The 72,089-nt window shown below is 43.4% G+C and overlaps 3 protein-coding genes across 3 annotated transcripts; 2 read left to right on the forward strand and 1 right to left on the reverse strand.

Moving 5' to 3' along the window:
* Positions 1 to 15,011: 15,011 nt before the first annotated feature.
* Positions 15,012 to 32,337, reverse strand: LOC309876189 (elongin-A-like; the record flags this gene model as incomplete). The annotated part of the gene is made up of 11 exons (XM_082756189.1): positions 15,012 to 15,169; positions 15,304 to 15,422; positions 18,107 to 18,230; positions 18,753 to 18,933; positions 19,734 to 19,831; positions 20,412 to 20,576; positions 21,470 to 21,569; positions 22,981 to 23,677; positions 24,776 to 24,888; positions 26,712 to 26,768; positions 32,185 to 32,337. 11 exons carry the CDS (start codon positions 32,335 to 32,337, stop codon positions 15,108 to 15,110), a joined length of 1,869 nt encoding a protein of 622 aa, XP_082612315.1. The 3' UTR covers positions 15,012 to 15,107.
* A 2,387-nt stretch (positions 32,338 to 34,724) lies between these two features.
* Positions 34,725 to 42,307, forward strand: LOC309876190 (uncharacterized protein; the record flags this gene model as incomplete). Its single annotated transcript, XM_082756190.1, has 3 exons — positions 34,725 to 35,862; positions 36,898 to 38,391; positions 39,310 to 42,307. 3 exons carry the CDS (start codon positions 34,725 to 34,727, stop codon positions 39,492 to 39,494), a joined length of 2,817 nt encoding a protein of 938 aa, XP_082612316.1. The 3' UTR covers positions 39,495 to 42,307.
* Positions 42,308 to 50,712: 8,405 nt separating this feature from the next.
* KLHL31 (kelch like family member 31) lies at positions 50,713 to 62,931 on the forward strand. Its single transcript, XM_082758041.1, has 3 exons — positions 50,713 to 50,874; positions 53,186 to 54,389; positions 56,271 to 62,931. The coding sequence occupies exons 2-3, from the start codon at positions 53,218 to 53,220 to the stop codon at positions 57,001 to 57,003; spliced, it is 1,905 nt and encodes a 634-aa protein (XP_082614167.1). The 5' UTR covers positions 50,713 to 50,874; positions 53,186 to 53,217; the 3' UTR covers positions 57,004 to 62,931.
* The last annotated feature ends 9,158 nt before the right edge of the window (positions 62,932 to 72,089 follow it).

A 72,089-nucleotide genomic window follows, 5' to 3' on the forward strand; every position in this document is an offset into this window, starting at 1 on the left:
CTGCAATGGGCTGGCAGCCCCTCTCTGTTCAGAGCAGGAATTAAAAGCCTGGTGGGACAAATGGGTGTCTTATCCCATACAAGCTCAGCATCTCAGTGGGTTTTAACTACCAAAAGCCATGAAGAACGTAAAGCAGAGTGTCGGGCACAGCACAGCACCAAAAGCACGGTCTGTCATATACTTGTTTTTTCCTCAGAAAATCCTCTGTGCCGTAAGTGCCATAATTTAGAGGAAATTATACTGGTTTTAATGTTAAATGCAAAATATAGCTGTCTTAAACAGCTGACACAAATGCTTAATGCACAGCACATGAGTTCTTCCACAGAACTCTTGATACAGATTGCAATCAAGATGCTCTGGCATTTTGCACTGGAAGTTTTGATAACACTGAATGATGAAGTATGAAGTAAAACTCAGCAGCAGACCCAGCCCAAGGTGTTCTCAAGCAACCTCTTCCCTGAGCCTCTCCTGTTAGGCAGGCCAAAGCTTCAAGCCCTTGGTAATGAAAAGCAGGGTACTGCATCCAACAGCAGGGGAAACACACTGGTGCAGCTCTCCAGACGGGGCGACTCCTGGAAATGGCATTTGGTAGAGACTGAGGACACTGCCTTTGTTAGGCACCAGCATCTTTCTGAGAACATTAAAATTTAACATGTTCTAAAGGTCATTACGAATCCAAGTCCCTTATTAGGACTCCTAGAATAAAGCAATTTCTTAATGTTTCCGCTTTTTGCCTCTTCTAAAAGTATTTACCCTCCAAATAGCTGCGGGGAAAGCAGGTTTCAGAAAACATTCCTTTCCCCAGCTCATTAGGCTGGAAGAAAAGAGTCAGTGACAAGGCCTGCGCAGCAACGTGAGCCTTATTTCCTCATGTATTCCTCCCCTCCTTGAAGCAAAAAAATCATTTGTGCTATGAAAACACAGGTCAATGAGGCTGCTCGCCTCCCAACAATGCAATGGCCCTTACCAAAGAGGGGAGCTCAGAAGGCTGCCCAGGTGATGAACTGGCTCGTGACCATCCAGGTAACATCACAACCTTGTACCACAGGGCCCCTAGCTCCTTGCTGTAATGAGGTCACCAACGTATTCATCCTACAGCTTCAGAGCCACGCAGAGTATTTTATCCTTCCTGGTACAAAAAAAAAGACAGGGATCTCCCAGAAAGAGTTCAGCGGAGGGCCACAAAGATGATATGGGGCCTGGAGCATCTTTCCTATGAGGAAAGGCTGAGAGACCTGGGTCTGTTCAGCCTGGAGAAGACAGAGGGGATCCCATCAACGTGTATAAATACCTGAGGTGTGGGAGGCAGAGGGATTTGGCCAAGCTCTTTTCAGGGGGTTGTGGGGAAAGGACAAGGGGCAATGGCCACAAGATGGAGCACAGAAAGTTCCGCACCAACATGGGAAAGAACTTCTTCATGGTGAGGGTGACAGAGCACTGGGACAGGCTGCCTAGGGAGGCTGTGGAGTCTCCTTCTCTGGAGATATTCAAGGCCCATCTGGACGCCTACCTGGGCAGCCTGCTCTAGGGAACCTGCTCTGGCAGGGATTGGACCCGATGACCTCTCAAGGTCCCTTCCAACCCCTACAATTCCGTGATTCCCTGTCAAGCCAGGGAGATCTGATGCCCCGCTCAGGTCACCCCTTAACAGCACAAGCAAGCTGAGGTCTCAGGCTCGCTGGAAACCTGGAGCTGCTGCTTCATGCATGAGCCCCTGGGACTTCTCTGCAGCATTTCATTCTCTGCCTCGATTTTCTGAACACCCAAACCCAGATCTCAGCTGTCAGCACCACTCTGGCACAATACTAATGCTCTGAGAAGTCACACTTTAATGCACCACTTTAGTGTTTATCTAAATTTCAGACAGACTAATTGTCTAACTTCCAGCCTGAGAGGTCTGAAAGCACAGAAAAGCACGCCAACATAGGTAACTATGGGAAATGTATTTTGCAGAGAGCTGCCTGGCTGGAGCACAGCCATGGGAGAGAAAAGCAGAGAGCTCACCGAGTGTTGTGAAGAGCTGTAAGAAGGGAAAGTATCTCACGTGGGGAAAAGGGACTTAGGAAATTTAAGGAACAGAGCAGCATGAGGACATGGCTCCAACTTCTTCCCCTCAGAGAGGTCAGTACCTCAAAGAGAGGTAACGCAGCTCCCCTGCTGTGTCTCAGCAGCTTCCCCCCGTCCTGAAGGAAGGCTCCTTCCCTCTCCCCGAGGCAAGCAGCAGCTTGCTCCTCCTTGTTCCTGCCCGCACACCTATTTCCCTGCTTCTGCAGGCTCTGGCAAGCACCATCTCCTTTCCTGCAGGCTCCAGCATCCTGCAAAGAGTCAGGGATAGGGACAGGAGAAGTGGCAAAGAGCTCCATCTCCCACCTGCAGTTCTATAGGATGGCTATGTAAGCATTTCCAGAGCCATGCAGCCCTCTCCCTGAGCTAGTGCCTTTTTTAGGTCTGTCCCCAGAGAGGGGAATAGGCAATTTATCTGTAAACAGGACTCACAAAACATACTGTGCTGAGCGCTTCCTCTGGTGCCTCCCACAGCAAGCACACCATTTGGGGCTTAATCTACAAAGATGATGCTCGTGACTTTTAGTTTCATGTTTAAAGCAGGGATTTCAGTCTTTGATCTCAAGGGGGGAAAAAAGGAAGAAGGCTTCCCCACTATCCTGACCTGAATATTTTCTTCTTCTAAATCTGAAGGACTTCTGGATGCTGAAACCTTTAAAAATTGTGCCATTTTCTAAATGTTAGATGCTTCATTTCTGGAAAACTGACAGCCTCATGCTATATTTTATTTGACAGTCCTGGCCATTCTGAGCTTTGCTTTAATGCTGTATTTGTCTAGGACCACATTGTTGAGGGAGTTGAGGAAGGCTGGATGTACATGACCTTTAGCCACCAGATCCGAGGACATTCCCGGGATGTGCCATTTTACAGAGACCAATTTTTGCTGCTCTACCTGGTTCCAGGCTGAGATTTAGGCTTTGTACACTCATCTGCAGGAGCAGTCTTCTCAAGGCTTTTGGGATTAACACGCTCCTTTGCGTAGCTGCAAAGGTTTTTTCTCTTGTTGCTTTGAATCCCATTTTACCACAAATTATATCAATTTTCTGAAAAACCTGCAACTCCAAGTCAAAAGTGTGTCCCTGCCTGAGTCAGCAAATCAGATGGGAAATAGCTTGGGGGCTAGAGAGAAGAATTGTTCATACGAACTTTACTGGGGGGGGAAACACCGTATATTCAGGCTGTAAAGAACAACAAGGCAGGCTATTTCTCTCATTGCTGGTGAACCAGGAGAATAAGCTACTCCTTTAGCTGCCTGGCAGGACTAAGCATGCCACAAGCAACTACAGAAAAAAACAGACCTGACTCCTCTGGTGGTGATACTGGTTGCAAGCACAGCAGGGACCTCAGCAGCTCTATGGGAGGAGGGAGACCTCTGGTCAGCAGTGGAGGTTGCTGCAGGGGAGATTGGAGGCCATCTAACCACAGCCTCTCATTGCCCTCCCAAACACCTTGGTGGTCTTGTGGAAAGGGCAGATAGCCAAGGCAAAGCCAGTTCACTTTATCTTTTCTTTTTCTCCCTTCAGTGAAGGAAAAAAAAAGTCAGCCACATTTTCTTGCAGTACACGCTCCAAGGTGCTCTCTTTCTCTGCAACCCAGCAGTATTTTGCACCACACTAAATCCTGGCACAGACATTATAGACATTATCCTGAGCTTTCAGAGGGCAGGTCTGAGATTTACATTGCATGAAAGGAAGCCTTTTCCTTCCAATGAGACTATCCCATGGCTACCAGAGATCTGAAAAAATCCCCAGGTACAATGGCAGTTGTGCAGCACATTAGCAGCACCTCAAACACTCATCCTTGGGACAGTAACAACTGAGGAGACTACACACAGGGCTCTGCGTTTGCTGAACCATCCAAATTCTTCCAGAAGGACCGTGCCAAATCCTAAATCCCTTCCTGGCTTTAGGATAGGACTTAACCTAGAGTTTGAACATTTGTGGTCCCTGGAAGAGCTCGGCTCCCAGAGCTTTACACCCCCTCTGAGCAAGGTCTCTTAAGAAAGAAGACTCCACCTCAAACTTGTGTTTTCTCCTCCTAGCATAAGGTCTGTTACAAGATCAAGCACCCTTATTTTAAAATAGGGCAGCAGGCAGGCTGAGCTTTCTGCTTGGGCTCAACCACTAACAGGACAGAAGGCAAACGTTGTAAATACTGTGAAACACTGGCAGGATGTGGAAAGTGGGTTTTATGCATGAAATGGACAGTTTAAGAAGCCTCCTTCATTTGTGGTCTTTTCCACAACAACGGGGCTTTCCTTTTGCAACTTTTTTTTTTTTTATTCCTCTCCATTTACTTTTGTCAGAAGTGAACTTGAAACTTGCTCCTGACATGGAGGAAAAAGCAGTTTTGCTGCTGGGATGAAAGGCGAAAGGCTGCTGAGAAACTCCAGAAGCACTTGGAGCTGCAGTGTCCTTCTCTTCCTTAGAAACGTCACACTGTCGTGGTTTAACCCGACCGGCAGCTAAACACCACGCAGCCGTTCGCTCACCCTCCCCCCTCCCTCTCTGGGACGGGGGAGAGAAATGGAAAGTGAAGCCCGTGAGTTGAGATAAAGACAGTTTAATAAGACAGGAAAAAAAATAACAAAAATAATAATAACAATAATAATAATGATGATACAATGGTGATAATACGAAAGTAATAATAGTATGTACAAACAAGTGATGCACAATGCAATTGCTCACCACCCGCTGACCGATGCCCAGCCTAACCCCGAGCAGTCCGGCCCCCTCCCCCCGGCTAGCCACCCCTATATATTGTTTAGCATGACGTCAGATGGTATGGAATACCCCTTTGGCTAGTTTGGGTCACCTGTCCTGGGTCTGTCCCCTCCCAGCTCTTACTGCACCCCCCAGCCTGCCCGTTGGCAGGACAGAGCAAAGGCTGAGATGTCCTTGGCTTAGTATAAGCACTGCTCTGCAACAATTAAAGCATCGGGGTGTTATCAGCACTCTTCTCATTCTAAGCCAAAACACAGCATTCCACCAGCTACTAGGAAGAAAATTAATTCTGTGTTAACTGAAACCAGGACATCTATCCACCCCTTATTCCATACCATTTATGTCATGCTCAGGTTACACTCTTTTCCATACATTCTAATTAGTCACCTATAGTAATCATGGTAGTGATAACATACAGTATAATATACTATTTAACATGGTGCAATTCAGTTCATGGGCTATTCTCACCCAGTATTAAATCTCCTTGAGGTACACACCGGACCTCTCCGTTCTTTTGCATCACCCACCAAGTATATCCAGGTCCCTGAGCGAAAACAATTCCACGAATAGGTTTGCCTTTTCCTGAGGCAGGAGTAGCCCAGACTGTTTTACCCAGCATATTTTTTACATGCACTACAGGAACTTTATCCCCATCTACAGTACGTAACAGGTTTGATTGGGCAGGTCCAGCTCGGTTGGTAGATCCCCTAGTATTGACTAACCAGGTGGCCTTTGCCAAATGCGTATCCCAGTTTTTGAACGTCCCAGCGCCCATTGCTTTCAAGGTAGTCTTTAACAGGCCATTGTATCGTTCAACTTTCCCGGAGGCTGGTGCATGATAGGGGATGTGATACACCCATTCAATACCATGTTCTTTGGCCCAAGTGTCTATAAGGTTGTTTCGGAAGTGAGTCCCATTGTCTGATTCTATTCTTTCTGGGGTGCCATGTCGCCATAGGACTTGCTTTTCAAGGCCCAGGATGGTGTTCCGGGCGGTAGCATGAGGCACAGGATATGTTTCCAGCCATCCGGTGGTTGCCTCCACCATTGTAAGTACGTGGCGCTTGCCATTGCGAGTTTGAGGGAGTGTGATGTAATCAATCTGCCAGGCCTCTCCATATTTATATTTCAGCCATCGTCCTCCATACCAAAGAGGCTTTGACCGTTTGGCTTGCTTGATTGCAGCACATGTTTCACAGTCATGAATAACCTGTGCTATAGCGTCCATGGTCAAGTCCACCCCTCGATCACGAGCCCATCTGTATGTTGCATCTCTACCTTGATGGCCTGAGGTGTCATGGGCCCATCGGGCTATAAATAATTCACCTTTATGCTGCCAATCCAGGTCCACCTGAGCTACTTCAATCTTAGCAGCCTGATCCACCTGCTGGTTGTTTTGATGTTCTTCAGTAGCCCGATTCTTGGGCACATGAGCATCTACGTGGCGTACTTTCACAGCCAGGTTCTCTACCCGAGCAGCAATATCTTGCCACAATGCAGCAGCCCAGATAGGTTTGCCCCTACGCTGCCAGTTGTTTTGCTTCCATTGCTGTAACCATCCCCACAGGGCATTTGCTACCATCCATGAATCGGTGTAGAGATAGAGAACTGGCCATTTTTCTCGTTCAGCAATGTCTAAAGCCAGCTGAATGGCTTTCACTTCTGCAAACTGACTCGATTCACCTTCTCCCTCAGCAGCTTCTGCAACTCGTCGCGTAGGACTCCATACAGCAGCCTTCCATCTCCGATGCTTCCCCACAATACGACAGGACCCATCAGTGAACAGGGCATATTTCTTTTCATTCTCTGGCAACTGGTTGTACAGTGGGGCTTCTTCAGCACGACCCACCTCCTCCTCTGATGATATCCCAAAGTATTTGCCTTCTGGCCAGTCCATGATCACTTCCAATATTCCTGGGCGACTGGGGTTTCCTATTCGAGCCCGCTGAGTAATCAGTGCAACCCACTTGCTCCATGTAGCATCAGTTGCATGATGCGTAGAGGGGACCCTTCCCTTGAACATCCAGCCTAGTACTGGTAATCGGGGTGCTAGGAGGAGCTGCGCTTCAGTACCGACCACCTCCGAAGCAGATCGAACTCCTTCATATGCTGCCAATATCTCCTTTTCAGTTGGAGTATAGCGGGCCTCAGATCCTCTGTATCCCCGACTCCAAAACCCCAGAGGCCGACCTCGAGTTTCCCCAGGTTCTTTCTGCCAGAGGCTCCAGGTGGGGCCGTTCTCCCCGGCTGCAGTGTAGAGCACATTCTTTACATCTGGTCCTGTTCGAACTGGCCCAAGGGCTACTGCATGGACTATTTCCTGCTTGATTTGTTCAAAGGCTTGTCGTTGTTCAGGGCCCCATTCAAACTCATTCTTCTTACGAGTTACTTGGTAGAGTGGGTTTACAATCAGACTGTAATTTGGGATGTGCATTCTCCAAAACCCCACAACACCTAGGAAAGTCTGTGTTTCTTTTTTGTTAGTTGGTGGAGACATAGCTGTTATTTTGTTGATCACATCCATTGGGATTTGACGACGTCCATCTTGCCATTTTATTCCTAAAAACTGGATCTCCCGTGCAGGTCCTTTGACTTTATTTTGTTTTATGGCAAAACCGGCTTTCAGAAGGATTTGGACTATTTTCTTCCCTTTCTCGAAAACTTCCTCTGCTGTGTCACCCCACACAATAATGTCATCGATGTACTGCAGGTGTTCAGGAGCTTCCCCCTGCTCTAGTGCAGACTGGATCAGCCCATGGCAAATGGTAGGGCTGTGTTTCCACCCCTGGGGCAGCCTATTCCAAGTATATTGGACTCCCCTCCAAGTGAAGGCAAATTGTGGCCTGCACTCTGCTGCTAGAGGGATGGAGAAAAATGCATTAGCGATATCAATTGTGGCGTACCACTTGGCTGCCTTCGATTCAAGTTCATACTGAAGTTCCAGCATGTCCGGCACTGCAGCACTCAGTGGTGGCGTGACTTCGTTCAGGCCGCGATAGTCCACTGTTAGTCTCCACTCGCCATTAGACTTTCGCACTGGCCATATGGGACTATTGAAAGGTGAATGAGTCTTGCTGATCACTCCTTGGCTCTCCAATTGACGAATTAGCTTATGGATGGGAATCAGGGAGTCTCGGTTGGTGCGATATTGCCGCCGGTGCACAGTTGTGGTAGCAATTGGCACTTGCTGTTCTTCGACCCTCAGCAACCCCACAACAGAGGGGTCCTCTGAGAGACCAGGCAAGGTAGATAATTGTTTAATGCCCTCTGTCTCTAAGGCAGCAATACCAAAAGCCCACCGGAACCCTTTTGGGTCCTTGCAGTATCCTCTTCTAAGATAGTCTATGCCAAGGATACATGGAGCATCCGGACCAGTCACAATGCGGTGCTTTTCCCACTCATTCCCAGTCAGACTCACTTCAGCCTCCAATACAGTCAACTGCTGAGATCCCCCTGTCACTCCACAAATATAGATGGGCTCTGGTCCTTTATAGCTCGATGGCATTATAGTACATTGTGCACCGGTGTCTACTAAAGCCTTATACTTCTGTGCGCGTGATGTGCCAGGCCATCGAATCCACACAGTCCAATAAACTCGATTGTCCCTTTCCTCCCCCTGGCTGGAGGCAGGGCCCCCCTAATCCTGGTCAGAATCTTCCTCGTTTCTGTGTTTGAAGGACTGTCTGCTGGAAGTTGGAGCAGCAAACTTTTCGGAGAATCCCTTTTTCCTGATTGTTTTCTTTTGCAACTCACGTACCCGTGCCTCTAGGGTCGCGGTAGATTTTCCATCCCACTTTCTCATGTCCTCTCCATGGTCTCGTAAGTAAAACCACAGGGTGGCACGGGGTGAGTACCCACCATATCGTCTTCCTTGTGTGGGTGAACGCCTACCCCTGACAGCTGAGACACTGCTTTGTACAGGTGCGAAGGAGAATAATCTCTCTTCAAGTTGGTGAACCTTTTCAGAAAGTTTCTCCCAAGTGTTCTCCTTTGGTCGGTGGGCACTGGTTGGTTCAGGTGGGGAGGACAATAGATTCTCTTCAAGTTGGTGAACCTTTTCAGAAAGTTTCTCCACAGCTGAGACGCAGGCCTGTAAGGAAGAGGAGAGACTTTCTTCGTACTGCCGGAGTTGTTTAGCCGCTTCACCCACTGTGGGTTCCTCATCCTCTTTCCAGGCCATTATTGCCAATGAGCTGGCATATGATGATGGTGCACTCCGTACAAACTTCCGCCACATGGGTCGTGTACACTTGACTTCATCTGGATCTGTGGATGTTTGTTTGAGGTCTGGATCCTCATAAATCACTTCCCGTACGGCTAATTCCCTCAGGTACTGGATTCCCTTCTCCATAGTGGTCCACTTGCCTGGTAGACATAAAATATCTTCCTTGAAGGGATACCTTTCCCTCACAGCTGAGAGGAGACGCCTCCAGAGGCTGGTGGGTCGTGCTCCATCTGCAATTGCTTTGTCAATGCCGGCGTCTCGAGCAAGGGATCCCAGCCGCTTGGCTTCCCTGCCGTCTAATTCCACACAATTGGCTCCAGAGTCCCAGCACCGGAGCAGCCAGGTGACAAGCTGCTCACCTATACAGCGACCAAAATCTTTTCGCACATCTCGTAGCTCGCGCTCGTTTAGGCTTCGGGTAGTTACTGTTGCTCTTTCGGCATCCTCATCTTCCTCCTCCTGAATCCTTGACGGCCCAGCGTCGTCATCATCTTCGTCATCTCTATACTTAGTTTTGGCAGAAGCCTTACCTGGATTGGCAGAAGACTCTCTGCGTTCTAAACGACTTGAATTTCTATACCATATTTTCACCTTCTCTACAGGGGCAGCTTGCACTGCTACTGCTCGTTTCTCTGACTTTGTTACAGGGTCTGCCACAGGGGTTGGAATGCCCTCTGCAGGGTCAACTTGCACTGCTACAGCTCGTTTCTCTGACACGGCCACAGGAGCTGGAGCGGCTACAGGAGCTGGAGCAGTTGCAGGAACCGGAGCTGTAGCGGCTACAGGAGCTGGAGCTGGAGCAGTTGCAGGAGCTGGGACTGGAGCAGCAGTAGGAGCTGGAGCTGGAGCGGCTTCAGGAGCTGGAGCTGGAGCGGCTTCAGGAGCTGGGACTGGAGCAGTTGCAGGAACTGGGACTGGAGTAGCGGCCGGAGCTGGAACTGGAGCGACTGCAGGAACTGGGACTGGAGCAGCTGCAGGAGCTGGGACTGGAGCGGCTGCAGGAGCTGGGACTGGAGCGGCTGCAGGAGCTGGGACTGGAGCGGCTGCAGGAGCTGGGACTGGAGCGGCTGCAGGAGCTGGGACTGGAGCGGCTGCAGGAGCTGGGACTGGAGCGGCTGCAGGAGCTGGGACTGGAGCGGCTGCAGGAGCTGGGACTGGAGCGGCTGCAGGAGCTGGGACTGGAGCGGCTGCAGGAGCTGGGACTGGAGCGGCTGCAGGAGCTGGGACTGGAGCGGCTGCAGGAGCTGGGACTGGAGCGGCTGCAGGAGCTGGGACTGGAGCGGCTGCAGGAGCTGGGACTGGAGCGGCTGCAGGAGCTGGGACTGGAGCGGCTGCAGGAGCTGGGACTGGAGCGGCTGCAGGAGCTGGGACTGGAGCGGCTGCAGGAGCTGGGACTGGAGCGGCTGCAGGAGCTGGGACTGGAGCGGCTGCAGGAGCTGGGACTGGAGCGGCTGCAGGAGCTGGGACTGGAGCGGCTGCAGGAGCTGGGACTGGAGCGGCTGCAGAATCCACCGTAGGGGTCACAGTGGCCGTTGGATCTGTCACAGGGTTTGGAGTGGCCGCAGGGTCTGTCACTAAGTTGACAGCAGTATCAATGGCAGCTCGATAGGCATGAGCCAGGCCCCAGCACGTTACAATGATTTGTGTTACTTTGGAACTGCCAGAATCATTACACCTTTTTTTCAAGCATTCTGCCAGTTTTTGAGGATTTTGCCATTGTTCAGGGGTGAATTTCCAACACACTGGGGGTGCCAACTGCTCTAGATGCCTGCCCATATCCACCCATACTCCCTGCCACCCACAACTATACTGCCTCCGGGCAGATCTCCGGATGAGCTTCCTAAGTAGTTGTTTAACTTTAAGCAGAATCTGAAGTGCATTCATGAGGCAGAACAACAAGACTATGGTATTCTGAGTATTCCAGAAATATTCAATATCTTGGAGAGCTATTGTGACAAGCTCAGGGGATAAGAGGGTGGTGAAGGAGGAAGGCAGAGTGACCCAGGAGGATACAGGGGTGGTGAAGGAGAAAGGGAGAGTAAGCAAGTAAGGAAAAATATCCTCCCCTTTCCCCTCCACAGATTGACTCTCTAATGGAGAAAAACAATAGGTATAATTGCTAATAGTTCCCAAGATGCTGTTTCCAAAGTACAGAGTCCACGATGTTACTGAGTATAAATACCAAGTTAGAGTCATGACCAGATATCTTATCGTCTCATAAGCCATTGCTATAACACTTAGTACCATAATGGTCTGAAACCAGGGCCCGGAGAGGAGAAACAACACTACAGAGAGCAAATACGGAAAATAATGTACTATAATACTCAATTTGGAAAACAGGCGCAGCAGAGTTGTGATTAAAGCAATCAGCATCATGACAAGTGACTATTAAGCAGGTCTAATCCTTACACCAATTTTAGTTTAACACACTCTGATCAGATCTGCCGTTATCTCAACCTTTCGGGCCCCACGTTGGGCGCCAAAAAGACTGTCGTGGTTTAACCCGACCGGCAGCTAAACACCACGCAGCCGTTCGCTCACCCTCCCCCCTCCCTCTCTGGGACGGGGGAGAGAAATGGAAAGTGAAGCCCGTGAGTTGAGATAAAGACAGTTTAATAAGACAGGAAAAAAAATAACAAAAATAATAATAACAATAATAATAATGATGATACAATGGTGATAATACGAAAGTAATAATAGTATGTACAAACAAGTGATGCACAATGCAATTGCTCACCACCCGCTGACCGATGCCCAGCCTAACCCCGAGCAGTCCGGCCCCCTCCCCCCGGCTAGCCACCCCTATATATTGTTTAGCATGACGTCAGATGGTATGGAATACCCCTTTGGCTAGTTTGGGTCACCTGTCCTGGGTCTGTCCCCTCCCAGCTCTTACTGCACCCCCCAGCCTGCCCGTTGGCAGGACAGAGCAAAGGCTGAGATGTCCTTGGCTTAGTATAAGCACTGCTCTGCAACAATTAAAGCATCGGGGTGTTATCAGCACTCTTCTCATTCTAAGCCAAAACACAGCATTCCACCAGCTACTAGGAAGAAAATTAATTCTGTGTTAACTGAAACCAGGACACACACTCAGGATGCTTCCACTTTCCATCAAAGCAGTCGCTTACCTGATGAGGACCTTAGGTCGTCTCCTCCTCCAAGCTGCCCTCAGTCAGGCTCAGCTCTCCACCTGGGAGCTCAAAGCCATAGGCAGGAACACAAAACAGGTCAAACACACAACAGGAGAGCACAGGACTTACCAGGAAGAGAGATGTGACAACCAGACTGGGGAGCAGGTAACAAGCAACAACATTTTCCATGGATCCAGCAGAAGGAAGATGATGTGCCACAGGCCAATATACTCCAGTAACACTGTGCTGTTAGGTACGTTAGATGCTAAGAATATGCAGAGCTAGGAGCTACTCTTTACTAGCATAACTGCAAACAGCATGGAAGGTAAGAGACTAAGAAAACATCAACATCAGCATGTTAGTTCAGATTCAGAGGGTAAGCTTTCGCAGTAAGCTTTCTACTTACCTCCATGCAAACTTTGATTTGCACCATGAAGCAGTGTCAAACCACAAAAAGAGGAAGACACATTCCAAGAGCGCACCTGTCTGAGCTGGGCAACCAGTCCACAGGAACAGATCAAAGCAAGTCTGAAGTGGAACAAAAACCCTCGTCTAAAGTGACTGTAGCACCCGACTACCTTGCTGTAAAAGGACTTGCTTGTCTGCAGTATTTTCAAATATACAAATTGTTCAGGAGAAAAGAGTGAAAGTACATAACCTTTTTACCAGAGATGGGTCTATGCCCTTTGAAGTCATAGAAAGCGAGATCTCCATAGAGGTTCTGTAAAGATGGACTAAATGCCATTTAAGATTAAGTCAAATTCGCCCTCCACACAGCTCTGCCATCAGCATAGGAAGAGTTCTCCTACTTCAATTAGCCCTGCAACTAACAGGCTTACCAGTTAAAACAACCATTTATCTTCAATCTCCTGGGGCTGCGGTGCTGTCATCTACAGCTGTGCAAAGTGTTGGCTTAACAGCTGTGTCCTTTAAGGCTCAAGTCCAAAAAAAGGCTTTGTTATGGCATTCTTGTCTCTTGTATAAAAGGATACCATTAACATCTATAGCAAATAAAAAGTGCTTCAGGAAAAATGCATAAATAAAACCAGAGTTTTTCCAACAACTCACTCTACCTGTGATACAAGCCTGGAGTTGAGCTAAACTTCTGCCACCAACTGATCAGCAACCATATGATGAGCAGAGTGCTGGATGGACAAAGGGCAGTGCACTGACTGTTCAGCCGGGTTTGAATCCTGAACAGCTCCTCCCAGAGGTTTTCTTTACTGATGTGGATGACAAGCACTACAGCCCTCCTACTAGTCGATGCTTATTTGAGTCCAGAGATGGAAAAAACTCCGCACAAGAGCCTGCAGGTCAACATTCCTGTTCTCATCTTTCATTCATTGCACTAAAAAGGGCAACTATAACACACAAAGAAAAATCTGTCCTTGTTCCTTTGCCCAATAAACCATGACACACCAGCACACCTGCTGACTTCAACTCCCTCTATAAATAGAGCATTTACACAAGCTGTTATGTATGGGTGACTTACCTTATCAGTCTGATAAGAGCCAATTTTAGTAGCAACATTTTTCTTTTATTAAAAAATAGAATATTGAGGAAATTCACACACAAGGATTCTTGAAAAAGAGACAGCTGCTGGTTTCATGACAGTCTTACCCTTTGTTTCAGAATGCAGAGTCCTACAGAAGTACGAGGTTAGAAACAAAGCCTGCTTACTGTTTGTAGAAAGAATCCCTCCATGTGGCAGCCATGTCCTTAAGACAACGTCAGACTTTCGATTCGTGCAAATGAACTGTTTTAGATGAAGCAACAAGAAAGTATCCCACTCCTAAAAGCAAGCTCATTCATAGACCAACCCTCAGTAGCCTGTGTCTCCTGAAAGGACAGCTATTAAACACCTGTCAGCTTTTCACTTCAAACGCAAGAGGCCCATCCTCAAGATTGTGAGCTAGGTCTCTTCATAGCATACTCAGAGTAGCAGATTGGAGCATAACACAGATCTTCTCTGATCTCCAGACTCAAAGGGATTATTCTGAAGTCAGTGAGATTCCTACAGGATGACTGTAACATCAAGCTGATGACAGTGATGGCTTCCCTCCCTTCTGCTTTTTTCCCCCCCAAAAAAAACACTACCTCACAACACAAGGTCTTAGCGCCCCTAGTGGGTCTTACACTGAGAGGTCTGTATTTCATTATTGTACAATGTCCAAACCAGGAGTTCCTGAATGACATGTGGCTTTTCGTTAACTCACTGTCATGGCCTGCCCTATTTACCCCAGCAGTTTATAAATCCTGCTTTAAAAAAGCAATTCAAATTAAACACTGTTTCCTCCCACCTCTCCTTTACAGGCTCATTGTCTCATAGAAACTAGGAAAAAAATACCATTCTGAAAAAATACCATCCTGAGCAGTTTCTTCTACCAGGTCAGAAGCAGAGTTCCAGGAGCATCTTATAAGACAGGTTGTCTTTATCCAGAAGAGGAAAAATTAAAACCCAACCAAACCAGGTGTTAGCAGAAAGAAACATATGGAAGTCTCCCTGTGGAAACCTTTAGGGCAACAAATATCAAGTTTCCAAAACACTGTTGTGCTGGAGACACTAAAACCTCTTTGCAGTTGTATCTAAGTATACCTTGTGGCTCCTCCTAAGAGATAAGCCATAGATGTATTTTGCTAAGGTTGTTTAAGTGCTTTCATCAAAAGCTCATTCAAATGTGTCAACAAACTGATAAAGACAGCATCACTAGAAGCCCACACGAACTGACTGGTCACTAGCATGTACTGAGCTTATTTCAATTCAGTTTTCCTTATTTATGAGGAAGGAAGCAGCACTACAAAGGGATTCCAGGGCTTTTTTTTTATTGCAAGTCATTTGCTCCTGTAACATTTGATAACTATTTTATCCACAGTAAATTGGGGAAGGTTTACATTAATGTTACTTCCATTAGCTATAGCACGATATACAAATATTCAGATAAGCTTCTAATACGCATCCTCATTTCATCGTCGTCCAGCTCTACTCTTCAGTGCTCTTAAAGTTTTCCTCATGATTGGTGCAACTTCTTTAACAAAAAAAAAAAAGTTAGGATTACAGCATAATGTGAAGGACAAAGTTATAGTAGCATAATATTAGGTATACATTGATAACCAGCAAGTTAAAGCAATTATCCTGATAACCTCAGGAAATTCCACTTACTTTTGGTAGGCTTCTTTCCATCTTGAGTTGTTCCACTTGAGCTAGAGCTTCCACTGTAGCTAGTAGGGTTCAGATTTGATGAATTATTGTTTCTGTCTCTGCTTTCTGGAATCTGTGTTCTTTTAAAACCAGGAAATAAAGAGATTACCCTTTTTTTTTTTTTTTTTTTTAAAAGAAGAACTGCCATTCACTCCATCACATTTTGATAAAAAACTATCACAGTGTTTTAACAAGTCTGTCTCCTTATCAGTACTGTGATACGTTTAAAATTATAGAATAATTCAGGTTAAAATGGGCCTCTTGAGGTCATCTAGTCCATTTCCATTCTTGCACAATTTTTCCATTCATTAGATATGATACCTCTTATTTGTCTTTAAAGTAAAATGATCTGAATTTACGACAGATGGAGCTATTATGATGACTAATAAGCTGTTGGCCTGTGTTCTAGTTTGGTCTGTGATTTTTTTGTTTGGATTTGAATACAGCTGAACTACTAATTGTCTCTCTGCCAGAAAATTAGGAAAAATTCACACTTGAGTTTTCAGGTCTGTTTTGTTTTTCTCCTTTAAGTTAGAAATGCCCAGGAAAAGGCACAATAACTAGCCCTAAATATTAGGTTGGAAACACCAAGTAACAGGACAAGGACTGGGACGGTTGCAGTAGGCATCAGCTCTGTGTAGAACAGTTAAATCAACACAGCATTTAACTGCCCAGCAATCTGGGCAGCCTTGTACACCTTGGAGCCAGTCACTGAGGCCTGCTGCCAGTTAACATAAAGCACTGCATGGCAAACACCAAACAGCCTGCTAGGGACCTGCATGTGTGCCACAGGACCTTCTTAACCCTTGTAAGACCAGCTTCATTAGTGAAAATTTCAGCTGTACACAGTAAAGCTGAGAGAAGGTTTTCAAAGGACATGTTCAAAGAAGCTAAGTTAACTCATCATGCCTGAACAAAGTTTTGTTTCTCGAGAAGGCAAACCCTCCTTGCAGTTCCTTTCACACAACAATAGTTTGTCCTAATTTAGGATGCATAAAAAAAAATATGCTGTCTTCGAGTACATTATTCAGTTACTAGGACAGATAGGACACTTAAACTACTGTACTGAAGCACAAACTGGAAGGCTAGTCTGTCACAACAGATACAACCTCCCACAGGGTAACCGAAAGCAGAAGCCCAACTTGAAGCGCCTTAAGCTACTGCGTTGGTGTTGGACCATCTTTGCATCAGTAACAGCAACACTCTGGAAAGAAGCTTCGCAATTTGATCACCTAAAAGGTGCAGCTGTAAAATCAGTTGTAAAAAAGCTTTTACATCTCCAGTGTAAAAGCTGTTTTTAAGGGTTTCCAACATGTGGGCTGTCATTCCTGCCCCATACCACCACTGTCTTGAGCAATACAGTAGACAGCTAAACTGTAAATCAAGTTCCTGAAATCAGCAGGCTTTGATTTTATATATATATAAAAATATATTTATATATATTTATACACACACTTCCACAAGTTTCCGTTGTTTTTGTGTTTTCTCCCCTCTCCCATAAGCCCAGGTCAGCTCAGCCTTAGGCACATGAAGAATTACTCAGCACAACTGCAGGCCCTGCAGCACGAGGACAGAAACTACTTACAATGACTGCTGACATTTTCAGTAACTGTCAGTCAGTTTTGCATCATCTTTGCAACAGCTGAAGTTTTATACTCCCCAACTACCTGTCACTTTCCACTTACATATTTGTCAGCCTGCATTAACTGCTAATTCAAGAGTAACCCAGATCAATTAAAACAGTTTCCCCCCCTCAAAAGGATCATTTTTGAGGCAGGCAGCTGCAGAGCAGTTATGCCAACAAGGGAACACCCACAAGCTATGGGGAGAAGGGAAGGCACGGTGCTCCTCACAGGGAAGTAAGTGACCACAGCACAAGACACCCACATCCAGGCAGTGTGAGCAGTCTCCACTGTTTTTACAGTCCAACTGCTGCTACAGACTTATCAACCCATGGGGTGCTTTTAAACCAAACTGCTGATTTTCTTTTGGACTAGAACAGATATACAAACATAAAGAAGTCTCTCCACATAGTTGAGAAGGGAAAAGGGGGTGGAAGTTGGTGCTACAGCTGTTTTTTCTCCCTGTTGCATGCTCTTGGGTATAAGAGGAGTTCATCAGGACAGCACAAATCCCACATCTCTGCTTCGGTTCCCATGGCTGCTGAACTACCCTGAATTAAGCTGTCAAGAGGAGACCTTGGGTTTGTGCTGTACGAAGAAAATATTTGAGGAATCCCAATTCTGTGTTCCTCCAGTGATTAGTGTTGGCTACTGCCACTGACTGACTGTTCCAGACACTCCTTCAAGCTGCCAAAGTAGAAGCCCACAATCCAGTGTATTAACAGTTGCTGAGATTCACTCTGGTCAGCTCTATCACTCTGGACAGCTCACTGGGGATTTGATGAAAACAGGAGAACATGTGAAACTATTAGGCAGGTTTATGAACACCAAACATCAACACTGGGATCTCCCCAGGATGTCAAGCAGCATTAATGTGATCTGGAAGAAAACAAGAGTGGCTGCTCGCTCACTAGCAGGGAAGATGAATTCATCCCTGGCACTTGGAGAAACACGTGGTGACAATACACACACAGCAGGGGAGCACACAAGGCTTAAAAGGCAACTTAGCTTCTAGCTACTTAAAAAAAAGTAGAGTAAACCAAGAGCTACTTATAACAGCAAAATACTTCGCCAGCGAACTTTAGCACTGACAGAGATGTTTAATCTCAAATTAAACACGCAGCACAGCACAGGACACTTACTTGCACTTCTCCGTGGGATGAAGCTGGGTGACAGGTCCTGCTGTCCCATGGATTTCTTGTTTTCGGCGAATATTCCTGGGTGGTTTTGCTGCAGTAGTCATGTAAGCCATTTTTACTTGCCGGCCTAATACAGAAGCAAGGAGCAGAGGATGTGATTTTTCCTTACTTATGTTTGAAAGTCAGTTGAGAAGATGGTTATGTGGCAATTTCTAGGTTTAAATTGCAAAAAGTAATTGTTCAAAAAACAAGAATGATAGCAAAGTAGTAACTGAACCACAGCAAGTCACATACAGCATTCCTTCACGTTAACTTTGGTATTTGCAATTGCATCTGTATTTTTTGGTATTTGTCATTAAAATTGCACTGTGTGGTTGCCTAGAACCCTCATTCTAACCAGTAAGGTAACGTTTGTGTACAGCATGCTGCAAGGATTATGCATTAATGTGCTGTATTAATGTATATGTTCACTTTGTGTGCAACCTGTAAGTTAAAAGGAACAGCATCCTTACTTGATGCCTTCTCCCTGAGACACAGCATCAGTGATCAGTGCAAACAGACCACTAAACACCACACAGTAAGTGTCAAGAAGAACAGAAGAGACTGGGTTTTGAAAACCAAAAGGCTACTCACATATTTTTTTTTTTACCTTTTGGTTTCTTAGCCTGCGCTGAAAGAATGTTTTTTGTAAGCGTCTTCAGTCTCTCCTCCCTCTCATTGTAGAGCCTCAAGTACATTTCACGCCAAGATTCATATTCCAGGAGCCTCTCATTTTTAAAATCCCTCTGGCAGTGTTTCTTCCACAAGTGGTCAGACACTTCTGTAAACGTCTTGGTTTGAACACAAGGTATTTTAAGATCAAGGATTTAAGAGTAACATTTCCAAGACTACCTGCTTGGCTGAGCCTGCCGACAAAGCCCAATCACCCCGTGGAGGAAGGTTCAGAACAAATCCCACCAGGTGCCCTCGCTGGTACCTCCACCATGAAGCAATACAATGCCACACAGAGATGTCAACATCAGTCTAGAAGTCACGTAGCTTCAGAGAGCAGAGCTCTATATTTGAGCTCATGAGCCACGCTTACAGGGTAGATGTGTGTGTTCAGCACAGGCTCAGGCCACACCAGCTCTCAACTTCAGGCATGCAGAGAAACGGCCAGCTTGCACTAGGGAGTGCCACACACTCAGAACATCAGTGTTCAAATGCATCATGGAGCTGAAGTCTTAACACTATAGATAAAAAATCTACCAGATGCAAACTCAGAAATACCTGGGGTGAGATTTCATGTACGCTTTGCAGCCACAACCGTTTTTAAGCCTGAAAACAGGCTTAAATTTGTTCTTACTGTGCCTGGCAAATGTTGTTTCTTTGTTGTTGTTTTCTCTTGTTTTCAGAAATAGCACCATTTCTACCCACAGTGGCTTTCACTTAGTCGTCAGTAATAACCTCCCAGATGCTTTACATCCTGACAGAGAGGGAGGCTTGATGACAGCTGAATTCAAAGAAAGAGGTATACAAGACACAAAAGCAGTGTAACACTTAGAATCTTTATCAAGAGGGGTGCAAGGAAAGCAAGAACAGGTGCCTAAAGTCCTCTGTGGTTCCCTGAATTTAGCAAGGCAGAGTTTACCGGGTTACAGTCCTCTATTCGAAACAACTGCTCTGGTGTGCAGCGTGTTAGCACAGGCTCAAGAATTTCAAAGGGCACACCTCCTACTTCATGCAGTGCTACAAAAGAGGACAGCACTTTTAGTAGCTCATTTGTTTGTTGGTAAGTGTAACACCACTTAACAACAGTTTAAAAAATAAAAATAGACATCAGTTTCAGCAAATACCTACAGAACACATGTTCTGAAGTCAGGGTATGAAGCTACAAATCAGCAGTTCATAACTGGCAGTTATATCTGAGGATGGAGAAAGCATCCTGGAATGGCTATTGCCCCATCTTTACTGATCTGTATCACTCCCCTCTCTGCCTACACAAAAGGAATAAATAATTTCTTGATCACTCATTCCAGTTTACGTGAACACACACTTTGGAGGGGCAAAAAAAGTCAGCAGGATTTTTGGCTTATACTTTATAGGACATTATATTTTAACTACGAGTTGGAGCTTTAAAAAAGGTAAGCCTCCAAACAAAACTGTGTTTCAGCATGATCATAAGTTTGGTTTTATAAATGCCTTTTGACCAGCTCTGAGTCACTGTCTGTAGGGAGGAACACTACCTTCTAGTAGGCCAGCATGGAAGAAACAAAGAAATCAAATAGTCTTTCAGTACAGCCTGTTACAAAGCCCTTGAAGTACTCACAATCAATATTATTTTGAAGCACACGGATGCACTGCTCATACAGTGTAAGCATCTTTGAAAGATGGACTTGTTTGGAGCCAGAGTAAACTTGCATTTTAGAGTTCTGTCTCCGTCCCGTGAACTGAACTGATTCGCTGACTTGCTGGGGTGCTTCCACAACAGGCGCTAGGGAAATCAAACAAAACATCAGGCAGGGTTTCTTTGCCTCCTGACATTTTACAGGGCTTTAAACATTCAGAGGAACATGCCTGGCAGGACAAATATATTTTTGCTTCTTGAAATATAAGATTATATAATGTTGTTCTGCTAGAGTTTGATCCCTTACAGGTACTCTGTTACAGAAGTCCCCTCATACAAGTGCAATACAGCAAGTACATTGCAAATGTAAAGCAAAACATTGAATTAATCTACATGTACCCATAGCAGCCTTACATTACCTCAGATCTACACGAGTTGGATCCACAGCTAGACTGGGCTCTGAGCCTTCCTTCCCCTTGCAACAGGGATGCTCTGATCTACATGAGCTGTACTGAGATCTAGATATCCTCAGTTACCAGGCCACCAAATGCTGCTGTCATTACAGGGTTATCCTAGGGAAATTGCAATAGCAATGATGTCTCAAGCCTACAGAGATGTGAAACTACTGAAACCTCACAGGAGCTGCAAGGGAAAACCACTGGCACTTTGTGCCACCTATGAATAGGAATGCAAGCAAGTTTCTAGGCTGAAGCTACAGCTGGTGACAATTTCTACTCCAGTTACATAAGGCGTAGACAGGAATAAAGATAAGTGGAGCCCAGAGAACGACTACAGGATCTACACCTCCTCTACATCTGTGGAAACCTTTCACAGCACTTCTTTACTTGCAAGCTGTAAGAGGGAAGCCTTTATATCTCTTTAGATTCAAAATGATTTCTACAGGAGAGCAAGTGAAGACATTTCTTTGCCACAGACAGATGAGTTACTATAGTTTATTAGGAAATGGGATGAAGACTACCCTAGACAGAGCTGTAAAAACATGCAGTGCTTCACATTTACCAGCCTCACATGCTACTTACCCTTAAAGTCAGCAGCATAGGGGAGAGATGAGATTAAAATGCCTGGCAGAGATTTAGGCAGTGGAGTATTAAGAAGATCTTGAAGGGACGCCACCTTGGTCTGCACACAGTCAAGGAAATATTGCTTCATTGTTAAAAATTCAGATTTACTGAGGCTTAAAATAAACTACAAAATAAATTAAGCAAGCCCAAAAATTACCTAGGATAACCAAAACTATTGCATTTCTGAACTAGGATTTACTCCCATATTTCAGCATATTCCTTCATCTTCTACTTGCCAGTACTACATCACAAAAGGAACTTAGTGGGGTATCTGCAATCAGTGCATAATAGGGATTAAAGGAAGAAGCAGATGTATTCAGCTAACAGGCTTTCAGATAAATCACTACTGAGGTTAGAGGCATGCAGCAAATGAAACAAAACTGCAAGATGACAAAAACCAGAGTTAGATGTTTAAAGGCAAGCTAAATGTTATCCTGAAAGACAAGAAACAGCTTCATACCTGGTTCTACCTCGTCTCCTGCATCATGCTGGATAAGCAATACACTCTTCCAGATATCCCCTTAAAAAGTGACTTAAAGATTCCAGGAGCCTGGTAAGTGTTCCTGCAAATGCTCAGCATTGCATACAGTATCTAAATTAAGTCTTGGGTGTCTTCCAGTCATAAGCCAGGCACTTATAAAACTTGCATCTCCCTAAACTTCGTTTTGGTATCTGAAAGAACTTTTTGCAACTTGAACAGCCAACATTTTCCTCTCCATTTCACCAAGATTTCCCTCAGTTCCCTAGTTCCTAGATGCTGCTATCATGTACAAGCCCCTCCGTTAATATTCCTCTGTTTGGGATAGAAGACATTCCTATCGCAGACCTTGCACAATAAATAAAGCCTGGAGCTTTCACGTCACAGCAAAGATAAGAGACTTGAAGAGACCTCTAATTCCCTGCGTACAAAGGGCTTCATTTAAAGAGTCTAATTAGTAAGCACGTTTAGCTCTACCTCAGCTCAAAGGAGCTACTTAAGCTTTCTGCCACTTCAAGGGACTAGGGTATTTCACTTTAACAATTCATATAAGCTACCCTTACATGCAATAATGTGGTTTACTTCAATGCACTGAAAGAAGAGTCTGTTCATTTCCACTACAGACCGTAATGAGCAGACCACAGCTTCCAACAAAACAGCTGTGCTATGCCAGCATCTGCTAAAGTCAGAAAACAAGCTGGTCAAGAATGAAGTTACAGGTAAAAAGTCAATTAGCTGATACCAATCAAAGACCACTGCTGCATACAAAATTATCGTAAAAAACATAAGAAACTGATTGTAAACTGTCAGTATGTAGTAAATAACCTTTTTTGCCCCAATTAAAATTATTTGCCATTGCCATGCAGCCTATGTCAAAGCCACACATTTGTTGCTTAAAATAAGCACAGATTAATTTTGCTGGCAGTAAGACACCAGAACACTCCTTTGCCCGCAGTTTATTTGCTATTATTCCAAGCATGCAGTGGTTTACCTTTTTACTGGGCGTTTCTGATTGATCATCCTCACAGTTTTGGATCTTCTCTTCTCCCTCATCTGCGTGAGGAAGTTTTGTAGTCTTCTGTGGTACTGAGCTACTCTTCTGTTCGCTGCACTTCTTTGGACGTTCACCTGCAGAGCAAGCTTTCCTCTTTCTTTTTTTTGTAACCTGATCATAATTAAGGTAAGATTCAAAAGACATAGTAGGGGGCTCAAATTCCTCATCGCTAGGTAATTTAGCTTTGCTTCCTGTGACAGGTTTTTGTTTTGGTTTCTTCACATGCTTAGGATCTTCCTGTTTGGGAGCATCCTTACCAGGCCTTTCGTTCGTGGGGGATATGTCCTTACTGGCCACACAGGAACACCTCTTTTCTGAACCTTCCTTGCTGTCCTTGGAGGCTCTCTCTTTCAAGTCTCCTTCTTTAGCTTGAGGATCAGTACCCTGGGAGCCACGTTTAGAACTACTGCTACTACATTCTTTACTATCACGTTCTTTTTGAGACTCAGAACCTGTATGTCGGTGCTTTTTTTCCCTGTGAGTATGCTGCTTATTCAACTCCTTAGAAATGGGAGAGCTATTGGAACTTTTGGAGGCCAATACAGATGCTTTGGGCTTCTCTGAAGGCTTAGTTCCTTTGGAAACAGAAGATTTTGTCTCATCTTTTTCAGCATTTTTTCTTCCTCTGTGATCACTACAACACAAAGGAAAAAAATACATCCCACACTACATCTGATGCTACATTCCTGAAGAATCAATCTTTTTTATTTACATTAGTGAAACCAGAAGCTTTAAATCACACCATGTGGCATAATTCTTACAGGACCCAGAACGGCACTCAAATTTTGCTTCCACATCAGCACAGAATCTGAGGGAAGTCGCTCTTGGTCCAGCATCACTAACTACTGCAACAAGAAATTGAGAGCAACCCAAATGGAGAGTAGGGACATAAGCATCAGTAAGAAAAACATGTTTGACATAGTGCTATTTGTTCAAAATGCTTTAGATACCACTGCTTTTATACAAGTTTCCTTGCAAGTTTTATAATACAGAGATGGTACTTGAAGTAACTAGGAGGCAGAATTTAAAACATGTTCTGTGGTTGGTAAGAGTACAAAACATCAGCCTGGATACTTTGTTATTACCCATGTGCTCTGGTATGCCACTTCCCTGTTGTGGGAACAGCTTCAAATTTAACATGCACTGCTTAGTCAATCTGAAGCTTCAGCTTTCTCAGATCAACTTCTCCCACTGTCAAGAGGGCTGCAAAACATCCAGAGCACAGTCAGCCTGCTGATGGCAGTGGTGGAGGCTGACTCCTGAGAAGGAATCACATCTTTTCGAGTGTACCTGCTCCAACACACAAAACCCTTTTCAGTCTGCAGAAATACCATAGGGAAGTCCTGTACACAACCAGATCACTAAAGAGATGCTTCATTTAACAACAGCCACATTGCTGAGAAAGAAAAAAAAAAAAAAAGCAAACTTCCTACTTCTCTAGAGGGGAGGAGAGCACTGCCCATCACCAGCTTAGTGCTGCTCACATCGGCTGGTACCTAAGAACCTGTGCTGGTCAAAAAGGCAGGTGAAGTCTGAGTGCTGGCTGGCTAATTGACCAACCCTGGTTGCTTTGATCTGTCTCCTAGTAATTTAAAAAAGACTCATTCCTACCATTCATCTATATTTCATAACACATATTTGTCATTCCAAGTATTATTCTAATATTTCCAAGTTGTATTTTATTAAGTTATGCTACACCACAATTAATCCTGTAGAAAGAGTCCATACCTACCTTTTATTTTCTGGAGGAATAAGCTTTTTCCATCGCTTCACCAGGGATTTAGCTACATTCCCAGCAGTGGCATGTTTCCTAAAGCTGTTCACTGTTTTGCCTATGCCAGTTTCCTGTTGAAAAGGGTGCAAGAAAGATGGGCGGAATAAATCACAACTAACATCCCAAGAAAAGCTTTCCCTAAAACTGCTACAAGCAGCATTAGCATAGCAGACTGAGCAGTCTTACAGCAGCTAAAGAAGTAAACACAGTTCTCAGTCTACAAACAGACTGAAAGAAAATCATAATTATAACCAAATGCTGGGAACAAAGTGCAGCCTGAATTCATAGAAGAAGCTACTTTTCCCCATTAAATGTATGTAATCCAGAAACCTCACTTGGCTTGAATGCTTATGCCCACAAAATGCATACTGCTAAAGTGAATTAATCAATTTATATATATTTCTATTTATACAGGTACGGTTTAGCATATTAAAGAGCACAAATGATCAGTGTATTGTAATCTAAAAGCCTCAACATGAAGTACCATGGGGCAGAGGTGCCAGATGAACAGAGTTCATGTGACTAAACTCAAGTCTCCGCCACAGGAAAAAATCCCCTGATGTTTAAGATGTCGTGTTCATTGTTCTGTTCACCCACCATAAAATTTATTTTCACATTATCATTGTGTCTTCAAATCTTGCTCTGATTTCTACATTGTAGAAGTAGAACTGCCCTGCAGACTTTGCGGGTATATAAATATCACAGGTGAATTTTTTAATCCTGTTATTAGTATCTCCAATTCATAAACCCCCACTTTTAAGATACATTTTTGTGTGCAAACCCTGGAATTTGTGAAGCCAACAGCAACCCATTAATGCTCTCACTAGCCAGTGAAATTATACTCCTGTGAAGTGTGAGTAAGAACTATGCATGTACTACCCCTCCAGGCTCAGCTCAGGCCTTAGAAGGGAATTCCTTAAAGCTTCAGAAAAATAATTTTGCTTTAAAGAGATTCAGTTTCTGTATCATTCAGGAGCACTGGTTTGGAGGTTCAGTGTATTGCAATACATGCGAGAAAACTGGTGGGAGGATTTCCTAAAGCTATCCATGTGAGAAATTTATGTTCCTAGAAGTGCTTTAAAATATGCAGAAACCTCAATTTTAAGGTATCTCTTCCTCTGCCTCACTTGAAGACTTCCATCATAGTCTGTCACATTGTAACATGCAAGTATGCTGAGAACAATTATCTGAGGAAGCCCTTTGTCATTTCTAACAGCTGAGATGAGATTACTTCATTTCTCAGTAAAAATATTGGTGGATTATAATAGAGGCCCATCTGTTTTTAGGCAGGCAAGTGCCTTTGCCCAAATAAGCTGGCCAAATATTCCAATTACCATATTTTTCTCTTGCTCTGCAAAGAACTATCTAAAAAAACAAAATCTTCTTCCCAAAACATGGATACATTATTCACAGTAACCCGAAGCTTCCCAAACCACTCAGAATTTCAGATATAAAAACTTTACAGGGTGCACCTTGGCAAAGGATACAAATCACAGGTATTCTTACTCTGTAACTTGGGATAGCTGCTCTTTAGATGCAAGAAACTCACCTTGACCAGCTAATAAGAGACAGAAGATTTAGACAACTGGCCCAAAGAACAGATCACCCATATTTGGGGTATCTTAAGCACTGATTTGAAAGCAGATTTAGTAAGAGTTTTCCCTATATGTTCAGATCACTGCTCACCACTAACACTTGTCACAATGCTGAATTTGTTAGGTTTTAAGCCCAGCTTCTTTTTGGAGAAGGCTCCATGGCTTCTTATACAGAGCTCTAAATGAACCATGCTAAGAGTCCTAATTCCCAAATGCAGCAATGCCCACTGCTTCTGGGATTGCAGACCCCTTAAACTCTTCATAGTGAACGACTGTGTAATGTATTATTGGTCACTTACCACTAGAATATCCAGTGATATATCCAGATCCTGTAGTACCTTAAGTGCTTTTAGAATCTGAAAGGAAACAGATTATTTTTTTTAATTAGATAACATATGCATAAGTACTATCCTGCTTTTCTCATCCTCATTCCCATGTTTATCCAAAAAACCTTGACAGGAAGAAGATCCAGTAACTCCAGGAAAACGTAAGCCCTCCTTCACTATACGTAAGTGCTATGCTTGAAATTTGTTCTGCAATACCCCTAGCAGCAGTAATAGCAGAAACCCCAACAGGTTTGACTTTACTGCTACAGAGATTACATTAAAGATCAATAAATCAATAGTGCAGCAGCTCAGGCTACAAATATGCCCTCACTCCTGGTGTACCAGTGACCGATCAGCACAGAACTGATTCAAAGGCTGAATTAAGCAGAAGCAGCGTCCTGAAAGAAAAAAAAAGAAAAAAAAAGGCAAGCTTCCCACAAGGTCTCCCAGCCAGCAGCACCACTAAAGGCCAAGAATTAAAAAAAAAAAAAAAAAAAAAAAAAAAAAAAAAAAAAAAAAAGCCCATGGGAGTTCAGCTTGTGAAGACGGTCAGGTTTTGAAGCCTTCACTGCTATTTGTACAAGACCAAATCAAGCTAGAACAGCTGCTTTGTTTCACACGGGCAAAGTATATACATCTTTGATTAAAACGTTGAGTTTCATAGAAACAGAAGAGTATTTTTCAAATATGAAACTGCTTATCTTACTCTGAGAGGTTTTTTAATAATACAAAAGTTTCATTTATAAATAGAGTATGAACTTATTTGGCAACGGGAGTGCAGCACACCTGAGTCTTGCAGTTGACTACACACAGTTTGCATCATCTTTGACAGATTTCTACAGTTATGTAAGTTATGTTATCTAGCTGACAGAATTAATGTGCAACTAAAGTAACAGCATTTCATAGGGTGCTAACAAAGCCTGGAATACTTCTGTTTTTTTTCAGACCATTGCCACTTCTAAATGCAATGGCAGAAACCTGCTGGGATGCAGGACGACAACCCCAAAACTTCTTAAACTTTAGTAATTGCTTTAATAATAGTCACTTCTCTCTGCAACAGTTCTAAATTTCACTGTTCCTATAATATATTAAAAATTGAATCCTCCTAAATCTCACTGTGCACAGTGGGCTCCATCCATACGCCTGGCATGTGGTTCTCCTGCGAGGCATCCACCCTGCAGTAGCACCTTAACATTTAACTTTTTCCAGACACTTCACAGGCATAGACTACACATTATGAGACGAAGGCTTTCCCAAACTAATCCCCATCAGGAAGAAAATATGCTGCAAAGATGCTTACAAAGTTAAGTAAAAAAAAAAAAAAAAAAGTAATATTAATAAGAGCACAAGCATCAGAAACTATGTTATCAGTGTCAAATTAGTTAATTTTGTTTTTAAAGTGATATTCCCAGGCATTTAACTAGTTTTGCCATCAGAAGGAAGCAGCCCATTGCTAAGTGGATGGGTTTTGCTTTATAGGATGACTGGCTACTCAAGCAGTATAAACAGACTGGGAATAAATCCCACAGCCCAGACACAGTCCTGCACTAAGAATGCTAAAAGATGCTTTCATCAAGCTACAGAAACAATGAGAATTTGATGGGTTTTGGACCGAGTTAGTTCATGAAGCTGAGTTCATTACAGAAGAATCTTTAAAATGGGTTCAGGAAGCAAGCAATTACTGTTCATGCAACTTCAAAACAGGGGGGTAAATTACAAAAGTACCTGGATGACAAGCATGTCTGAGAGCAGTCAACATGTTTTAATGTAAGACAAAACTTTCAATTTTTAAACCAAAGCCCACACTGTTCATTTTGCTTTCCTGAAATGTGTATCCCATTTGGCAAATTAAGACAAACAGAAGGGTTTCGTTAGGTAGAAAGCATTGATCAAACACTAACAATCCCGTTAAGAGCAGTGATCCCCGTCTCCCAAAAGCTGGGAACAGCTCAGCCTGCAGTGAGCCCAGCAGTCATATCTGCTCGGGGATGCTAAAGGAGAGACAGCCCCGTGTGCCTGTGTGTGCAGCATAACCAGAGCCTCACGGACGAGCACACACACACCAGCCTGAGACACAAGCACAGGGCCAACAGGAGCACGAGCAAGATAAGATGAAGGGAAGGAAGGAAAGCAGAGGGTCCAAGCAATGAAAAACAGGCAAGAAGCATGCGAGCAAGCAGCTCTCCAGAGTGGAAGCCAAAAGCAGAGGGATGATAAGAAGAGGCCCAGCTGTGCCAGGTCTGTCTCTTCCCATTGCACCAGCGCTGCTCCAGCCTCTCCGCGTGAGCCTTGGGATCACCTTGCCTCCTGTAGTTGGGCCCTCGCTCAGGCAGGATGGGACCCAGCTGGGTGGTGAGACCCCACCAGGTCCCTAACTCCTGGCTGAGCTAGCTACCTCATCAGATCTTTGAAGACAGCACTTTTTAAAAGTCTAACACAACCCTAAGTGAGTCACTGCTATGCTCAGTTGCCCTCACTTTAAAAAGTTTCCTTTAAAATGTCTGATTTTGTTTTCAGCCACTGAATCTCATCATCTCTTCCTGCTAACTAAAGGGAGTCCTCTCTCAAACATCTTATGCAACCCTCAAATATAAACACTAATCACACATTACCTCTTGGTCTTTTTTAGGGCCAACCAGACAAAGTTCTTGAGCCTCGGTAAGTTACGCTGGCCAGAGCTGTGGCTGTTCTGCTGCTGTCCTAAAATCTTCCCTGCTCGGCAGCCTTGTTTTTAAGAACAGCCCCCAGAACAGGACATAATATTCCCGTAATTGCCCCTCTAATACTACATCGCTGTAATAACACGACCCTGCTAAGCTACCCGGAGATAGCAGTTATTCCATAAGCCACTGCCTTGTACTGCAATTTCATGCTCAACTGGTAATACACCAGAGCTCCAAATCATTTTCTGAGTCAACGCTTTCCAAAATACAGGCTCTTATCCTGAGTGACCTATATTCACAGCTCCTAGCTGTGACTTTCCACTGAGCCATGCTGAAACGCAGGCCGCTCAAATGAATGTAGCCTAGCACATGACCAAGGCTGCCTTTTTCTAGAAGAGTCCTCTTCATCTGACACAAATTACTTTGGTACTTGTGACATCTCCCTGCACTGCTTGCTGTCTTCTAAATTAAGAAAGATTTGAGTAACACCATGTCAAGATGAGATGGATAATTGCTCCCCCTCCTATTCCCACCCTCCCCAAAAAATAAACAGCATTGCTTTCTGATAAGGATTGTCACTTATTTTTGCTGACTGTAATTTCAATCCATTTTGTAGATGTTACATCAGGCCCGTAACATTGCTGCTGTAATCAGCATCATACAGCAGCAAGTCAAATTCCTTAAGAGACTTATGTATATTTATGACAGCTAGTGTCAGCTGAATATAATTTAAGATAAATTCAAGCTAAATTTAGCAGTACATATCTACATGAAGTCTCATTGAGTGCACTGGCTCATGGTACCATCCTTTATTTCTACACCAGTTACATCTTACATGCAAGATTTTGCAGCTGCTCATTGCAGCGCTTCATGGACTTCAGGGACAGGGCTCATTTCATTTCATGGTAACCTTTTTTCCAGAGCTGCTGAACTTCCCTAGTATCTTGAGGATCATTCAACTTCTAAATCATCAGTTCTGTTAATTTTGGTCAGTTCTCTGAAAACTCACCAGGTAGCTATTAAACCCTGCATATTAAGAAGCTTTTGATATGAACAATTTATGTTCTGTATCTTTTCCCTGGTGCCTATCAAAGTATCCAGTGGTTATTAAAAAATGTGACACAATTAGACAAAGTTTATTCTCAACTATAGAGCAGAAATATTTGACAACACAAACACTTACTGACATATGTATCAATAATAAGGATTTATTATTCTTTCTGCACATCCTTGAAGCCTCTCTTTGCCTTTAAACATAACTACATGTTTTCCAACACTAGGTTTATCTTGTATTAGTAGTGCATTTCATGACTGCCAATTTCCAGTTATCAGTTTCTCCCTTCCCTTCCACTCCTTACCCATAACTGTTTCTATTTCACTAGACACAGCTTTACCAGGAACAGTGGAAGTGCTACAGCACCACCATTAGACCTACTTTGTGCAGCACCTGCTTTTGGTTATGTTACAAACGCAGGGCATCTCCTTCTTTAACAGAGGCAAACCTGCCAGGACTAGACGTGTTTTTCTCCTTGGATTAATGTGTTTTTAAGTTTAATGCTTTGGGAGCACTTAGAAACAATTCCAGAGATGTTGTTGTTGTTTTCTTTTCCTTTTCAATCTCCTGTTCATAATAGCATATAATCACCAAACACTAGTATTAAAAGATTAAAAAGAGTAAAAGAGATAGAGTAAAATTTGACCACTTATAGAACACCAGAAATTTTAGTTTTACTGAACTGCAAGGTATAGCACCTCAAGAAGTACCTGCACTCTGGTATTTGTATTTTGCACAGATAAAGCCTACAGCACCAGCAGATGAAGACAAACCATTAGTGGGTAAGAAAATCGGTATTTCTTGCACATGTATAAGCACACACTTAGAAAGCACACAATAAATATGAATGTAGTAATGATGCTTTTTAAGTTTTATTAACCACAAAGTACAAAGCAAGTTAAATGATATACCAGCCCTCTGTTTGCAAACACTTCCACAAACTTGCATCAAGTTATAACGCTTCAGGAAATCTACCACACTAAGCATGTTCTGTACTTTCAAGATGAATTCAGCCCCTCAAAAAAAAAAAAAAAAAAAAAAAAAAAAGCCCTTTAAAATATATTTTTGTTGGTCAAACACGATTCATTAGCAAACAGTAAGTCAAATTTGGGGCTTCTTTCTTTGCTGGAGCAAAGTGCCTTCCCTCCTGCACATCTCCTTCCCTGCACCTTGGTACCTTCGAGTGCCAGGTTCAGCCTCCTTCGGCTGCTCTGCCCCACCTCACAGAGGATGTTTTCTTGTTTCAAGCCCTCCTTATCTACTTCTTGCAGCTCCCGAGGAGAGCCCTGCTCTCCTACAGGTTGCTTCATTTATTTCAGATAAGCGTAGCTTAGTTCTTCTCCTACCAGGAATCAAAGCACAGGATGCGGTGCCCTTCCTGCACCACTGCAGCACAGCAGGAACACCTTTTCCACTATAAAAACCTCTTCTGGAGCTCAGCACCTCAGCTTTGAGCTTCTGGCCAGGACAAGACACATAACACCCAGCACCATCCATCAGCTGGTTTGGTGCACAGTGTTATATCTACCTTTAAGACACAGATTTTTGTCACCTCATCCTACACAGGACCCCTCAGGCTCCTATTTAAAACACCACGCAGCCAGAGCCCGGCCATACACCGACCTCATGGTGCCAAAGGGACCTGATGCACATCGCCCCCTCCAGGCGCCCCAAGCCGGGGACGAAGCCTCGAGGCCACCCGGGGGGACCCCCACCGGCCCCCCGCTACCTCCGCGGGCTGCTCCGCGCGGCCCAGGCGCTCCTTCAGCTCCATCACCCTCTTCGTCCCCATCTTCCTCCTCCTCCCCGCCGCGCTCGCCCCCTCCGCCATGGCCCGCAGCCCCTGGCGGCCGCCATCTCGGGCCTCTTGTAGCGGCGCCATGGGCGGCGTCCCGCGGCCGGCTGCCTGCCGTGCCCGCCCCGGCCAAGGGGGGGAGCGCCGCCGCCATCCCGCTCCTCCATGTCCTCAGTCAGCTGCCAGTGCCATGCCCCGGCCCTCGGCTGTCCCAGGCTCAGCCCTGCAGGGTCTCATCCTCGTGTCCTGCAGGGTCTCATCCCCCTGTCCTGCTGCTGAGGGCACAGCCGACAGCGTCCTGCCCAAAGCACCTCAGCCCCGCGGGGCTGGCTGCAGGGATGGTGGTTGTGGTCGACCTGGTTGTGCTATTACCAGCACATATTTGTTATCAGCATGTAATATGGACTAGCTGCTTTGCTTTGTGCTGCCTCTCTCAGTTTTGCCTTTATTTAAGCACACACTATGGTTGGTACTTAGCAAAAAGTTATAATTCAAGTATGCCTGCGGCTCTGAGCCAGAGGGAGAGCAGCAGCCTGCCCCATGACCTATGGTGGCACTTCCACATGTCCTTCAAGAGCACCAAGAGCACGAATACATCAGTATAGACCCTGCAGGGGTGCGTGGTCGTAGTCCCCACTGCACCAGCTGATGGATGGGACACAGCATCGGGGCAGTTGCACTTGCCCACACAAACTTCTTTGGTCACCTGCAGGTCATTTCAAGGCCTGTGGTGTGTCTGTTGTGTGTGTGTGGCCATAAGGCTGCTTAGTGGCTGGTAAGTATGATGGCAAACACAGCAATAGCAAGGCCAAGTGTGATATAGTATAAACTCACTTTAGGATAGAATAAAGCTTGTGGTTTGATATTGTATAAAAACTTACTTTAGGATAGAATAGAACTTGTGATTAAAAGTTAGCAAGGACAAAGTAAACAACATCTTGTTATCTGTAGACCTTCTGTTACGTTTAAGCATTTTGTTATTTGAAAACACCCCATTATCCGTTAACACTCAGTCAGGCTAAGACTTGAGATAACTTGAGTCAACTGTCTGTTATGTCTTGTTAACTGAGACATCCTGTTATCCGCCGACCCCCCAGTTAAACTGAAAGACAACTCAGCATTTTTACAGCCTGGAAAACAACTGATTAAGAAAGTGCATTACGAGGAAGACCTACGGCCTTCCTCCCAAAGACCACTGCCCACATCCTGGAGACCCTGGCCCACAATTCTTGGAAGGCTTTGCGCAAGCGCAAGGACTGATAAGCTGATTAGCATACGAAGCGAGGGTAGGCGGGGTTAGGTAATGAATATGTATAGGTGCTGATTGAATATTCATTGTTTCGCTGTATAAATACGAGATAGTTTGTCACTTCAAACATGCACGATAGGCGGAAGGATCCCCCGTGCATCCAGCGCTGCAATAAAGAATATACCACTTAAGGAAATTCGGATTTGATCTTTAAATCAATTTGGCACCCCAGATGGGACAACCTCTCTGCCGGTCCGCAGGACCCGCTGGGGACAGGACTTCCTAGGGTACCCCCGGGATTTCCCGGAGGGACTCCTCGACTCACCGGATCACTGCGGAGGCAGACAAGGACCCCATCATTGTAAGTGAGTATATTCTTTATTCTGGTTTGGTTTTCTGGTAGACCGGTCGTCTGGAACTGTCCGATAAGTCGGAAGGTGATCTTCTGCAGGACAGTGTTTGGTATATACTTTGTGGATAATACCACAAGTATATCTGGGGACCTTGATGTCCATCTGGATCTGGAACTGTCTGTAAGTCGGAAGGTGATCTTCTGCAAGGCAGTATTTGGTATATACTTTGTGGTAAGAACCATAAGTATATTTGGGGACCTTAAGGAAAGAGCTCGCTTTAAGGTCCATCTGGAATTGTGTTGCCTATTTTGGTTTTCTGACTCATGGATTGTGTTATTTAACTCTGGTTATTGTTACTGCGATTTTGGCTATTTTCTTGGTGATAATAATAAGTTTTGTGACGTTGTTATAAGAAAGATATCGTTACAGTGTTACATATTTCGGTTTTCTGACCTATGGCATGTGGAATTTGACTCTGATTATTGTTATTGTGACTTTGGCAATATCTCCTGGTAATAATAGTAGTTTTGTGACATTGCTATTGAAAGATACCTGCGTGCCCACATTTTTGTAAGTGATACATATATTCTGAAATTGTGAATTAGAAAATGGGGGGGCGAGAAAGCAGTGAAATTCCTAAGAAAAGTGCATTGGGCTGTATTTTAAGTCATTGGAAAGATATAGGAGGGGTCCCGGGTGGAGGTGAAAATAAGAAAACTCTGATAAAATATTGTAATCAGTGGTGGCCTCTTTACAAATTAGAAGAAGGAGAAAAATGGCCCAGAAATGGGACTTTGAATTATAACACTCTATTGCAATTAATGTTATTTTTAAGGAGGGAAGGAAAGTGGGATGAAGTCTCATATGCGGATATGTTTTTTACTCTGAGAAACCACACAGAATGGCAGAAGGAGTGTGGCATTAATCTGGCTCCACAAGACCCTTTAATCTTATCAATTGAAAAGGATATGAGGAGGAATGGAGCGGGGAAGATAAGGAGGTGTTGCTCGGCATGTAGCATTGGGCAGAGATGTTTAAGATTAAATGAGCCAGAGGAAAGGATGGAAGATTATGTTTTGCCACCTATGACTGGTGATGTACGTACTGGAATAGAAGTTGAAAAAGTAGAAAATGACATAGAATCTAAGGGGTTTACTCCGATAACTGCTCGTACACGGAGTAAATTAGGACCGATAATCCAAGCCCCTCTGCGGCAGGCTATGGGAGCTAACGGACCTGCTAGAATTAAAGTACCCTTCACAACTAATGAACTAGACTCTTGGAAAGAGGCAGTGACAGGGTATCGAGATGATCCAGAGGCGGTGGCTAAAAGGTTTGAATTGATTGTGAAAAACTTAGACCCGGATTGGAGGGATATAGAGATAATGTTGGCTGCATTATCAGAAACTGAAAAACAGTTAATAGTTAAAGCTGCTAGAACGCTGGTACAAAGCCAGGTAGCCTCAGGAATTCTGCCCGGCACAGTGGAAGTACATGTGCCTAGGGCGGATCCTAATTGGGATTATAATGATGAGAATGATTATAGGATGCTAAAACGATATCAAGAATGGATTAGGATTGCTTTAGAAAATGCGATACCAAAGTCTGTGAATTGGTCAAGACTATATACAATAAAACAGGGAATCTCAGAAACCCCGTCAGAATTTCTTGAAAGGCTGAGGGCGGCAATGCAGAAGTTTACCACTATAGACCCTTCCTCAGAGGAGGGTAGACTTCAGTTAGTATCTCTATTTTTAGGTCAATCAGCAGAAGATATTAGAAGAAAGCTTCAGAAAATGAAGGAACCAGATGTAAGGGATTTAGAAAGATTAATAGAAGAAGCCTGGAGGGTGTTTAGAAATCGCGAGGGGAATGAAAGACAAAAGTTAGGTGAAACAATTGCAACTGCCACTGTGGCAGCCCTGCGAAAACAGGAAGAGCCTCTTCGAGGCAGGGGAAGGGGGGGAAGGATGATGCGATCCTCTTTGCGGGCTGAGCAGTGTGCCTATTGTAAAGGGGTAGGACATTGGAAAAATGAATGCCCGAAGCGGCAAGAGGGAAACAAGCTAGTAATGATTACGAACCAATGAGGGGGACCGGGGGACTCTACCCTAGCAGATCCACTGGTTAAACTTAAGCTAGGGAAATTGGAACAGGAGATGGAATTTTTAATAGACACGGGAGCTTCTTACTCAGTGCTGAACCAGAAACTAATACCAGAAGATAAAGACTTTGTGACTGTGATGGGAGCCACTGGCCAACAGGAAAAAGCCTTTTTCTTAAAACCATTGAAATATAAATTGGGAAAACAAATGGGAATACATAGATTTTTATACCTGCCTGGATCTCCAAAATCTCTATTAGGTCGAGATTTGTTAGAACAATTAGAAGCAGAAATTATCTTTGAAAAGGGGAAAATGGAATTAAGGATAGGAGAAGAACAACTAATAAATGTGTTAAGCTTGGCACTAATACAAACAGACCCTAAAAGTGAAATACCCTTGGAGATCATAAATCAAGTATATCCAGGAGTTTGGGCCACTGAAGTTCCTGGAAGAGCTAAAAATGTGACCCCAATAATTATTAAATTAAAGCCAGGAGAGAAACCTGTTAAGGTTAAGCAATATCCTTTAAGGATAGAAGATAGGAAAGGAATTAAAGAGATAATTGATAGATTTATACAGTATGGATTATTGATTGAATGCGAATCAGAATACAATACACCCATATTGCCAATTAAAAAGGCAGATGGAAAAAGATATAGGCTAGTTCAGGATCTGAGGGCCATAAATAAGATCACTGAGGATATACATCCAGTAGTGGCAAACCCTTATACTTTGCTGACTAAATTAAGGAATAGTCAAGTCTGGTTTACCGTACTGGATTTAAAAGATGCCTTCTTCTGCCTACCTTTAGCCACTGAAAGCCAAAACCTATTTGCCTTTGAATGGGAAAACCCTGACTCAGGCAGAAAGACACAGTTAACGTGGACAGTGCTACCACAAGGATTCAAGAATAGCCCCACTATTTTTGGAAACCAATTAGCAAAGGAACTTGAAACTTGGATACCTCCAGACACTGAAGGGGCTTTGTTACAATATGTAGATGATCTCTTAATAGCTACCGAGACTAAAGAGAGTTGTATTCAATGGACTATAAGTCTCCTTAATTTTCTGGGTTTAAATGGATATCGAGTCTCTCAACAGAAAGTCCAGCTGGTTCAACAACACGTGACCTACTTGGGATTTGGAATTTCGGGAGGTCAGCGAGAACTAGGAACTGAACGTAAGGAAGTCATTTGCCGGACTCCAGAACCCCAAACGGTAAAGGAGCTACGAACCTTTCTAGGAATGACAGGTTGGTGTCGCCTTTGGATTTATAATTATGGACTAATGGTAAAGCCTCTATATGAATTGATAAAGATTAACCAGTCAAAGTTAGTCTGGACTGGAGAAGCACGAAACGCCTTTAAACAACTTAAACGAGAATTGATGCAAGCTCCGGCTTTGGGATTACCGGATCTCTCGAAACCCTTTTGGTTGTTTTCTCATGAGAGACAAGGGATAGCTTTGGGAGTACTAGCACAAAGACTGGGTCCCTATAAACGAGCAGTAGCTTACTTCTCTAAACAACTAGATGAAGTAAGTAAAGGATGGCCCGGATGCCTTCGAGCTGTTGCAGCTGTTGTTATCAATATACAAGAAGCTCGGAAGTTTACAATGGGACAGAAAATGACAGTGTTAGTCTCCCATACGGTCTCAACAGTTTTGGAACAAAAAGGAAATCATTGGCTTTCACCACAAAGATTTTTAAAATATCAAGCAATATTAGTAGAACAAGATGATGTGGAAATTGTGGTCACTAACATCGTAAATCCAGCTTCTTTCCTTAGCGGAACTCTGGATGAACCTATAACTCATGATTGTATAGAAACAATGGAGACTGTGTATTCTAGTCGACCCGATCTTAAGGAAGAACCTTTAGAAGATGCTGATGAATCTTGGTATACTGATGGGAGCAGCTTTGTAAAACAAGGACAACGTAAGGCAGGATATGCTGTTACAACTGCTCAACAGGTAATCGAGTCTAAACCATTACCCCCTGGGACATCCGCCCAGAAAGCAGAGATAATTGCTCTTACACGAGCACTGGAACTGGCAGCAGGAAGGAAAATAAATATTTGGACAGACTCTAAATATGCATTCGGCGTGGTACATGCTCATGGAGCAATTTGGAAAGAACGTGGATTGTTGACTGCCCAGGGAAAACAGATAAAACATGCTGAAGAGATTTTAAGATTGTTAGAGGCAGTAAAACAACCAGAAAAGGTAGCTATCATGCATTGTCGGGGACACCAAAAGGGGAATGCTGATTTTGAAATTGGAAATCGATTGGCAGATCAGGAGGCTAAACGGGCAGCTGAAATAATTGAGGTGAAGGCATTGTCTTTGATACCAGACGGTAAAATCCAAACTATGTACAGGAACCAAAAACCAAATTATACAAAAGAAGACTTAAAATTAATTGAAGATTTGAAAGGTAAAAAGAAACCAGATGGATGGGTATATTTAAAAGATAACCGCGTGATAATACCCTCTAATTTGATATGGCCCATAGTTCTTACAGAACATAATAAAACACACTGGGGAGCTGACACATTGCATAAGAGCATGAGTCAGACATTAGTGGGACGAAATTTATACACAACAATAAAACAAGTAACTCAACAATGTAGCATCTGTTTACGTAACAACCCCAATACTAAGAATAGAATAAAATTTGGAATAATTGGTAAAGGAAATTATCCAGGACAACAGTGGCAAATTGATTTTTCAGAACTCCCTAGAAAAGGGGGGTATCGTTATTTACTGGTTTTGACTGACACGTTTTCTGGATGGCCTGAAGCTTTTCCCTGTCGAACAAATAAAGCAAGAGAAGTGGTTAAAGTCTTGTTAAATGAAATAATACCACGCTACGGGATTCCGGTAGCAATGTCTTCTGATAGAGGTTCACATTTTTGTGCACAAGTGGTGCAACAGATAAGTAAGATCTTAAAGATAGATTGGCAACTGCATACTCCTTATAGACCACAGGCAAGTGGACAGGTAGAAAAAATGAACCATTTAATTAAACAACAAATAGCTAAAATTGGACAAGAGGCTAATTTGTCATGGCCTCAATCCCTCCCTTTAGCATTACTCAGAATTAGAGTTAAACCTAGAGTAAAAGAGAATTTGAGCCCCTTTGAAATTTTGTATGGAAGGCCATATCAATTTCTGTTTAGCGGAGAGGATCTAACGCAGCTGGGATCAGAATATTTATATACTTATATAACTGCACTTCAAAAACAATTAAATAAAGTACATAAATTTGTTTTAGGGACCAGGGCTAGAGGGTTGGATCAACCAATCCACCCCTTTAAGCCTGGGGACTATATATATATAAAGACTTTTTCAGGACAACCCCTAGAGGAAAAATGGAATGGACCGTATCAAGTGTTGCTGACAACTCACACTGCTATCAAGATTAGAGAACAAGCTGCTTGGATCCACTATTCCCGAGTGAAGAAGGCTCCAGGAGCTCCTTGGAAAGTAACACCAGGTGACGACGAACTGAAACTAAAGCTTACTCGAACAAAATGAGGACATTAAGGTTGGGAGTATTTGGTAATATGGTTGGCAGAAGATTTGTTCATAGAATTGTTTTGTTTTTATGGCTTATAATTGTAATTGTGATTCAAGAAGATGCCTCTGTGATAATAGAGAATGGTGGGTGGCCTTGGACTGAAGCCGTAACAACAGAGGATAAGAATCTTAATGGAAAGTTATCAGTCATGGTCGTCTGGCGAACAAATGGTAACTATTTATATAAACCATCAGAATGGCGAAAATTAGGGGAAGGGTGGACACACCAAAGAACCATAGGGGATGAAATTAAAATAGGGTGTCAAATGTTTAATGGAACGACTGACGAGAAAGCAACGGGGATTTTAGTTAAACCAATTTCCAAAAATGAACAACAGGAGGGTTGTATTCGCCCAGGTAAATTGGATTGCTGGTATAATTTTATATTAACAGAGGATGTAGAAATTAGCTGTTTTTGGAATAATAATAATGGCCGACAGTCCAAAGTCAATAATGATGAGGGCCTCATGTTAAATTTTATAATATATGCGACACTTCCTACAACAGTGAGACCCTCTACAACCCATGCCCCACCTCTAATCAAACTGGAACCCAAAATTTATGAAACAGGCCCGTATGTAGTAAGGAACACGGGCCAACAGCAATTGTTATTTAATCCAGAATGGTCACTCAAGCGTGTTGAATTGCTAATACAAATCAACATCTCAGCAGTTCAACCAGCCTGTTCTCCTTTCTTAAGGACATCATTTGAAGACTGGACAATATGGTCACAGAAGCAAGTACATTTCAGGGGCAGGACACGGAGAGACTTAACTGGAATGCTAGGAACAGGGTTAGGAATTTTAAATGGCATTGATTCAGAAATATTAATGAATAAGCTAGCCACAGCAACAAGTGATTTGACAAAATTAAAACAACCCTTACAATCATCCTTATTGGCATTGGGAACTAGCCAATGGCAAGTTTCAAAGGTGTTACCGAAATGGGAAAATGCAGAAGACCAAGATCACAAACTAATAATAGATGCACTTAGTGTGATTCAAGATAATGTATCCTTAGCTCTTAGTTGTATGCAAGCACAGTTATGGTTGCAGGCAACGGCTGCCTTGATTATTAGGGAAGGAAGTGAAGGCATTTTTCCAGCTGAAATCCGAAAAGCAGTTTGGGACAATGCCAATGATTTTGAGAAGAAGTTCCAGTCTTGGTGGACCCTGGTGAATTTTACTTATGATCCCGTTGTTAACATGGCTACTGCCTTCGTGCTTACTATACGTAATGCTACAGTTCATGTTATTCACCCAATCCTTGCACTAGGATTAAACCATGAGAAGACAGTGCTTTATCCTTCGGAGCATAGAACATGGGCACGGATGGAGAATGGGAAATGGCAGTCTGTAAATCTAGAATCATGTGTTACACGGGAACAACAAGGATTTATTTGTGAAAGTAATACAATTGATGCTCAGGATGTATGTTTTGACACGGAGCAAGGTATCTGCCACTTTGAAATTCATCCAAATACTAGTCTAAAGACTGTGCTTGTATATGTTGGTCAAGGGTGCGTGTGTTTAAGAACTGCTTGTGATTTTGTAGAAATAGACAAGGAGAATATAACTCTCCATAACAGAAATCATTCTAATTTTTGTATTTGTAACTTTGTTAGAATCGTCGGGTGTGATTTTCTATATTTGGCACCAGTGGTATCCCACCAGCTGATCAAGTCTAACAACACAATGTATCATAAGTTACTACCTACACCTATTGGGATGAACCTCACACTAGTGAAGCAACTAGTTAGACACCAAGACCTGATTAGAATTTTAAAAGGTATTCAGGAAAGTGGAGAGAAGACTCTAATTACTGTCCATCATGATACAAAGGAAATAAGCAGAGTTTTGCAAAGGGTAAAACGGGACACAAGTCACAACTGGTGGGATACACTTTTTGGATGGTCGCCAACTGTAACTGGAATTTTGAACACATTGAGTCACCCAATTATTGTTTTATTGATATTAGTTGGTATAAGTTTAATATTGTCTTTTGTGTTACTTGTTTGGAATTGGAAATTGTTACGACAAATGTCCATGTTAACCTCCCTGACAAATGTGCATGGTAAGGTATTGAGGGGTACATATCATAAAGACTGGGAAGAAAATTTTCGTATTAAGTAAAAGAATTTACTAGATTTTCCAGAAAAGGGGGGAATGATATAGTATAAACTCACTTTAGGATAGAATAAAGCTTGTGGTTTGATATTGTATAAAAACTTACTTTAGGATAGAATAGAACTTGTGATTAAAAGTTAGCAAGGACAAAGTAAACAACATCTTGTTATCTGTAGACCTTCTGTTACGTTTAAGCATTTTGTTATTTGAAAACACCCCATTATCCGTTAACACTCAGTCAGGCTAAGACTTGAGATAACTTGAGTCAACTGTCTGTTATGTCTTGTTAACTGAGACATCCTGTTATCCGCCGACCCCCCAGTTAAACTGAAAGACAACTCAGCATTTTTACAGCCTGGAAAACAACTGATTAAGAAAGTGCATTACGAGGAAGACCTACGGCCTTCCTCCCAAAGACCACTGCCCACATCCTGGAGACCCTGGCCCACAATTCTTGGAAGGCTTTGCGCAAGCGCAAGGACTGATAAGCTGATTAGCATACGAAGCGAGGGTAGGCGGGGTTAGGTAATGAATATGTATAGGTGCTGATTGAATATTCATTGTTTCGCTGTATAAATACGAGATAGTTTGTCACTTCAAACATGCACGATAGGCGGAAGGATCCCCCGTGCATCCAGCGCTGCAATAAAGAATATACCACTTAAGGAAATTCGGATTTGATCTTTAAATCAAGTGCATGAAGACGTGCGCAGCACCAGCAGGCACACTGCTGCAGGCTTATCCCCCAGGTAAAGGTAGCAGCCAGGCTGGAGAAAGCATCGTACTTGTCTTTCTGTCTTTCCTTATTTATAGCCTGATAGTTAATGCAGCTGTTGCAGAAGGACAAAACACTTTTGGGCCCTTCAGCTTGAAGCATGGCTTCTTTGAAAGGTACATAAGGTCACAAAAAACATTGCGCAGGGAATCTGTCTTTGCCTACTGCGAAAGTGAAATGGGATCTCTGGCACAGAGCTTACTGGGGCTCAGCACTTGAAAGACTTGAGGCTGAATGAGTCTTTCTGAAAAAAAATCTGTGGGTTTGCCATATTTCCTCAGGGGTTATTGTAGATATAATTAGAATAGTTAGATATGTAGGTCACTTTTCACTCCTTAAAACAGCATTTGGGAGAAGTGTTTAAAAAAGTGTATCCAGTCTAAATTACAGGGGAATTTTAAGTAGGCAAAAGAGGATTACCTTTATGTCTGGTATTTGCACATTGCGTTGCAAAATAGATCTCATTACAGCTTGGCACAGCATGTAGCAAATTTATCAGTAGAGAAACCAAAACAGGCAGTAGTGCAAAGCAGTAGGTAGAGCACTCGGGTTGTATATGGAAAAAACAGATCCACTTTCCTATCATGGACCGGCTCTCCAGTTCACATGCTCATCTTTTATTTTGCAGAAATAATTAGCTCATCTTCATTATGCACACAGGCTTCATTAACCCTGCCCTAGAATCAGCCACCCACAACTGGTTGCTCTTTCTCTCTCTTTTTTTTTTTTTTTTTTTTTTTTTTTCCCCTAATAATATTCAATTACTTACACAAAGTGGAATTTATGCAGAAGAAAATCTTGAAAGAGATTCAACCCACAGCAGCATTATGGTTAAAGTCATCTTTGAGTAGGGAAGTTGAGACTGAGGTCATCACATGAGTGATGTGATTGAAGCTGGGTTTCCCGTACATTGTATGAAAGCCTTAATTATCAAGCCACTGGGTTTTGTGGAATGAAGAAAATCTCCTTCCTGTGTTTCTGCACAAGTCTTCTGAAAGATCACAATTTCATGCCAGTGAAGAATAAAATATGCAAGATCTCAAAAACATTAATAGAACAAGAAATATGTGTCGTACCTAGGTGTAACTGCAAAATTTCTCATATTACTTGTCATAACTTTTGCAGAGAGAAGTGACAAGCCTACTTGGTCCTTCAGAAAGCCCTCCAATACCAACTGTCATGAAGATTAATTTGACTGCAAAGAGAAGCTCCTGCAATGAAGAAGTGGGGGTGCTGCACACAGCTGCTCTGGTAATTGCTCCATGTCACTACCTGCCAGAGAACAGTGGTGTGCTGCCAGCTGTGCTCTGAGCAAACTGTGAAATCAGGAAGAGAAGTTGGCTTTGTATGAGCTAAGAACAGCTAGGGAGGAGTACCAAGGGCTGAAAATGATGTGAGAGATTTGGCTGAGCAAAATTAGGCAATGATCAAGTATTATGGGAGCTTTGTGTGGTCAGGGAGATCTGACTGACCAAATAGGTGTTGGTTGGTTTACTGCACACGGTTTCTCTGAGCCACCATCCATGAAATCAAAGCCTGGTTATTTGATTTTACACTATGATGGTTTATCCTATGTTTATTCTGTTGCTAACCAAGAAAATGTATGTTTCTTTTCCATCATTTTATTAAAAAGACTGCAGTTGCAACAGAAATTCAATATGCTTTCATGGTATCTCCAGAAAGATACCTGCAGAAGGAGCTTCAGCCTTCCTGAAGGCATTATGATTACTCAATACGTTCAGATTATTGCATTTAAAGATATCTTTTGTAACTAATTATCATCATTAAATAAATATGGGCTTTTGAGGTGCATAATACTTGGCTGAGTATACACAAATGGTTCAGAGCCAAGAAAGCAATAATAATCTAAAGCTCAGCCATAATTTTATTAACAGTTTTAGCTGAACAAGGTAGGTCTCCATGTAGCCATGGCTGTGGTGCTAGCATTCCACAAACACATTGAGACATGCTGACTTTAGAGAGAAGGCTTTACATTTACCAGAAAGAGTGCAGTACTGATTGCACATGGATTAGAAAGGATATAATTGCTGTAATTGCCTTGAGGCTTATGTTTGCTGATAAAAGATCCTTCCCTATTGCTAATTCTGGCTCATGTGCATGGAGCAGATAATAACAATTATTCTTGTTTATTGGGCTATGAGCAAATCTCTTGAAACATTTGTGTGTTTTTTTCCCTAAAGAATGTTAAAACATTACTACATGATGTGCTACTGCTGCATGGATTAACTGTATTGTCCTTAGTCACTCACACAGCTGATTATAAAGCAATTATTTATTTTTTGTTCAATTTTTATGAGATTTACTTATAGCTAAAAAGACACATATTGACAAGCTTAAAATATTGCCAAATATGTACTATCCTTTCTTTTAAATGAGAAAATAATTTATAACTGGTTTCCAGGGACTTAGATTTCCTGTAGACAATAAAAATATTTTCATAGTAATTAATTTCTATCCCATTGGAAAGGAAATAATCAGCAAGATAGCAGGTTATTTGAAGGAAATAATATTAAGAACATCTGTTTAACTATAACAGCATTTAAAAAAAAAATATTAAAGTCTGTATTTTAAAAACATATCACAATGCCAGGCTAATTCTAGTACAGTTTACCTTTGAAAAGACTTTTCTGTATGCAAATTAATGGAAAATGAGAATGACAGGTTCCAAGATCAGCTTGCATGCCGTGTAACAGCTACATGTGGTATCAGCTGTCTTCTGATCTTGAAGACCAAGTAACTAAAGTTTCATGTTTTTGCCCTAAGGTACAACCAGAGTTTCAGAAATATGGGAGATGTTTGACTGTGTCAGCATTAATACACTGAAATGCTGAGGCATGCCTCATGTGATGCTTATCTCCATACGGCACAGCACAGCTCAAAGCGTGTTCAGTGTTTTCCGGAAATTAGACATTAGTTTTGTATTCTCGGGGGAAATATTTCCTTTTTGTAGTTTGTGTGCTTTTTTTTTTTTTTTCCACGGTGAATCATATAAGGATGCTGGAAATATATTTTTAGATTCTGAATAAGACTTAAATTTATTTTACAACTTGCAAATCTGTTTTTATGATATGGTGTTGAAATTAGAGTGATCTTTTATTTTCTACAGCTCATGATAGCATATTCATTCTGGAGCATAAATGCCCCTTTTAACAAACTAACTAACTGAAAAATAACAAAGAAGATATTCCATCTCTGAAAAATGTTGGCTTTTTAGGGCATCATTTAATTATACAAATTGATAAAAGTATGGCTATGAGTTATTAGAAGTAGTTTGACAACATCCCAGTCCCCATTCTGCTTTTTCATTTTTGTCATGTAACTGCGCTAGCGCAGCAATGCCCTTTTGTTCGAAATGACAAGTGTTATTTTGCAGCAGTTGCTGTAAAAACCCATCCAAGCCAGAAGGTAATCTAATAAATCTATCGGATTAAGCATTACATGAAGTCCAGCCAAGAGAAAATTTTCCCTTTCTGTGCTGTCCGTATCCCCCGATGTCCCTCCTTCCCCATGCAGTCACTCCCACCCCCTTTGCCACCCCCATGGTATGAAATTCCTCTGGGATGTGGAGACTTGGCTTTAAATTTTGCCTGGGGATTTCTGGCCAGAGGTCTTGAAGGTAAAACACCCCGGTGTATTTTCTAACCCATAAGTCGGGATACCTTCTTGAGAGACAGATCAGAGCTCAGATCTCTGTGTAAATGTATCAGGGGTTGTGAGCCAGTATCCCTGAAAGCCGAGACAAGCCTATCTGGAAGCAGTGAGCTAACGCCGAGAAATAGGACATGACTGTGAATCCCTGTCTGTCAGTTTCCTTCCCTCTGCCCAGGGGTAAGCACCTCAGTCCAAATAAATCACAGAATCACAGAATTTCTAGGTTGGAAGAGACCTCAAGGTCATCGAGTCCAACCTTCAACCTAACGCTAACAGCCCTCCACTAAACCATATCCCTAAGCTCTACATCTAAACGTCTTTTGAAGACTTCCAAGGATGGTGACTCCACCACTTCCCTGGGCAGCCTGTTCCAGTGCCTCACAACCCTTTCAGTGAAGAAGTTCTTCCTAACATCTAGCCTAAAACTCCCCTGGCTCAACTTAAACCCATTCCCCCTCGTCCTGTCACCAGGCACGTGGGAGAACAGGCCAACCCCCACCTCGCTACAGCCTCCCTTGAGGTACCTAAAAAGAGCGATAAGGTCGCCCCTGAGCCTCCTCTTCTCCAGGCTGAACAAGCCCAGCTCCCTCAGCCGCTCCTCGTAGGACTTGTTCTCCAGGCGCCTCACCAGCTTCGTCGCCCTTCTCTGGACCCGCTCAAGCACCTCCATGTCCTTCTTGTAGCGAGGGGCCCAAAACTGAACACAGTACTCGAGGTGCGGCCTCACCAGAGCTGAGTACAGGGGGACGATCACCTCCCTAGCCCTGCTGGTCACGCTGTTCCTGATACAAGCCAGGATGCCGTTGGCCTTCTTGGCCACCTGAGCACACTGCTGGCTCATATTCAGCCGACTGTCCACCATCACTCCCAGGTCCTTCTCTGCCTGGCAGCTTTCCAACCATTCCTCTCCCAGTCTGTAGCTCTGCTTGGGGTTATTGCGCCCCAGGTGCAGGACCCGGCACTTGGCCTTGTTGAACTTCATGCAGTTGACCTCAGCCCATCGGTGCAGCCTATCCAGATCCTCCTGCAGAGCTTTCCTACCCTCAAGCAGATCGACACACGCACCTAACTTGGTGTCATCTGCAAACTTACTGAGGGTGCACTCGATGCCCTCGTCCAGATCATCGATGAAGATATTAAAGAGGACCGGCCCCAGCACCGAGCCCTGGGGGACGCCACTAGTGACTGGCCTCCAACTGGACTTGGCTCCATTCACCACGACTCTTTGGGCCCGGCTATCCAGCCAGTTTCTAACCCAACGAAGCGTGCGCCAGTCCAAGCCAAGAGCAGCCAGTTTCTTGAGGAGAATGCTGTGGGAGACGGTGTCAAAAGCCTTGCTGAAGTCAAGGTAGACCACATCCACAGCCTTTCCCTCATCCACCCAGCGCGTCACTCTGTCATAGAAGGAGATCAGGTTCGTCAGGCATGACCTGCCTTTCATAAAGCCATGCTGACTGGGCCTGATCGCCTGCTTCCCCTGCAAGTGCTGCATGATGACTCTCAGGAGGATCTGCTCCATGAGCTTCCCTGGCACTGAGGTCAAACTGACAGGCCTGTAGTTTCCCGGGTCTGCCCTCCGGCCCTTCTTGTAGATGGGCGTCACGTTTGCTAGCCGCCAGTCGATTGGGACCTCCCCCGATAGCCAGGACTGTTGATAAATGATGGACAGTGGCTTGGCCAGCTCCTCTGCGAGTTCCCTCAGTACCCTTGGGTGGATCCCATCCGGCCCCATCGACTTGTGCACATCTAAGTGCCGTAGCAGGTCACCAACCAGTTCTTCATGGATAATGAGGGCCACTTCCTGCTCCCCATCCCCTTCCACCAGCTCAGGGTACTGAGTATCCAGAGAACAACCGGTATTGCCGCTAAAGACTGAGGCAAAGAAGGCATTGAGCACCTCCGCCTTTTCCTCATCTCTTGTAACTAAGTTTCCCCCCGCATCCAGTAAAGGATGGAGATTCTCCTTAGTCCTCCTTTTTGTGTTGATGTATTTATAGAAACGTTTTTTGTTATCTTTAACGGCAGTAGCCAGATTGAGCTCCAGATGAGCTTTGGCCTTCCTAATTTTGTCCCTGCACAGCCTCGCTACTTCTTTAAAGTCCTCCTTAGTGGCCTGCCCACTTTTCCAAAGCTTATAAACCCTCTTTTTCCTCCTAAGATCAAGCCACAATTCTCTGTTGAGCCAGGCCGGTCTTCTTCCCCGCCAGCTCGTCTTTGGGCACGTGGGAACAGACCGTTCCTGCGCCATTAAGACTTCCCTCTTGAAGAGCGCCCAGCCTTCCTGGACCCCTCTGCCCTTCAGAACCGCCTCCCAAGGGACTCCACCAACCAGTGTCCTGAGCAGTTCAAAGTCAGCCCTCCGAAAGTCCAATACAGCGGTTTTACTGGTCCCCTTCCTGGCCTCGCCAAGAATAGTGAACTCCACCATTGCGTGGTCACTCTGCCCGAGACAGCTCCCGACGATCACGTCCTCCACCAGTCCTTCTCTGTTTGTGAAGAGAAGGTCTAGCGGGGCACCTCCCCTGGTAGGCTCACTAACCAGCTGCGTCAGGAAGCTATCTTCCACGCTCTCCAGAAACCTCCTAGACTGCTTTCTCAGGGCTGTGTTGTGCTTCCAGGATATGTCGGGGAAGTTGAAGTCCCCCACGAGTACAAGAGCTGATGATTTTGCAACCTCTGTCAGCTGCCTGTAGAATTCCTCATCCATCTCCTCATCCTGGTTCGGCGGTCTATAGCAGACCCCGACCAGGACACTAGCCTTATTGTCCCTGCCGATCCTAACCCAAAGGGACTCGACCTTGTCATTCCCAACCTCGAGTTCTACAACCTTGAAAGACTCTCTAATATAGAGAGCCACACCACCACCCCTTCTATGCTGCCTGTCCCTTCTATAGAGCTTATAGCCAGGCATTGCAGCACTCCAGTCATGAGACTGGTCCCACCACGTCTCCGTGATGGCAACCAAGTCGTAGCCTGCCTGCCGCACGATGGCTTCCAGCTCCTCCTGTTTGTTACCCATGCTGCGTGCATTGGTGTAGATGCACTTCAGCTGGGCCATTGCCTTATCCTCCGGCCTTGCCATTGTTCCCCCTGGCACAGCCCCAACAATCCTAGCCTCAGCCCCATCCCCCTTCCTACCTAGTTTAAAGCCCTCTCAATGAGCCCTGCCAGTTCCTGGCCCAGGATCCTTTTTCCCCTAAAAGATAGGGACCCGTCTGCGGCCATCAGGCCAGGTGCTGAGTAAAGTGCCCCATGATCAAAAAACCCAAAATTTCTGCGTTGGCACCAGCCCCGGAGCCACGTGTTTAACAGGTGGGCTTTCCGTGTCCTCTCTGAACCCCTCCCTGCCACCATAGGGATGGACGAAAACACCACCTGCACTCCCGCTCCATCCACTAACCGACCCATTCCCCTAAAGTCCCTTTTGATAGCCTTGAGGCTTCTCTCTTCGATGTTATCACTGCCCGCCTGGACTATCAAAAGGGGGTAATAATCAGAGGGGCGTACCAGGTTAGGAAGCTTCCTGGCAACGTCCCTGACCCTGGCCCCAGGGAGACAGCAGACTTCCCTACGGGTAGGGTCAGGCCGACAAATAGGGCCCTCTGTTCCCCTAAGAATCGAGTCACCAACAACAATAACCCTCCTGTCTTTCTTTGTGGAGGCAGTCCTGAGGCGCGGAGTCGACCTCCTCGCCCCAGGCATCCTCCTGGGAACACTTGCTACCTCTTCCTCAGCTACTGGTCTGTCGAGCTCCAGGGCCTCAAACCTGTTGTGTAAGGGCACCTGGGAAGGTGGGGCCGGAAGGGGAGAGCATCGCCTGCGATGTCGAGCAGGGACCTGTCTCCATTCCTCCTCAGCTCCCAGATCCCCTCCCTCTGCCCGACGGGGACAGGGCGGGGGGTCCGCCCCCATTTGGGGAGTCTCACCTCGGCACCTCCCCTTGAGGCCCTGCAGGGAGTTACTCCACAAGTCTATCTCCCGCTCATACTCCCTGATGGCCCTCAACCTCTCCACCTCCTCCTTGAGCTCCGCCACCATGCGGACCAGATCATCCACCTGCTTGCACCTCACGCACGCAGTTTCTCTGCCTCCCGCCGATGGCAGCAACAGGCTCAGACACTCCTTGCATCCGCTGACCTGAACTGCTGCATCTTTTAACGGGTAGTCGGTCTGCGTGTGTAAACACACAAATAAACGTGGAACTGAAATGCCAGCTTCTCCGTGGTGTTACCTGCTGGTTGTTTTAGACGTGTCCCCCAGAGCATACTGGATTTCGCACATCCCACCCTTAGACTTCACCCCCAGCATCGCTCAGGGAGCCCAGGCACTCAAAGATGGGGCATCTGATGGTCCACCCTACGCTTACTCAGCACAATCATTGCCTGCTGTGGGTCCACCATTTTCATCTGCCTCCTTTTCTGCCTCATACCGGAACATTTCAAGTACCCAGGTTTGCTCCCCTAGTTTCTGAAGGCCAGGCAGGCCAGGGAAACTTAACTCCTGTGGCTGGGCAGAGGCAGAGAGCAAGGCACTGAGAGGAGGGGTCATTTTAAAGAGCACCGAGCGCAGGCTCCGGTCTCTTTTGCTCACGGTGACAGCAAAGGGTCACACTAGAAACCACAAGCTGGGACATACCAAGTGGCCTCCGATCTTTCTCTCTTCTTTTTACCATTTTTCGTCTCTTTGTCTTCTCATTTTTCTTAGGAAGAGGCATTTTCACTGACAGCTTCTTGGACAGCTCTGGGACAACATTTTTCTGAGGAGGGTAAGGGGTTTTTAACGCCTCACTTTGCTAGTGTTTAGAAGATAGCATATTAAAGGGGGGAAGGTTGTGTGTTTGAATGCATTGGTTTGGGACCCTCAATCTCCTTAGGAATAAGTTGTGGTAAAGCAAAAGGAAATTAGGGGAAGGCAAACAGCTATAGGAAACCAGACCATCCAGGGATTTCAAAGTTCAGTAGCTTGGATTTGTTACAGGACTGCTTAATTTGTTTCACTGGTTTTGCATTTCCTGTCACTTATGCACTTATACACTAAACTAGCTAGTGCAGTTTCTGCTGACAGAAAAGTAGTGCTCAGGAAAAAACTTGGGAAAGTGGACATTTTTTAACAGAGAGCTTCAAATGACACATATTTAAATGTGCTCCACAATGATTTAGTGAGGCAATAAACATTAAGTGGTGCATGCATTAAAATTTTTAAGTTACGGGTCTCTAAAAATACATAAAACCACAATATGACTGCCAAACAAATATGCCCTTGCCAGCTATGAAGTTGTGGCTATTAATTTGAAAAGCTATAACTATGTGGCTGACATACAAAGACATCCAAAAGTTCTGGTTTGCTTTTATTCTGTGTCAGGAATCATACAGTGCAGGGGAGATAACACAATTTTATTGCAAAAAGTTGCATTAAACAACGAAGTAGACTGAAGCGCCAGATGCACCTCTGCCTGAACCTGTCTTAAAATGGCAAGCTGCTAGGAGGTTGCTATTCTCGGAGGTGACTCTGATAGCTCTCAACAGATGCAGCTCTGGGAATGCAGCCGGAGCGGGGGGAGGCGGGGAGCAGCTGACCCCTGTGCTGGCACCCAGACATTCGGGGCCCGCAGCTCACGTCAGCTTGCGCTGACACTGACACTTCCAGCACACATGGCCTTCTCCCTCTGCTGCTCTGCACGCAGTCATCACCCGGCAAAAGAAAAAAAAAAATCCTGGTACTCACAGGCAGCAACCATTCCTTTCTATAATTAAATTACCGTTTTGTTACGGGCTGCGGGCTTAAGGGAAAATTGATGTGCTGAGATTTCAGATTGAAGTGTGACTGCATTGAAATATGACTTTTTGAAAATTGATCTGAAGTAGTCCAGATTGTTTTATCATAAAGTAGCAATTCTTCATCTTCTGTCTTTCCTGAGCACAAGGATCACAAAGAATTTTAGCTTGTGTAAATTCTTTAAAAATCAATGAATATATCAAAGAGAAATGCTATATTTGAATATGTTGCTTGCTGATCTCAGCAATTCTGTTTTAACTCTGTTCTTGAAGATCAGCACTTTCCTTCACTGTGTGTTTGCCTACACATATTTTTTGAAATAGGCCCTTTGAGAATTACTTAAGAGCCATCTCATGTTGTGTTTGACAAAAACCTGGGTCTTCATTTCAGCAAGAGCTGAACTTGCCTAGAGTTGATAAGTGTGGTTCAAATCCCTATCTCTAAGATAACTGTGTCAACAATTATTTCCTTCACACATGAAGAACGCATTTAAGGTAATACATTCTACTACAGTTTTCATGACATTTTTTCAGATAAAAGTTAGACATCATCTCTTCTCCCTAAATATCCCCAAAATCCTAAAAGGAAGGTTAAGTTTAAATAGTTTCAGATTCCTGACATTGAAAAGCAAACAAAGGGTCTATGAGTAGAAGGTATTTGCAAATCTGTCATGGGAAACAGAATATCATTAGTCTCATAAATATAAAGTTTAAAGTCTAAAAAACTGAAGGAATTTGGAGCAGATCCTAAATCTAAAATCAAGATAACTATACCCAAAATTCACTTTCTCCTTTACGTTTTATGTTACTCTTTCTTTAAGAATTTCCCCCATTCTTCATATTTCTTGGTCAAACTCTGAATTCACTTACCTGTAAATCTGTATTAGCCCTAGAACAAAGCTGGAGCATATCTTTCCTATGCTTCAGATCTAGAGCCTGGCTGACTTAAATATATATTTCCAAAATTTTACACTCTGGCAAACTTGTTTAAGGTTTAGGAAGAGAATTTAATTCTTTGAATGTGATGACAATATGGAAATATTACTTTTATGATCTTGTTATTAAAAAAATGAATTTTGGAATTACTTGTATTCTTCATAATTTGAGCATCCATTGTTATGAATAAGCAGCCACATTACAATTTAGGACCGTAAAATAGCTTTTAGAGAGGTAGATTATCCCACGAGTTTTATTTTCGTGGCATTTATATGTATTGACAAAGGTTAGCTTTGTTGCATAACCACTCAGATATTATATTTCACAACTGCAGTGTAGCTCTAAACTTTTTCATTTTATTTTTAGCAAGCTCGTGGCTGTAATATTTCATTGCAGTCATGGCACCTAAGAAGAAGAATGTGAAGAAGAACAAAGCAGATATCAATGAAACAACTATCATTGTGGAAGACGGTCCCCTCAGCAAACTAAATGGCTTGAATGGACTCTTAGAAGGAGGCAATGGTTTAAGCTGCATCTCATCTGAAGTTTCTGACTTATCATATAGCCCAAATCTCTTGGAAGGTCTAAGCAGAATGAGACAAGAAAATTTTCTCTGTGATTTGACTATCGGTACCAAAACCAAATCCTTCAGTGTTCATAAGGTGGTGATGGCTTCAATCAGTGACTACTTTCACAACATCTTGAAGAAAGATCCATCCACCCAAAGAGTAGACCTCAATGATGTGTCCCCATTGGGTCTAGCTACTGTTATCACCTATGCTTACACTGGAAAACTTACGCTCTCGCTTTATACAATAGGTAGTATTATTTCCACAGCAATTTATCTTCAGATTCACTCCCTTGTAAAGATGTGCTGTGATTTTCTAATCCAAGAAATCAGTGTTGAGAATTGTATGTACATTGCCAATATTGCAGAAACATACGGACTAAAAACGACCAAGGAGGCGGCACACAAATTTATTAGAGACAACTTCATTGAATTTTCAGAAACGGATCAGTTCTTAAAACTTACTTTTGATCAGATTAATGAACTTCTTGCAGATGATGACTTACAGCTTCCTTCTGAAATTGTTGCATTCCAGATTGCAATAAAATGGCTGGAATTTGACCAAAAAAGAGTAAAGTTTGCTGCTGATCTCTTAGGCAACATCCGTTTTGGTACCATCTCGGCTCAAGACCTTGTCAACTATGTTCAAACTGTTCCGAGAATGATGCAAGATGCCGACTGCCATAAGCTCCTGGTGGATGCCATGAATTATCATTTGCTTCCGTATCATCAGAATACACTGCAGTCCAGAAGAACAAGGATTCGTGGAGGTTTCAGAGTGCTAGTTACTGTTGGGGGACGCCCTGCTCTAACAGAGAAGTCTCTTAGCAGAGACATCTTATACAGAGATCCTGAAAAGGGATGGAAGAAGCTTAGTGAGATGCCTGCTAAAAGTTTTAACCAGTGCGTGATGGTGATGGATGGATTTCTCTATGTGGCTGGTGGGGAAGACCAGAACGATGCCAGGAACCAAGCCAAGCATGCAGTCAGCAATTTCTGCAGGTAACTATTTATTTAAAAATGTTTATTTATTTATTTATTCCATACAGTGCAGGGAGAAGACTGAGCTGGGTTGTGATGTGCGATGTGATCAGATCAGGTACCTATAAGGAGGACAGGGTGGAGGAGGTACGGACGCTATTCCGTACTGAAGTTTGAATGAACAGAAAAATGCAACCGAAATATGTAAGAACTTCACCATGGTTACCCATGCACAATGGGAAGTGGCCAGACTGAGAAAACTTATTCCAAGTGGAGGAAATAAATAGGAGAATAAACAGGAGTTCTAGGAGTTTCTAAGGTAACATTTAAATGCATGAAATCAGGCAAGATTTTTTAAATTTCAGGAGCTGATGATGCCTCACAGAAAGTTCTAAAAAATTCTCTGAGTTATTATAATCTTGCCTTTCTGTGCACCATTCACTGTATTTTTAACAGCTCTTGTACTGCATTTCATATCCTTTGGCTTTTTTATTTATGACGAGTTTAGAAACTACATCATAGCCTCTTGAAGACTACATTTCTATCCTCCAAGGTACTCCAAACAATACCTTGCTTACGATTCTTATCAGTCATCATCTAAGAACCGTACTGGTGATAGCAAGGGCAAAAGAGTCCATAGCCTAACATGCAGCAGTCAGATGAATGGTGCTAGTTATTGATTAGTTCAGGCTAAAAGCTGATGGCACACTGTTGCTTGAAGCAAAGGCTGGAGGTGAGAAAACTCATCGTTTATCTAGTAACAGGCCATGTAACAGACTGTGGACAAGCAATGCCAATATGCAGCCTACCAGTGATTGTTTTTCTGCTCCTGGAAAAGAACATTAAGATAACTTCTCCCAGAGAGGTCCACTAACACACAAAGATAATGAATAAGGAAAATTCTATAGGTCATTTCTGTCTTGTAATCTACTTTGTCAGAAAAATACATCACGTAAAGGAGACGATACTGTTGCTCTCCCAATCTTCTGCCTCGAAGCTGAGCCTCACATTCTCCAGCAAGTTGTGTGCTTGCTGCACACCCAGGTTGTGTGGAGGAGGTGGGGGAATCCTTGTGCTCCACTTGGTGTTCTGGTCCCTCTTCTGCCGTTATCCTTGGCCATGTCAATTCACATCAATTGTCTGTGAACTTGCTTTCAGAGCTACTGATAACAATGCCATATAACAGCTAGCAATTACACTTCACTTTCTCATGGTCTCTTTCTTGTGTGATTCTCTGGTCCCCTCAGCATGCAAAGGGAAAAAATGTATGGGTTTACTAATGCACCTCACCCAACTCCTTTGTCCAAAGGAGTTGTTATGTTCTATTTGCTACTCCTAAATTGCTTGTTGAAATGTCAAGGACAGAGAATATTATTTCACATAGGTTCAGAAACAAAGATATCCTCTCCACATAAATCTTACTTGGTAGGAGTGGCAGGGAAAGATCACTTACCCTTTAGAAAGTACTAAAAATGTGCAAGTATAAATCACCACCTAAATCACTTTTTAAGGCTGTCTGAGTAAATTTTGTCATCTTTGCTGTAGACATAAATTGCAAACATTTTAAAATTTCTATTGTAGGTTAAAATTATTGCTTTCCAATATTCTTATAAGGTTATTGTACAAACTCAAATTACAGAAAGGAGACAGAATTACTTTATTGAAATAGTACTGGATGTGAATAGTACAAACACAGTTTTCTCCAATAAAGAACTAAATTTATTTTTAAATTTATCAGGAGTGCCAGTGTCATTCCGCTGACTTATGCAAGGCTGAAGAAATAGCTGAACACAATAGAGATTTAGCAATCCTCCGCTGCTGTAGTAGTGGGACAGAAGTAGGATTGTAGAACTTACCATAGCTGCACGTGAGATGGTTACCCTCTGTTTTTAATGCTTTCAGATACGATCCCCGTTTCAACACCTGGATTCACCTGGCAAGCATGAACCAGAAGCGTACCCACTTCAGCCTGAACGTGTTCAATGGCCTCCTTTTCGCAGTGGGTGGTCGCAACTCAGAGGGCTGCCTCTCCTCGGTTGAGTGCTACGTGCCTGCCACTAACCAGTGGCAGATGAAGGCACCCCTGGAGGTGCCCCGCTGCTGCCACGCCAGCGCTGTGGTGGATGGTAGGATCCTGGTCACAGGAGGTTACATTAACAGCGCCTACTCCCGTTCAGTGTGCATGTATGACCCCAGCAACGATAGCTGGCAGGATAAGTCCAGCCTTAGCACCCCACGAGGGTGGCACTGCGCCGTGTCCTTGCTGGAGAGGGTCTATGTCATGGGTGGGTCGCAGCTGGGCGGGCGAGGGGAAAGGGTGGATGTCCTCCCCGTGGAGTGTTACAGCCCTTACACGGGGCAGTGGAGTTACGTGGCGCCCCTTCAAACTGGAGTGAGCACGGCCGGCGCCTCCATGCTGAACGGGAAGATTTACCTGGTGGGGGGCTGGAATGAGATAGAGAAAAAATATAAGAAGTGCATTCAGTGCTATAACCCGGATCTCAATGAGTGGACAGAGGAAGACGAGCTGCCTGAGGCCACTGTGGGAGTATCCTGTTGTACTATATCCATGCCCAACACCAAGACAAGGGAGTCCAGGGCGAGCTCAGTCTCTTCTGTACCAGTCAGTATCTAAACCCTGGTCAGACCAGCAACCGGTAAAAATGTTTACCAGCACAGCAGTTTAATTAACCCTTTAAGTAGCATTTTTGTGCTTATGTGGAAAAAAATAATAATAATAATAATTGGCTTTGCAACAATTTTAACAGTGCAAATTGGCCATTTTTCCTGATCTTTAAGACAGGTGGCATGAAACAACATACTAGGGATAAGATGAATTTTCTTAGCAGGAAAAGAGTTAAGCCATAACAGTAGAGAGAATTTTATTCTGTTCCTGACTTTGCCACTGACTCACTGTGTTATCTGTGGCAAATAATTTATTTGTGACTTGGTTTCCTTACCTGTAAAATAGAGATAAAGTTGCTTCAGAAGATTGTTGTGAGGCTTTTTTAATACTGAGTTTTAAACGCTTTCAGAACTCAAAATGAAAGCCAAACATTGGTAGTAATAAATCTCAATATACATTGGAAATGTGCCATGTCATTATACAATTTATCAGTTTTGTTCTTTCCTAAGCATTTTATTCTTCAAGAAACAAAACAAAAAAAAAAAAAAAAGAAAGAAAGAAAAAAAGAAAGAAAAAAAAATTGCATATAACATATACATGCTTTCCTTTTGGGGCAGTGATATTCACAGATTTTTTTTCACAATGTTTTCTCCTTCAGAAGCTAGAAAGAGATCCCTATCTTCTGCCATGAGACCTTTTAATCCTCCTCTCTAATGCTGTAGCATGGCTTTTTCAAGACCTGAATCCACAAAATACTTTAGCTCCTGCAAGCCTTATGGGCAAGTCCCAAGGTCTGCCTTGGGTGCCAAAGACCTCTTCTGACCCCCATGTGTACACCAGGGAGCAGACCGCCACCCTGTCCTCTTCTCTTGCCAGGAAGGCTCTCCTGTTACTCCCAGAGGAAGGTGTGAAGGCCACACAGTTTGTCTCCTGTTCCTTCTCTACCCATCTGTGTAGGAATGTACCTCGGGGTTATCTTCTCTTCTGAGAAGCCAGAAGCCAGGAGGTACCACAAGAGGGGCAAAATCTAGAAGCTGGGTTCATGCCCAGAGGCACCGAGGCTCACGGGTTTCTGAGGGTGGAGAAGATGCATAGAGCATCTCTCCTACTCTGTAGTATTCTGAAAAATTCCCAGTGCAGTGAGGAACAGTCTGAATAAAGACTGCAGGATCTGCCTTTAAGCATAGGGTATGTATATGGAGAACAGTGAATAATGGAAAAGTGGATGAAATCAAAGAGGCTTTCCTTAGAAGTGACAAAGAGGTACCTTAACACCTTTCTTACCAGGTGTAGACACACCATCACCCAAACTAACCTTTTTCTAGACATACTGTTAGGTACCTCCTTTTGAAGCCTCATTTGTATTTTGAGGAGCTCTTACTCAGGTTTTTCCAAAGGCTAGACTAATGCTGTGCTTGTTGAATCCTGTGGAGTTTTCCTGGTGAGTGAAGTCTCTGATCAACTCAGATGATTTTCCAAGAACATTTTTTTCCTAATCTCAGCATGCAGTGGAGGAGTGAAGTATGAAACCTAATCCTATTCACTTAAGCAAAGGGACGTACAGCCCATAATGTCCCCTTAGTACTTGATACCGAGGGAGTGCTGTCAGTACAAAATGTCCACATCCTTCTGTTTGAGAAGGAAAGAGGCAATACAAGGAACTAAGATGGTTTAATATAACCAAAACAGTAGAAGTTCACTCATTTCAACCAATTCATAGAGGCCTCTCATGCAGTTTCCTTGGATTATAATTGACACCTCCAGGTCCCAGTGCCAATGGGAAGGCATACTCTTTGCAGTGTTTACAAGACAGCCAAACTTTCATGTCATTTGCAAAAGAGAAATGCTATAAATTTGTCTGTATGTGCAGACTTCTGTTGAGACAAACATTTACAGGAGTTGTTACAGCTACATACTGAGCATCAGCAAGGAGCATGACACAGTATTAGAGATGATGTGATTCACCTGTCCTTCGGGATTGCACTGCATGGTACTCAGTCCTATTCCAGTTCTGACTTAGAATTCATGTCTGCATCCTGACTACACAAATTTAAATCCCAAATTCTATTTCTGAGTACTGCATGCTATTAGATCATACTGCATTGCGATGACTTGTAGTCAGAGTAGCAGTCATATTGTTTTGATTAATTTAATTTGCATATAGTTATCCTTTGTATTGTCTAATCCAAATAATAGTAATTCAAATCTACAGTCACAGAACAAAACATGGAATTGTATAACAATGTACGATCAATGTGATTTAAATACAGAAATGCTGTTCCTGCCCACTCCAGTCAAAAGCACTCATAGGATAGCAGGGGTTGGAAGGGACCTCTGCAGTTCACCTGGTCCAACCTTTCCCAAAGTCACGACCACATGTTCTATGTGGAAATACATAAGGTGCTCTTTAAAATATCCATCTGCTCCAATAATTTTTGTAATATTGTAATACTATTAGATGTAGTTGCTTATCTACCCAGGTCAATAAAGACACACATACACAAATTCATTTATATCTGTTTAGATACACTAGTTATGGTGTATAGTCATACTACTACTTATACACTAGTGGTTCTAAGATACCCATTAAGATGGCATTTAGGAATTCAATAAACAGTCATTCTGGCCTCAGAAAAATATAGGATAAGATTGTGTCATATGCAAGTGCCACTTTTTTTCCTTTAGGATTTCAGTTCCAAAATGGTATGAGTAGTCAGGTGTTGCTGCACACTTTCCTCTTCTATGAACCAATGCTTCCTCTACATCAACACTGATCTTCTGTTTTTGGATATAAAGTTATTTGCGGATGATGGGCTAAGTGCAATGAAACTATTCTCTTAACTACTTAAAGGGTTAAAAACTTTGGGGGCCAAATCCTTTTCATCTTATTCAAAAAAAAAGTTCCACTGACTTCACTGGGACTGTTGAATAAGATGTATAGGATTTCAGACTCTTGGCCAAATTCCGGCAGAACAATACATAGAGCTGCCTGCCAAAACTGTCATACCCAGAAGGAAGACTGATCTCAGCCCTCACTGCCCTTGGCCACGACAAATCCGTAAGGAGGTGTCCTAGGACAGGAGTCAAGCACCACTGGCCACATGTTGCTTCCATTGCACAAACTAGGTAACACACCATAGGCCAAAAATCTTAGGTAGGTTAAGAAAAGGTATTGTTAGCAGTATAGCACTTCAGTGTGTTATTTTCATTATTTTCTCTAAACATCTGTTTAGGCTTCAACTGCACATTGAGCCAGGATTTGGCCTTTAATATATGGCAATATCAGCTGAACTTAATGTTACTATGATCATACCAATGTATTGAGCTAAGTGTGACATTTTTATGTACAATCTCATTTTGTTAGAACTGTAAAAAGTGGTTTGTATGTTATGTGTTATGGGACAGTGCTCTTCCATTGTCCAGTACCATTTTTTCAGTCTCCAAATGTTTAATAAGAACTATTCATTGGAACTTAAAATATTGTATATGCTGAAAAGAAATTTTAAAATGCAATTTAGGAAGTACTGGACATGGTAATATTAAGTAAAGCAGAATTTCCAACTGTATGAGACACAGGTTGCTAAAACACTATATGGATCTGCTTTAATGCTATATGTATAGAAAAGGAAAAAAAAAGAAAAAAGAAAAAAAAATCTTCAAAATTATGCCTATGCCTATGCATTTTTTTGGTCTACAACATCTGTGTTTCCAAGGAATTCAAATCTGAAAATGATCTTTTTTCAGCCTGTGAATGAAACAGTTTGATAATGTTTTACTTTCTTGTTTAATTGTGCTTGTATAGGTGCATGGGAGAGTGTGTTATAAGGTTGTGTGTGATGGGGTTGCAAAGTTATGCTGAAAGGAATATTTTGTGCATAGTTCTTAATCAAGATGAGACCACAGTTGTTTAATCTCTTCCTGTAGTTAAGCTGTAAGATCATCTATGTATGAGTGAAGAGTTCAGTAAGATAAAGTGCCAACATCCAGCTGATCAAAGACGGAAGTGGACAAAATTAGCATCAACCAAAGCTACAAAGTGTTAAAAAGTGTTCTGTGCTGAGATTTTTAAAAAGCAGTTCTTGCAGGGAAAAGTATGTAATGAATGAAATGACTGAGTAAAACTATGTTACCCTGAAACCTAGATTCATTGAGCCTACAGTTTTAACTCTCAAAACTCATGCTGGGTTTAGAGGGAGTATTTCCCTACTGATGGCTAGGTTTGGTTGCAAACCCAACAGTCATACATGTAATCGTATGAGCATGCAAACCATCTTGAATTCAGTGGGGCTTCTCTTACATACAGTTATTCTTATGCACATATATTTGCAAAGTAAAAAACAAGAACTACATCCATGGGGAGACAAGCATCAATACATGAGGAAGGCCAGCATGGAGGTATTAGACTGATACTCAATATTACCATTCAGCTACCTACTTATCATGCTATACCTGAAATTTTTAGGGACTAGATTTCCCCATAAGGATTGTTTAATTGGGGTTAACCGCTCAGTAGAATTCTGTGTAGGCTCCAGGGACTTCATTATTTTTTGGGCCCACCCAAGCTGGGAGATCTTTTTTTAAGTTCTGAATCTGCCTTCTTGGAGAATTCAATAGTTCCCCTACAGTCTCCTGGCCTTTTTGTAATGAATCTTCTCATCCTTTTGTCAAAGACCTACTTTGTATAAGTAAACAAAAACATTTTAATGAATAGATTTGTATCTCTGACTCCTCCATGCAGGAGGAGTATCTCTTGTCATAGAATCATAAAATGGCTCAGGTTGGAAGGGACCTTAAAGACCATCTAACTCCAATCCCCCTTCTTTAGGCAAGGACACCACCCACTAGATCGAGTAGGCCAAGGCCCCATCCAACCCAGCCTTGAACACCTCCAGGGATGAGGCATCCACAACTTCTCTGGGCAACCTGTTCCTGTGCCTCACGACCCTTATATTGAAGAAGTTCCTCCTAATGCGTAGTCTAAATCTATCCTCTTTTAGTTTAAGACCACCCCTCCTTGTCCTATCATTATCTACCTGAGCAAAGAGTCCTTCTCCATTCTTTTTATAAGACCCCTTTAATTATATTGAAAGACCACAATGAGGCCTTATCCTTTACATTTTCTCTTCTCTTGTCCATAACTGAGTGACTCTTTCACAGTCTACCAAAGCAGATATTTGTAGTGCATGGAGCTGTAGAGCTCATAAAAGCTCATCTGTGAATCTAATGCAAAAAATCTCTTTGCTGTTAGCCACAGTAAAGAAAAGGTCACATTCTGAAATGCCCGTTGGGAAAAAGGGGTGAACAGTGAGTCGCTGGATCTCATCTGAAAGAGTGGCACTGCTCAGAGCTCTGTTCCCAGCAGTTCCCTAAAAAATAAAACACGTGCAATTCAATATAGCTTGAGTGAGAGCTTTACCAAGAAAAAGACTGGTATGAGCTCATTGTGTCAATGGAAATGAAATTTTCAATAACAATACAGGCAGTTGGTAAACCTACGAGGAAGACATAGTTGATATCTGTTGGTAAGAATGGGAACACACACATTTAGATACACTGGATGTTACACTAGGTGCTGCCTTGGCAGTTTTGTTGTCAACAATAAAAGTTAAAAATACAACTTATTTGTGTAAAGCATTTCCCTGGCTTCTGACTGTTCGACATACTGCTTATACAAATAGGTTTTCTAATCACACACCTTAAGGATGGACTGTGATAACACAAGGGAACATATTTCAACAGGAAAATCTATACATGTCATGTGAGAATGTTACTACTTAAAAATTAAAATATGTGGTGCGGCAGTTGTTGTTAAGAGGAATAAACCAGCATGTCAGTATTTTTCATTGTATGCTTTAAATAAAACTGTTGACATGTAGAGCAAAAAAATTATTTTTTGTTGTCACATCAGTTTGAAACTCTGAGACTCTCTTTCTGCCTGGCTAACTCCTGGTTGCAGTTCAAATCTCCTTTGTTTTCCGAGCCCCGTGCTGGTCACTGTTTTCAGAGCAGCTATTTGGCATTTCTGTTAGACCCTGGCTGTCACACCACCGTCACAATGAGCCACACAGGATGACAGTGACGCCACTTTTATCCTGTCTTTTTCATTTTTTCACAAGGACAACTTTCTTTTAACAATGCATTTCACAGTCATTTTTCATCATCAAAATGTCTAAGAAGACATGAAAACAGATGAGATGTCTGATTAGCAATGTAACATGCTTTCATTTTGATTGTCTAAGTCATATTAATTGAAACAAAAAAAAAATAAGTTTCAAGGAAAAAAAAAATTAGTCACAATTCTGAAAAGCAATTAAGCTGTGCCACTGATGAGAGGTTTTGAAGTGGTAAAGAGTGTTCCCTGTGTTTTGACCCCAAGAGCTTGCTTCAAAGCATGATTTGGGATGGGATTCTGTGGAGCATCTAAGACACCCAGATGAGGCTGCTGACCATGAACCAGCACCCCTACACATCTAGAGCAGCAGCTGGGCTCCTTAGGTCGCCTGAAAAGATGTTACCTGACTGCAGGTGTGCTCAGCTGTGTATCAAGCCTGAAGGTCAGGACTCAAGTGTCTGAATGTTTCCCTCCAGAGCTATTTGGCATGTCCCACTAGTCCTTGGTAACTACAGCATTTCAAATGTGCTGAAGCTCTTATGCAAGAAGGTCTGCTAAATTATGCATTATAATTAATATAACTCACTGTAATTACGCTACATAAATCTATCATCAAAATTTGCATTGCTGTTCCCCCCATCCTATCTCAAATCCTAACAAGAAAGCTTTTCAAATGATAAGTGCAAGCATTACATTTATTTCCTTCAGGGAGAAATCTATTCAAAGTGATGATATCTGAGTTTACCACAGTAAATAAAGCAGTGAAAACAGTTCTCAGGGAACAAATGTATCCCCAGAGCTTGCAGCTTTTATTTCACCTGGCTAATGGTGTGGAGCAGAAAGCAAAAGATTCAGAGAACGTGGGCGCAGAACTTCTTCTGCCCAGCAAGCATGAAGTGTTGATGTTTATTGGTAAAGCATTTCCCAGTGATCCTCAGATATTGGCCTTGAATCTTTGATAGTCTCAGATTTGTCTCTTTGTGTGAATGATGTTGCTGGAGAAAAGGACAGTGCTTGGCATAAGGAGATTTCTTTGTATGGAGGCATAAGCTTTAGAAAGAGACCCAGTATAGGATGTGTTATTAATCTATTCAAAATAAAGTTTTACCATTTGTTTGTAAAGAAACATAACCGAGATCGCAGCAGCCTGACAGGGATTATGACCTGTTCTTGTGCAGAATGGGAAAAGCAAGGCTGTCCCTTGACCTCTTGCCAGGGCTGGTAGCACACCGGTCCTGACCTCAAGGAGGGAGTGAGGCCAGTGAGGTACTGCTGTGCCCCCGCCACAAAAAAGCCAAAAAATGTGCTGCTGGCATGAATCACCACTAGATGACTCCTTCCTGAAGCCAGAGAGGGGAACAGGAAAGAAATGTTAAATTTCCAACCTGAACCTCTACAGCATTGCAGCTATCCACGATCTGTTGGTAAGAGCAGAGTAAAATGATCATCTGGGGTTTGCCTGTAAAGGGAAAGATAGAAACTAACAGAGCATCACAACAGCTTAGAAGCTGTCTCTGAATTGGCAGGGCCTTTGTCTTCTGGCTGTAATCTTCAAAATAGTTCAAGTAGCTGGGGTAGAAATGATGTTAAGTAGTGTTAAAGTAAAGAATAAAAAAAAAAAAAAAAAAGTAAAGAATAATGTAGATCATTGCCAGGAGCTAAAGTAAAGCAGATCAAAGTCCAGGGATAATTTTGAGGAAGCAAAAAACAGGGTGCCTGTGTCAAGCCATGGATCTCTGTGATAAAAGCTGCTAAAAATAAAAATAATAATAACTGAAAATAAACCATGGTATAAAAGACAAAGATTTTAAGTAAGTCTTGCCAAATGCATTATTTGGCAGCACCACTAAAGTAAAAAGCATGTAGTAAAGTAAACATTAGCTGTATCCTTTATTTCTTATAGCATTTGCCTTGTTACTTGAGAGTCTGAGAAAACTTACTGTTCTGTATTCCAGATATATTTCAGAGCTTATTATGCCATCATTTTCCTTCAATATGAGTGAAACATTCACTTAGAGGAAGCTGATTTTCCCTAAATAATCCATAATTTAGCTGCAGGTCTTTCATAGATTTGTGGTGTCTGTTATGCCAACTTAAAAGCCTTTGTAAAGGTGTATAAATTGGTATATTTCTGCTTTCTGTGAAATGAAAGACAAAAAATCAGAAGGACATCCTGCATTCCTTACACAGAATCCCCCTGTGGCAATGTGGGAATAGCCACGAGGATCAGTAGGGCCAGAGTTTTGCTGTTAATTAGAAACAATCAAAAGGAACAGTCTGCTTTTATCTTCTTGCTGTTTATGTGTGGGATTATTCTGAGCCAAAGTTACTTATCCAAACTAAAAAAAAATACAGAATAAAAGTCTTGCAGCCTGTAACTCACATTCTTATCATTTAAACCAGGCAAAGAACAAATCACTGCTTCTCATCCTGTGTATCCTAATGTTATCTTTTAAATAAAGTGAAAATGATTGTACAGTGAACATCTTTGTCAAGGCAGCACCCCAGAAGAGCCATTCAGCTAGCACAAACACTGCATTGCTTTCCTGAATTAAAGTGAATGCAGCAAAGTTTGTTTTACCCTGGGTTAATGCCAGTTGGGTGCTTAAATTCCTTCCTTTTAGTAGATGGTACACTGCTTACTCTAGCAGACTGCACTGAAACTTCAGTTAAATTCAGTGTCTGACCCTCATGTGTGTCCAGAGAAGTATCAGAAAGCATGGGCAGGGGACTTGTCCCCTTCCTGCAGGGACTTGTTGCAGCACCCTGTAAGGGACCGGAGCACTGGAGGGCACCAGAAGGAAGGAGCTGGCAGCTCCGTGGTGCCACCGCCTCGGGGGAGATGTCTGGGCCACACGGCTGCCTGTGCCCAGAGGTGCTGGGACACGAGCCACGATGCTGCAGTGACCTTAGGGAGAAGCTTGTCCAGCAGACACCTCGGGACAGATAAGGGACAATCCAGGAGGAAAGCCATAAAACACTTCTTTTGGGCAGAGGAGCTGGTGGCAGCAGTGAAGTGGGGAAAATAGAGGAAGAAAGTCAAAGGCCATAGGTACATCATGTAAAAAAAAGAATATTTCAACAGTGTCCTGCCTGCTTCCCCTCATCCCATGTCCATCTCCTGCCTGCAGACATTTTTGGGTGAGAAGACAGCAACTCAGGAACAGCCCACAGAGTGATGAAATGATCTGAAAAATGCAGGGGGTTATTCAAGGAGGATGAGCAGAAAAATTCTGTTTCAGTACAATCAATACTACACAATAATAAACTACAGAAAAATGCAAGAAGTTTGACGACCATTTCCTGGAGAAAAGTTTTCTCAGCTCCAGCACGAATGCCTGGCCACCACAAGAGAGCATCATCCCCACAGAAAAGAGGACGCTCAGCTTTTGCTGGGGAGGGCGTATGTCTCTTGTATTTTTGGCTCTCAGATTAGGAACTTTGTTCACAAATTCAGATGTGTGGTCCCAACCACCACCTTTCTGAAAGTTTCTCCATCTCCTCTCCCGGAGTTTGTTCCAGTTTGACTAAACAATTAAATATTTATCCCCGTTGCAGAGGGAAGGCAAACAGATTTGTTTTCTGCCTCCCAAACCCGTGCCCTAAACTCTGATCTCTTAGATGCTCCAGGACAACACTTTCAAACACATTTTCTGCTTTCATCCCAGTGCAACATAGATATAGATACTGGAAATTACCAAAGTTTAGGACATGGGAAAAGCAATCCTTTCCCATGCTGCTGGGAGGATGGTGCAGCCAGCAGATTCCTGGCCCAGCTGCTTCTCTGAAGCTCTTACGCTGGTCACAGCATACACTTGAGAGTTCAGGCAGTGAATTATAGCTTGCTATAATAAGAATGCTCTGCTTTCCATTAGATCACACTCACTGGAACAATAGCAAAGGCACTGCGGCAGCCAGCACAGCCATCAGTGACATTTCAGGGTCTCTTTGCTTCATTGCTGGTGTCAGACAAGTTCTGGCAAAAGGACACCTTGGTCGCGTTGTCAGAAGTAACAGACTGGCTCTTCTGAAGGAGAAAGAGAGGCTCCAGGACAGGTGAACAGAAAAACTGTTAAGACTGCCAAAGAATCTTAGAAAAATTGGGGGACTTGGGGAAGATATCATAAATCATGCATTAAAACTCAGTGCAGAACTCTCTCGTGGTGTTATGTGAGTAATAAATAACACCCTAAGCTCTTAGCAGCAGCTTGAATAGTTCTTTATCAAACCACCCTTTGAAACTAAAGATAGGCATGTGTCCAGGGCTGAATTGTTGCAAGGAGTCACGAGAAGGGGACTGGTTCACCCAGCAGAAGCAGGGCACGTTTGGTCACACTAACAGAATTTGGATTGGTTCGTATGAGAAATAAATGTTCAAAGTATTCCCATGTGATCTTATCTCTTTGGAGGGGCAGACTACTTATAAGGGGACAGATAAGTCATGCAAGTCATGAAACTGAGCAGTCGCAGGCATCATCTGTTGGGTAACATAAATGTTTTCATATCTGCCACTGCTCCTTTGGAACAAGCATGCCGAGTGCTGTCAGCATTGCCTTTTAATGCTGCAGTAAACTCAAGGTCAGAAAACACAAACTGTAGGCATCGATATATGTAGATGTTAAACCTCCAGTTATAGTCGGTACAGACAAAGATGCAATATCAGCCAATAACATTCATATCAAGTGATTTATTCAGTCACCCACAAAGTCCTGCTTTAGGAAGAGATGAATTGTTCTTTAGGTTTTATTGACTGTGTTGGCATGACACAAGATTTACCCATAAGTGTCCAGCACTGCCTCAGCACTGGGGAGGTATCTGGGCTGACATCCAGCTGCTCCAAAAGGGTATGGGTTTCCCCTCTAAGTTCCCCTGCAAGTGCCAGCCACGTCTTGGACTTCTGAAATATTTCAAATGGCACCAGCATTTAGGTGACTGAATCAAGCCTCTGATCTCCTCTGGCTGACCCATAGATCTCTATAGTCAAAACACAGCACGCTTATTTATACATACCTACAAACAGACATGTTCATTTAAGAGTATTCATGTTGAACTGGATTCCTCTCTAGATACTGTATATTTGTACCTGCTCTTGAAGGTTTCTTTGGTTTGAAGTTTTGTTTTGAGGCTGTTGCGTCTGTTAATTGCAGACTCCTACCTGCTTTTGTTTCACCCACCACAAGGCAACCTGAACTACCTGCTCAGGGACAGCTTATTTTATTGAACCTTACAACGGATGTGCATGCACACAGGCAGTTCAGAGACTCCTTTCAAGCCTTCCTATATCTGACTTACTCCAAGTGACTGAACACTGCCATCAATCATGTTTTGCAAGACAGCCCCTGGAAGGCAACCCTATGGCAAAGACCAAAAAATAGTCGGATAGCTACAGGTGAAACAGAAATGAAAATATGTGAGAATACCAGACAAAGCAGCAAAGGACAAAGGGATGGTCACTATTGGTACCCAAGGACGTGGCTGGCAGCAGTGGAACTGGAAAGCTCTGAGGGATGAGTTATTCATTTACATCATGACCAGAAGACCTGTGCTTTGACAGCAAGAGGATGGCAACGAGAGTACTGCTTGCAATGTGCCATGCCTCCTTCTGCTGTCCCACCAGGAGGACAGAGATACCCAAAAGGAGGAACCGTGGACCATGGGCAGTACCCCTGCTGGAGATTTATAGAGAATGAAGCTTTTGCAGATGAAAGGGGGAACCAGCATTCACTGTTTGTCATTCAGAGTACAATTCTAAGCCAACTTATGGACAGCATCAACTTGGGACTGATTGCTCCAGTCCATTTGTTTTGAAGTTTTTCTTCCAGCCTGTATGACTTATTTTCATTTTCCTGGAATTAAATGTTGACAAAAACTGCCTGCCATTCAAACTGCTCTTCTGATGAGTCACTGATGCACTCCCTGGCTTTGAGCAAACACCGAGCTATCCCAGTGTTGCCTTTTGAAAAGCAGGGCAATGAGTTATGCTTTGCTGATAATGAAAAAGTGAACATGAATGGAATTATACCCAGAAAGTAAATTACTAAATATTAGTAATTAATGAGCATTAATGAGTGATTCCAAGAAGAGAACATGCTTGTGGGAGCAACTGCCTTTTCACCAAGGCCAACCTTGATTAATGCCCTGCTTTATTAAACGCAGAAAGTCACCGTGACAAAGCACAACTTTATGAAGGTTATTAGGGTGGGGATGACTCTTTTCATTCAGTGATATCACCAGGGTTAGCAGGCTCCTGAGATACGCTTCCTGTGTTCTTGTTCCTTCCTGTGAGATGTTGCTGTTGCCACCGTCTGCCCCTCCCACAGGCATGGCTCGATCCTGCTTCTCAGTCTCCCCATACAAACAACCAAGGGACTGAGATTAACCTGAAAACACTTCAGAGGAAAGTATACAGTGGCCTTATAACAGCCTTCCAGTACCTCAGGGCGGCCTCCAGGGAAGCTGGGGAGGGACTCCTTGTCAGGGAGTGCAGTGATAGGACAAGGGGGAATGGCTTTAAACCAAAAGAGGGTAGGTTTAGATTAGATATAAGGTGGAAGTTATTTATTCAGAGGGTGGTGAGGCCCTGGCACAGGTTGCCCAGAGAAGCTGTGGATGCCCCATCCCTGGAGGTGCTCAAGGCCAGGCTGGATGGGGCTTTGGGCAACCTGGGCTGGTGGGAGGTGTCCCTGCCCATGGCGGGGGGGGGGGGGGGGGACACCAGATGGTCTGTAAGGTCCCTCCCAACCCAAGCCATTCTGTGGTTCTGTTTTAGAGACATTGTCATAACAAGCCCCAGACCCTTCACTTTAGAATGAATACCACCAATGTTCACGCATTCAGAACAGAACCAGAACAGTAATGTATTCTTATTTATCTATTTCCATTACCATACATTTTATAAACTTAGGTTTATTGGCCAAGACTTCTACCACACATAGCAATGAGATGCTCTGACCCAGAGAACTTGGACTGGGAGCCATCAAATGGATAGCAACAGGAAAAAGAGATGGTCAGTCCTGGGCAGCAGTCTCAGCAGAGCAACCACTCAGTCATCATCAGGGCTTAGGCAGGCCTGGGGAATTTCAGAGGAGAGAATGAGTTAGTCTGAAAGTGTTTATAGCAGCTTTTTCTAGGGAGAGAGAGCAGCTGTGAGGAAAAACACAGAAGTGTTTGTTTGAAAATTACTAAGCTGGAAATTGAAGTTGGCATTGTATGTTGATCAGAGGTAGGACTTGGCCTCTGGATGATGAAAGGGTTGGTTTAGAAGTGGTTTTATCCGAGCAGTCACAGCCTGCAGAGTTGTGGTGAGTTCATGGGGAAAAGCAATTAATTCTGTGAGCAGTAAATCCAGTGAAGTCTTTGTACTGGGTCTGGCTGGAATGTTAACTTTCCCGGCAGCAGCCCATTCAGTGCCGTACTCTGTACTTGTAGCTGGAACAGCAGTGTTATCACACCAGTGTTGTGTCTACTGCTGAGCAGCAGTGGCACAGCATTGGGCCTTTCTCTAACCCTCCTAGGGGGTGGGCAAAAAGTGAGGAGAGAAACATCACTAGGGCAGCTGACCTAAACCAATCAAAGGGATATTCCATACCATGTGGTGTCACACTCAGCAATAAAAGGTGGAAACAGGAAGAAGAGGGGAGGGGTGGGCTCTCGTTGAGAAGACGTCGGTCCTCCTCTCGAACACCGGCTGCGTGCGTTGAGGCCTTGCTTCAAGGACGTGGTCAATCATCGCTCATTTGTGGGAAGTAGAGAGTAATTTCTTTCCTCTGCACTTCCATATAGCTTTCATTTATTTTGTTTGTTTGTTTTCCTCCCTTTTTCCCCTTTCCCTTTTATTTCCCCTTAGTTAAATTGTTTAGTTCATGGTAGTCTTTATTTAATTATTATAATTATTTCCCTTTAATTAAATTATCCTTATCTCAACCCGTGAGTTGTTCTTTGCTTTACTTCTCCCCCTCCTTATCTAAAGGAGGGGGAGTGAGAGAGCGGTTGTGGGGTTTAGCTGCCCAGCACGGTAAAACCACCACAGTCTTGTTTTTATGAACTCATGTCTTATTTTCTTACCCACCCAACACAATAACGCTGGCAGCTCTCCTGGCCCAAAAGCCCTGCATGACTCTCCTCACCTTGGCAATGCATTCATCTTCTGGGCACATCCTCCAAATACCAGCTAGGTGAAGGGCACCGTGAGCTGCCTCCAGCTCCTGACATGGGGCATGTGCTCCCCAGACACCGCCGCTGCTGTGCACATGCTTCAGCTTTTGCTTCAAGGAAGGCATTACGTTTCCTTTCTTATCTGTTCCCGGTGCTCAGAAGTCTTGCAGAAAACTCCACTACTCGCCATTCTTCATCTCAACCGATCATCCCAACTGAACAGTACAGAGAGGAAGGCAGACTTAGTCTGTGATTCATCCTACCCCAAAATAGACGTCTAAATCAGGTCACTTGAATCATGCTGAAAGGTGCCAGCTGGTCTCCACTAACTGTAAGGACAACCTAAGGTGACTGTCTCAGATGAGGACACTGATACCATGTCTGAAGGCTAAACTTAGGTGAAATGAATCCTGTTCCAGTGCCTGTGAGCTGTGTGCCACGCTATTGCACAATGCTAAGATTCGGCAGTTGATCTGAAAGTTGATAGAAAGTTGGTTTGAAAGTTACTAGAGAGGGACAGGTGGACAGATGTGGTCACCGAAGCCTTCCCTCCTCAGGATGTTAAGCTGAAAAATCAATCAATCAATAAATAAATAAATAAATTAAAAAAAATCAAAAAGGGAATTGAGAGAAAATAAAAATAAATTTGTGTGTATTTCCACAGAGGAAGATGCTACTTTTAATGAATAAATAAATTACTTGTTGCATCACTCAATCAGTTGTAGATTCCAGGACTGTACATCAGATTGAAATATTTAAGGTCTGGTCTCCCCCATGATAAACTGCCAAAAGAAGCACATAGTAATTCCTGCATAAAATTCAGAGCTAT

The sequence above is a fragment of the Aythya marila genome (assembly GCF_965140915.1).
Source record: "Aythya marila genome assembly, chromosome: 3".
NCBI lineage: Eukaryota > Metazoa > Chordata > Aves > Anseriformes > Anatidae > Aythya > Aythya marila.

What these genes read in the sequence shown, in the direction of transcription:
- KLHL31 (XM_082758041.1), top strand. Translation starts at nt 53,218, where the DNA reads ATGGCACCTAAGAAGAAGAATGTGAAGAAGAACAAAGCAGATATCAAT. An exon ending in GCAGTCAGCAATTTCTGCAG is followed by an intron (nt 54,390 to 56,270) that starts GTAACTATTTAT and finishes TAATGCTTTCAG; the next exon opens with ATACGATCCCCGTTTCAACA.